The 72089-nt window shown below is 40.7% G+C and overlaps 1 long non-coding RNA gene across 1 annotated transcript; it reads right to left on the minus strand.

Moving 5' to 3' along the window:
- Positions 1–21330: 21330 nt before the first annotated feature.
- LOC134810807 (uncharacterized) lies at positions 21331–40720 on the minus strand. Its single transcript, XR_010159401.1, has 3 exons — positions 40661–40720; positions 22442–22584; positions 21331–21382 (listed from the first exon to the last, which is right to left on the minus strand). It is a non-coding gene; the product is annotated as an uncharacterized LOC134810807 (long non-coding RNA).
- Positions 40721–72089: the final 31369 nt, after the last annotated feature.

Consider the following 72089-nt stretch of genomic DNA (forward strand, 5'->3'; position numbering starts at 1 on the left):
CAGACACCACCCCGGGGACACTGAGCATCCAGGGGATGGGTAACTGCAAACACCACCCCAGGGACACTGAGCATCCAGGGGATGGGCAACTGCAAACACCACCCCAGGGACACTGAGCATCCAGTTGTTGACGATCTGGATGGTAGGTCCAATTTTGCCAGATTTCTAACTTTTCAAGACAAGTTATAATAGCACATTTTCAGGGATATCATCTAACTTTTAAATCTTATCTGTGAACTGATATTGTTTTATAAACATCTGTAAATAAAATGAAATATTCACACAAACCAGATGTGGCCTGAAGGCAGCTAGTTTGAAACTTCTGGAGTAAAATAATATATGAAAAGTATGAAAAACAGGAATCAAATAGCAAGAAAGATGAAGTAGACAGAGAGTTACATCAGACAACAAAAGCAATAATGCAGTGAGGACAATGATGAAAACCATGGAAAATGATGCAAAAACAAGGGAAAGGGTGAAGAAAATGGAAGATGGAGAGAATTTTATAACATTATTTCAAAAGGCCATGTGAATAGTAGAATATAAATTTAAATTGTCTTTTTCATCTTCTAACAAATGCAAAACTATCAGATGTGATGCTGTGTGACCCATAGTAACTGCAAAGTGAGAAGCATTTATGAATAGAAATATACCACATATAACAGGACGCCAGAGCTATTTTTCCCCTTTCCCTCTATTTCTTTACCCTGTAGCTTAGCAGAGTCAGGCTTAACGAAACACCTTCCTCTTCCTTCTCACTTATTTTTCTGGCCCACAGTAAGCACCAAACAGGTTTGTTCAGGGAATGATGTAGCTGTGTCTCCACTGGGATTCTGCTTTCCATTTCAAACAAATCCATCTGCAATCTATAAAATAGCATGATTATCATCGTGTCAGTAGGCTTTGTCTTTTGCATTTTACTTAACATGTGTGCCAGGAGATTTGGTGATGGATGTATTTTCATAAACTTAATATAAACATAATATCTGCAACAGAAATCTCTACTGTGATCTTAATTGATAATGCCAGGAGAGAAAGCACTGATGGATATTCTGTTTACACCCTGTTCCTTAATCACCAAAAAAAATCACTCTGAAAGAGGGGGGCAAGTGAAAACTGGAGACCGTTGCATTTGTTTTTCGGCAAGTTTCAGACAAAACATCAAAAACAGACTTTGCTTACATGTGTCAATGCATGAAGAAGTAGACTGTAAAATGGCCGGCAATGGTCTCCTTCAAGAAATGCAGATGCAAGGATGTAAAATAAAAAGTTGTTCTTGTACTGCCAAGATTTTTTTTAATTGGAATTATTTTTAGTTATTTTTTATATGTGAGGGCATAATAATTTCTTTCTTTCTTATGGTTTGTATTAGTCCATTGTCATGCTGCTAATAAAGACGTACCCAGGACTGGGTAATTTATAAAGGAAAGAAGTTTAACTGACTCACAGTTCCACATGACCGGGGAGGCCTCAGCAAACTTACAATCATGGTGGAAGGGGAAGCAAACATGTTCTTCTTCACATGGCAGCAGGAAGGAGAAGTGCCCAGCTAAAAGGGGGAAAAGCCCCTTATAATGCCATCACATCTTGTGAGAACTCACTCACTATTATGAGAACTGCATGAGGGTAACCGCCCCCATGATTAAATTAATTCCCACCAGGCCCCTCCCATGACACATGGGGATTATGGGAACTCCATTTAAGATGACATTTGGGTGAGAACACAGCCAAACCATATCACAGTTTTCTGGGGTCCCATCCAGGGCCAGGATCTCTGTCCGAGAGAAACACTTTGCATCTCCACGTTTCTGTCTTCATTACTCTCATCAGCACCTACTCAGTCACTAACCCACTGAATGTGACATCCTTTCATTTTTATGTTTGCCTTCATTCTTATCTTTGCTTTTCAAAACGTTTTCCTTTGCTGATGAGCTTTTTAGTACTTTGCCTTGCTTCCTTTGCTTTGCTAACAATAAACTAAAATAAGAGGAGTTTAAGAAAACCTTGGGTATGTGTTAGAAATTTGTAAGCAATAACAGGAACAAAACATGTCATTTATCAATAGCATATGTCAATATCATATGAATTGATATCATATGATATGTCAATATCATATGAATAGCATATATCAATAGCATATGAATTCCTTTCATCTGTTATAAATCACTTTAATTTCAAACATGCAAAATAGGTCCACTGTTCTACCTTATTAGAAGAATTAGGGTCCTGAGGTTCAAAGAGGTTTACTTACTTGTCCAAGGCTGTATGGTTAGTGATGCTTCAAACCAGAACCCAATCCCAAATAACTGAAGCTAAAAATCAGGCATTTTCCACTGTGAGCCTGCATCTCATGTTTAAAGCTGATTCACATATAAGAGGTTGTGTCATTAAGGGCTCATCCATCCACAGATGTGTGCTTTCACTCAATAAACATGGCTTTCCTGCTGGTGAGAGGCCAGGCATCTACTCCAACACATCCCAAGGAGCTTCACTAAGAGTGAGGAGATTCCAGAAACATACACACATGCACACGTGCACTCCCAATGTCATTCCTCATGTTTTGAAACTCATAGAAATGCTCTAAAATCAATTTTTAAAAGCTTGTGAAATTTGCACAGATGTTGGGGCTCAGATCATAAGCATTAAAATGTACATTTATATTTTGGACAGGTAATCATTGAGTGATTTCCTTCAAGAACTTGCCAGGCTAAAAATGATATTAACATTACTATCGCATAATGCCACTTTAAACACATGTGGCAAACACTGATGAAACAAATATTGTATGTTAAAGAGATCGGTAGATAAAATTTTGGCTGAAGACTTGGAGTTTTGAATTCCAGTCAAACATCTGTTCTCCCATCCTCAAAAAGCTGAATCACCTGGGGCCTTGTTTTCTCATATATCAACTTAATGATGACTATAATTCTGCCTAGCTCCACAGCTCTGTTATTCTAAAACGAAAAACAGCAAACACACCATTGTAGGACTACAGAATCTTTATTTATCATTCACTCTTTCAACTACAAATAATAAGAGCCTACATTTGATCAGTTATAGCAATGGGAAAAACACACAAACACCCAAACAGTAATGCTCTGCTCTCCTGAAAGTTCCATTCTCATTAACAGAGATTAGCAATAAGCAAATACATAAATAACTGTATAGCGTGTCAGAAGGCAGTAATTACTATGGAGAAAAAAAAGAAATAGAAGAAAAGGGAAAGGGGATGTCAGGAAGAGCCTGATGGAGTGGGGAGCCAGCCTTGCCATCATGTGAGGACCAAGGTTAGGAGGTAGAGGTAGAGAAAGCTGTGACACCCAGAGGCAGGAGTTCTGTGCATGGACCTGATGGAGGGAGGAGTGGGGTGCTCATAATGGCAAGTGAGTGGTAGTGGGTATAGTCACAGCAGGGGACGCAGAGTGACGGAGCATGCAACCCTTGTAGACAGACCATTCTAGGGTCTTTATTTAGTTGCATGGAAGCCACTGGAAGCTTTGAGCAGAGGGGGCCATGACTTAGTACAGGTCAAAGAGTCACTCTGGCTGCTGCACTGAGGACAGACAGTGGGAGGAGGAGCCCCCGGGGAGCTGCTTGTGGGGAATCGCAGTAAACCAGCAGGAAGTTCACAGTGAAAACGGTATGGGGTGAAGAATGGTCAGATTCTGGATTCACTTTCAAGATGGAGCCAAAGGGACTTGCTGGTTAAATTGAAAGTAGAATGTGAGAGAAAGACAAGCATCAGGAACGTCTTCCATGCTTTTTGCCTGAGCTACACAAAAGGGGTCTGAAGGGCTGTTGTTGTGGGAAGGTTGAGGGCAAAGCTATTGGGAAGAAAACCAGGAGAGGATGAGGCAACAGAAGTCCAATGAAGGTGGGGTTTCAAGGGAGAGTTGTGAACTCTTCCCAGTGCAGCTGATGGGGTAAGTGGCATTAAGAACTGACATTTTTATTTGATATAGCCATGTGGGGGCCATCGTGACATTCCAAAGGGGTGTTTCAGGAAGAAAGACTGATGAGAGATTATTCAACAGCAAAGGGAAAGAGAGAAGTTGGAGCCACAGACATGCCCCCTTTTGAAGAGTTTTTCTTAGGAAGGGATCAGGGAAACTGAACTGTGGCTGAAGTCATGGCATCAAGTTTCTTCATTAAAAAAAAAAATATTGGCAGTGTCTGTCTGTGCACATGGAAATGATGTAGTTATGAAAAGTGATGCAGGAGAAATGTGGAAGAAAGGATGGGGATTTCGGGAGGGCATGAGGGGCGCCTTGCCTTTGCCTGGAAGATGGGCAGGTCTCGTACGGCAATGAGAGAAGCAGAGAACAGGACGGAGTCTCACCAGAGCTGGAAGATGCTGTATTTAAAGTGTATTAAGGACATAAACAGACAGTTCCCAAAAGAAGATTTTGAAGCATCTTTCTGCCACCATGCAGGCACTTACAAAATGGAAAGAGAGATGTATTTTATTAGGCGTTTTATTTATTTGTCCCTACAGGGAAGAACAAACACGTTTTTTCTCCTGAGAGAAGGAATGCCAAAGGTGAATCTGAAAGTTTGACAAGAGAAAATAAGATGATGAATAAAGCTGCTATAAGCATCTATGCACAGCAGGCTTTCGTGTGGACATAAGTTTTCAACTCCTTTGGGCAAATACCAACAGGCATGTTCTGAGGCTTTGGCCATTTTAATAGGTGGGTGAAGGTATCTCGGTTTTTTTTTTGTTGTTTTTTTCTTTTTTGAGATGGAGTCTTGCACTGTCACCCAGGCTGGAGTGCAGTGATGCGATCTCAGCTCACTGCAACCTCCCAGATTCAAACAATTCTCTTGCTTCAGCCTGTCAAGTAGCTAGGATTACAGGTGCGCGCCACTACTCCTGGCTAATTTTTTGTATTTTTAGTAGAGATGGAGTTTCACTATGTTGGCCAGGCTGATCTCAAACTCCTGACCGCATTATCCACCCACCTTGGTCTCCCAAAGTGCTGGGATTACAGGCATGAGTCACTGTGCCTGGCCTCATTTTTGTTTTAATTGTTTGCCATATTTTTACTTCCCTATAGTGTCAGACTACATAGCTTATATGTACTGATGATTTCCAAACATCTTTTTTTTTCTAGTTCACTAATCCTCTCGTTATTAACTCAGATTTAATGTTTATTTATTTAACTTTTATTTTCAGGGGTACATGTGCAGGCTGGTTCTATAGATAAATTGTGCATCATGGGGGTTTGGTGTACAGATTACTTTGTCACTCAGGTAATGAGCATAGTACCTGATCAGTGGTTTTTCCATCCTCCCTTCCTCCCCACATCCTTATGTGGGCTCTAGTGTTTCCTGTTTCCCTCTTTGTGTACTCGTGTACTCAGTGTTTAGTGCCCATTTTCAAGTCAGTGGGACTTAATTAAACTAAAGAGCTTCTGTGCAGCAAAAGAAACTGTCAACAGAGTAAACAGACAACCCACAGTAAAGGAGAAAATCTTGGCAAACTATTCATGTGACAAAGGTCTAATATCCAGAATCTCCAAGGAACTTAAACAAATTAACAAGCAAAAACAAACAACCCTGTTAAAAAGTGGGCAAAGGACATGAACAGACACTTCCCAGAAAAAGGTATTCAAACATCTTTCTGTCACCATGCAGGTCTTTCTAACCACAACTGGCATTTCTGTTCTCTTAAAGATCTGAAGTTTAGGCTGGGCGCGGTGGCTCACGCCTGTAATCCCAGCATTTTGGGATGCTGAGGTGGGCAGATCACCTGAGGTCAGGAGTTTGAGACCAGCCTGGCCAACATGGTGAAACCCCCAGATCTACTAAAAACACAAAAATTAGCCAGGTGTGGTGACAGGCGCCTGTAATCTCAGCTACTCGGGAGGGAGGCTGAGGCAGGAGAATCTCTTGAACCCAGGAGGTGGAGGTTGCAGTGAGCCGAGATTGTGCAACTGTACTCCAGCCTGGGCAACAGAGCAAGACTCCATCTCAAAAAAAAAAAAAAAAAGATCTGAAGTTCAAAATTTCTTCAAATTACTTATTTACCTGCATAACTAATTTCATTTTCATAAGTCTTTGACTTGTTGGAACACAGTTATTTCAAAAGTACTCCTAACACCACACTATCCCTCCCATCACCCCCTCTTCCTGCTGCCAACATTTTTTTGACCACAAGCAAATTGTGCACATGAAAGCAACATAGCACAATGTTGATGAGCAATGGCTTCACAGTCAAACACAGCAGAGTCTCCCGTGGGCGCAGCCATTTTCTACAGCCGTATGGCCTTGGTCAAGACACTTGGGTCCTCAGTTTCCTCAGGTGTGAAATAAGCTCTGTAATTAAAAGTTGCTCAGCAGGAGAAAGTCAGGCAATACATACACAGCAGTAAGCACAAAAATCGTCTCCCACCAAATACTAGCACTCGTTCGTATTGAAAGCATGACCATCTCTTCTAAGCTGAGCTCATCGCAAATTTTCCCTGCCTTTCCTCCCCTCCTTGATTTCTCCAGCTACGGCTGCATCATCTTCCACTGGACTGTCCTTCTGGATGCTTACCTTTTTGAGTCCCTCCAGTTCTCCCTCCTGTTAGCTTAGACCTTTTACAGAAATGTCCTTCCCTAACACAAGGCTAATGGCATCATTTTATGCCTATCTTCCTTAGAAACCAAAATGAAAATCAAGTCCACGCTTCTTTCAGAAACTCTCAGTGATTTTTGTACTTAATTTGGGTCCCACTGACTTTGTGACTTGTCTACGCTTGCAGAGCCAGCAAAGCGTGTTTGTTCAGCAATCCCAGCTCAACATCGGGCAGCCCCTGCTGCGCAGCTCCATCTGCTGGTGACACCTGCACACATCCCTGGAGCACCTGCTCACATCCCAGCTGTTCTCACAGGCCCCAATTCTCCATTTACACCTATGCACCTGCTCCCTTCGGGCGCTTCTGCACACCGCACTGTAGGGAGCATTCACCTGCTTTTCTCCTTTATGCTCCTCAAAACAGGAAGGCTCCAGTAGCCATTAAAGTGGATGGAGCATAGCTAATTTTCCAAATCGTATTGATGATGTCATCCACATTGCAAATAACTATATGGAATGTGAACAACATTAAACACTTCACCTTTCAGTACAGAGTGAATTCTAAGTATGACATAAGGTCATTAGAAGACTGTACATTTGGACGAGATTCAAGTTGCTATGATCATTAAAAGTAAAAGGGACTAGGAAATAACGGTGAACCTAGGAGTGCATTGATAACAATGAAATGCATATCTTTTTTCTATTTAAATCTTAAATCGGCGATTTCAGCATATTCTCTTTAGTAATCTCAGTGGGTTTGTAGTTACTCTGACACATATAATACCTTCACAATGTAGATATTCCACCAGCTTATCTATTTGACTGGATGGTACTGTGTTATCTGAATCTATTTTCCTTCTATTTGCTCAAGTGCAGTAGATGTCACAAGCCATAATTTAAAACTTTGCCATTTGCTAATTCCTCCTTCCATCTGGCTGGATAATCTGAACTTTTCCTTGTGTCTCCTCTATGTGTCTACCGCCCCAGGCCACAGGTTGAGAGTCTGTTTCCCGAAACTTGCCCTTAATGTCTTCCTCCTTTGACACCTGCTCAAAATGCTTCCCCCTTCAGTCACCACTGACCCCAAACCCTGACCATCTAGGATAAAAGTAGTTCTCAATGATATTTTAGTAACTGGCTGATCTAGTTTTGTTACAGGTTGATCAGAATGAATTTGAATTTTTTTTTCTAAAAAGAGTGTTTTATGTTTCTAAACTCGAGTAGAGGACTACGCTGAATGACAATGCGGTTCCTTCCTATTTCTTCTTCTTTTATGTAGTAGAATTTAAGATTTTAAGAAAGCTGCACTGAAATATTCATATAAAAAGAAAATTTCCATATGAAGCAGAAAAATCTAATCCAATCCAAGTCTTTTTTTTAATAATACTGCATTTTTAAAGTCAATATTTGCCAAGAATCCTATTCATTTTTTTTCTGTTTGTTTTATGAAAGCTCATTTATTTCAAGGGCGGATTCTATTTGAATCAGCCATCACTCTTCTTTTACAATAAGTACTGAATTTCATTAGATGTTAGGGCAATGACCCAGTTATGTGCACTTCATTTATTGTCAAGTTTATCTGTGGCTCTGACACAATAAATAACAATAAAATGTTATGAAAAAGGTCTATGATAGAGGCACTACTTGTGGACTATTTAAATCAAAGTACAGTATTACTTTCCTGTTTTTAAATTTTTTTATTTTTATGTATTTATTTTTGAGATGGAGTCTTGCTCTGTCACCCAGGCTGGAGTGCAGTGGCACGATCTTGGCTCACTGCAGCCTCCTTCTCCCGGGTTCAAGTGATTCACTTGCCTCAGCCTGCCGAATAGCTGGGATTACAGGCACCCACCACCATGCCCAGATAATTTTTGTATTTTTACTAGAGACACTGTTTCACCCTGTTGGCCAGGCTGGCCTTGACCTCCTGACCTCAAGTGATCCGCCCAGCTCCACCTCCCAAGTGCTGGGGTTACCAGCGTGAGCCACTGCACCTGGCCAGTATTAATTTCCTATTTGCAGCTGGGTGATCACCCAGTGCATGGTTTCCCAGGTGGAATGGAACTATCAGTGATACTGGCCTGGCAAATCAAGAAAGCCATCACCAATCTCACTTCCTAGGTAAGCAGTGACATTTCTTGCTCTTCTGTGTGATCTTGGAATGTCCAAGATGCTGAGTGCCAATGTCACACAGATGTATGCCAATTCCCACCAATGTCACACAGATGCATGCCAATTCCCACCACTGTCACACAGATGTATGCCAGTTCCCGCCAATGTCACACAGATGTATGCCAATTCCCACCAATGTCACACAGATGCATGCCAATTCCCACCACTGTCACACAGATGTATGCCAGTTCCCACCAATGTCACACAGATGTATGCCAGTTCCCACCAATGTCACACAGATGTATGCCAGTTCCCACCAATGTCACACAGATGTATGCCAGTTCCCACCAAACCAACGAAACAAACAGTTTTGAGGGAAGATGTGACAATCATTCACGGCAACTAACTTAGCGGAAAACACTGAAATGTCATCTTACTGAATGAATTTGATTAAATGTCTCTTTAGGAATCTACCTTCAAAAATGGTTCTAAAAAATTCTTGTGAAAATGAGCTATGAAGTGAGGTCTTTGAAGGGATCTGATTTGGATTGGGGCCTTAAAGAGCACTCAAAATTCCCTATTGGTTCTGAAACACAAGGCTTCACGTCCCTCAGACACGGCTGCTGGGGCTCGTGGTTCTGTCTGCACAGCATTTTGCATTTTGCTAACCCAGATTTGGTTTCATTTTTGTTTAATGGACTTTATGTTCAGCACGTGTGTTAAATAATTGGTTTCTCGAAAGTGAAAAAAAAATGGGTCTCCCTTTGTCCCCTTCAGTCAGTAATTTCTTTTTCTTCCTCCTTTATAATAAGTCCCAGGTTTATTATTAGCTCTTTTGTGACACTCCATGGCTTCTATTCTGCAATAACTCACTTGAGCATGGAGTTGCTGCCAGGCCTCTGGCCACACGGTAATAGCCCATCACTTTTGTTGTCATCTGGTGTTCAATTTTCATGGCAACGGGACACATCCTGCCAAATAAATCAATCCATGCTCTGGTCTCATTTCAAAAGATTTTCAGGTTGGAGCAACAAAAGCTGTACTTTTGGCATAAAACTAGTTTAAACTTAAACCAATTCTTCAATATATTTGTTACCAGTCACCAATGTCAGGAATTTAACCTAAAGTGTGGCCATATTAGGACAAGACCATTAGATTTTCTGAAAAGTAATTCAATTTATCATAGATAATGACAGATATGATTCAAAAATACTTACACTCAATGCCATTTTAAAAAAAAGTAATTTTTCTAAAATTCTGTCATATGGTGAGTGGTTTCATCCAAGCTACAGATATTTAAAAGGCCTTATTTAACATGGAATGATAATGGTTTTCTCACATGACGGAAAATATTTTCATGGCGAGCAACTTTCATCGAGAGATAAACAGAACAAAAATAGATGATACCACCAGAGTTACTGCAGAATTAGTTCAGGCCATCTGGTTTGGGAAAGGCTGTCTACCTGTGATGTAAAGAGCTCAAGCAGTGTGATGCAAATATTGGAAACCCCACAACGTTCCAACGCCGTCCCAGAGTACGCCAGAGGTGCGAAGGCGGGAGGGAAATTCTCTGTATTCACAGGAAGACTTCCAATTGAGATCTAGAATTGTCATACTTTTTTTTCCCATGAACTTCTCTTTTAAGTTCTGTGGTACATGTGCAGGATGTGCAGGTTTGTTATATAAGTAAATGTGTGAATAGTCACACGCACAATGTCACCCTCTGTGCACACCCCATCCCGAGGTACCACACAGAGTCCCCCTCTGTGCACACCCCGTTCCCAGGTCCTACACAGTGTCCCCCCTGTGCATCTCACTCCCAGGTCCCACACAGTGTCCCCCTCTGTGCACCACACTCCCAGGTCACAAACAGTGTCACACTCAGTGCATCTCACTCCCAGGACCCACACAGTGTCCCCCTCTGTGCACCTTACTCCCAGGTCCCACACAGTGTCCCCCTCTGTGCACCTCACTCCCAGGTCCCGCACAGTGTCCCCCTCTGTGCACCTCACTCCCAGGTCACACATAGTGTGCCCGTCTGTGCACACCCCATTCCCGGGTCCCCCACAGAGTCCCCCTCTGTGCACCTCACTCCCAGGTCCTACACAGTGTTCCCCTCAGTGCATCTCACTCCCAGGTCACACACAGTGTCCCCCTCTGTGCATGTCACTCCCAGGTCCTACACACTGTCCCCCTCTGTGCACCTCACTCCCAGGTCCCACACAGTGTCCCCCCCTGTGCACCTCACTCCCAGGTCCCGCACAGTGTCCCCCTCTGTGCACCTCAATCCCAGGTCCCGCACAGTGTCCCCCTCTGTGCACACCCCATTCCCATGTCACACACAGTGTCCCCCTCTGTGCACCTCACTCCCAGGTCCCGCACAGTGTCACCCTCTGTGCACACCCCATTCCCATGTCACACACAGTGTCCCTGTCTGTGCACCTCACTCCCAGGTCACACATAGTGTGCCCGTCTGTGCACACCCCATTCCCGGGTCCCCCACAGAGTCCCCCTCTGTGCACCTCACTCCCAGGTCCTACACAGTGTTCCCCTCAGTGCATCTCACTCCCAGGTCCCGCACAGTGTCCCCCCCTGTGCACCTCACTCCCAGGTCCCGCACAGTGTCCCCCTCTGTGCACACCCCATTCCCATGTCACACACAGTGTCCCCCTCTGTGCACCTTACTCCCAGGTCCCGCACAGTGTCACCCTCTGTGCACACCCCATTCCCGTGTCACACACAGTGTCCCCCTCTGTGCACACCCCATTCCCATGTCACACACAGTGTCCCCCTCTGTGCACCTCACTCCCATGTCACACACAGTGTCCCCCTCTGTGCACCTCACTCCCAGGTCCCGCACAGTGTCACCCTCTGTGCACACCCCATTCCCATGTCACACACAGTGTCCCCCTCTGTGCACCTCACTCCCAGGTCCCGCACAGTGTCCCCCCCTGTGCACCTCACTCCCAGGTCCCGCACAGTGTCCCCCTCTATGCACCTCAATCCCAGGTCCCGCACAGTGTCCCCCTCTGTGCACACCCCATTCCCATGTCACACACAGTGTCCCCCTCTGTGCACCTTACTCCCAGGTCCCACACAGTGTCACCCTCTGTGCACACCCCATTCCCATGTCACACACAGTGTCCCCCTCTGTGCACCTTACTCCCAGGTCCCGCACAGTGTCACCCTCTGTGCACCTCACTCCCAGGTCCTGCACAGTGTCACCCTCTGTGCACACCTCACTCCCATGTCACACACAGTGTCCCCCTCTGTGCACCTCACTCCCAGGTCCCGCACAGTGTCACCCTCTGTGCACACCCCATTCCCATGTCACACACAGTGTCCCCCTCTGTGCACCTTACTCCCAGGTCCCGCACAGTGTCCCCCTCTGTGCACCTCACTCCCAGGTCCCGCACAGTGTCCCCCTCTGTGCACCTCACTCCCAGGTCCCGCACAGTGTCCCCCTCTGTGCACCTCACTCCCAGGTCCCGCACAGTGTCCCCCTCTGTGCACCTCACTCCCAGGTCCCACACAGTGTCCCCCTCTGTGCACCTCACTCCCAAGTCCCACACAGTGTCACCCTCTGCACACCTTGTTGTCAGGTACTGGTCTATCTTCCCTGGCAGCACGTCTTCCACCTCATGGCTGGTAACCCGCACACTGCAGCCATAGCTTCTGGTTCTTGCCCTTGCTGTATTGCTACAGTCCTTCAGTAGAGCACATGTATTTCTAAAATGTAAAATAAGTATTATTTTTGCTGAAGAATATTAACTCATCCCTGAGTTAAAAGTAATTTGGATAGCCCCATCGAATACATTTTCAAGCATTATATTCTCAGCTATGATTTTCCTCAATAGCTTGACTCTCTAAGGATAGCTCTCAATATTCCTTTCCATCATTGAGGTTCCAGTCCAAATTTGTAATTCAGAGGAATGTCTGTGATCGAGAAAGTTAAGAAAGTTATTTCCCAAGCTGATTATGATTTGGAATTTAATATCATGTGGTTTATCCTAGCAGAAGTTATTGTTTCTTTTTGTTGTAGTTAATCATAGAAATAATAACACTATTCATAATCATGTCTCATAATTTCTTTGTACATAACTTTTAAGAGGAGTTTATAGTCTGTTTTCTAAACATACTAATTATTTCTACATGTGTGGTCTTGGGTGTCCTCTGTGGCATTCCGGACTTACTCTCGAGGTGGGAGAACTAGAAAGGGCCATATGAAGACGTATCCTTCATGACAGGTGCTGTCCTGAAGGTCGCTACAGAAGGAGCAGCTCATAGCAAAGGCAGAAATGCCAACCAGGGGGAGCCTGCAGGGCAGGGAGGCCCATGAGGTTGGGAGCTGGCAGCAGAGGCAAGGAAAGAGTGACAGAACTGGCTGCCTGCAAGATTCACAGCAAATGCAGACATGTACCGTGTAAGACACAGAAGCACTGTGCTCAGAAAGCCAAGTCCTAAAGCAAGGCACATATGGGCTGGGTTTTTTAATTTTTAAAATATTTTTTAATTTTAATTTTTATTTATTATTTATTTTGAGATGGAGTCTTGCTCTGTTGCCCAGGCTGGAGTGAAGTGGTGCCATCTTGGCTCACTGCAACCTCCGCCTCCCAGATTCAAGTGATTCTCCTTTCTCAGCCTCCCGATTAGCTCGGATTACAGTGCACCATGCCCAGCTAATTTTTGTATTTTTGGTGGAGATGGGGTTTCTCCACGTTGGCCAGGCTGGCCTCGAACTCCTGACCCCAGGTGATCCTCCCATCTCAGTCTCCCAAACTGCTGGGTTTACAGGAGTGAGCCTCTGCGCCTGGCAGGGGTCTTTCAGATGTAGAGTCCAGAAGCAGGTGTCAAGAAATGGGTAGACAACTGCAAGACACATGTAAACTCGTGCACTTCTACTTCGCAGCAGGAGGAGCCCATCTTGCCTCTCCTGTCCCAGGTGGGCCTTAAGAGGGAATTGGCCGGCAAAGCTGGCAGAGGTTTTTGTTACTTGACGACTCATGGCTCACTGTTCAGAAGCGGGTCCAGAACCTGCCAGGATAACATCTGGAGGCTTTTTCCTGTATCTCCATTTAGAAGAAGTCAAGGCCACGAAGGCCCCCTGAACCTTGGAATACAGCTGACAAGTCACGTGGCCTCCTCGCAGCCCTGTGGTAGATCTTGGCAAGGAAAACCTTGAACCTGGTGGTAGGGGTGTATAGTCCTCTTCTTTAACACTGCAGCCGTGGCTGGCAGCTGCACGAAGGTGCTATACAAAGGCTCCACTGTGGTTTGAGCACTAGAGTAGCAGGTTAAGATGGTTTTTCCAACAGTAATTTTTACATCACAAAATAACTAAATAACTGTCGTCCTTAGTACAAGCTTCCCTGTCAAAGAACGCTTGGCCATTGTGGAGATTATAAATGATAGTGGCCCTTAGAGTGACAAAATGCATATAGTCACAGTTTTATACAAAAATTCTTTTAAGTTCTATACAGAGTACAATACTCGTAATTTTGAATATTATGCAATTTGTGTAATGACATAATAGATCCAGTTAAATATACTGTAGTATGTGATTTAATTAGGGGGTTATGTTCCGCAATTGAATTATTCAAGGATTTTAAGGATTTTACTGTGTAAAATATGTGAGTACATTTATGAGGATTCCAATTTGCTGGACTTTCTCATTGGTGGTGATCATCTTCAACTTCTGCAGATGGTTTTGCATATTTCTCAAATTTTCTGATGCCTTAAGGATGCCTCAGGAGCCCACCTACAAGAATCTGGTCTGCAGCAGAGTATGTTTTCCAGCCCATTGACACATGTCAGTCATAGGTTCAGGATAACTAGACTAACATGAGGCATTACGTGGGAGGATCAAAGGAGGACACCTTGATACAGATATTAATAGAACATCATGAACTTCTCATTGGCAGCAGCAGGAGTGCAAGGTGGACAGCTGATTTGCCCCTGCAGTTGGGCTTTAACAGAGAGAAATATTCGTCCAGTGATTCCAGATGAAGCACCTCATTGGTGAATTGGAAAGAGGGATCCTGGTTACTTCACATATCTGTGTCAGCAAAGCTGTAGGCACCCCCTTCCCTGGGGCAGGTGCACCTCACAGCAGTCCTGTGAGAGGAGACAAAATTTGCCTAGAAAATAAGCAATGCAGTGCCGTGCACTCAAGCATGGAATGGAATTCATTCATGACTGCGGCCTCCTCATGGTTACTCGTTTTTCTGGGTAAGTGTTTTCCTCAATCAAGAACTGCAGAGTAAGAACCATGGTTAGTTACCAATCCGTTTCATTATCGTTTGTGTCTTTATTTCATTTTATTTCAGTTTGCCAATTATGTACTCTTAAATTTTCAAATCTTAAATCTTCTTGAGATGGGAATCCTTTTCTCTGCCTACATGAATCTACAGTGCTCACTGAATGGAGAAACATAAGTTAACACATGAAAGTACGAGTAGACAACTTACTTGGAATTTTGTTGAGAAAGGGGTGGAAATAAGCACGGTGTTCATTCGATGAGTTGAATGAACCAAGCATTGTGCGGGGACTGGAGCTATCTAGAGAAAAGGTCCTCGCTGAGCACTCAGGCTAGCAGGGCTGTAAAACCCAAGGACGTCAGGACACATGGCGTGATGATGAAGTGAAGGAGGCCCAGATGGTGCTTGGAATAGAGGTGCCCGGTGACACAGGCATTCAATAAATATCCAGTGAGGTGATAAGTGAATTGGTACATCTATAAATAAATAAAAAGAGGAGCTCAGAGAAGACTCAATCCGTGCGAATGGGAGGGATGCCTGAAGGCTTCATGAAGAAGGTGTGCTGGGAAAATGCATTCCAGGTCTTTTACAGACATTTTGCAAAAGGATCATCAGCCTAAACTCACCTCTCAGATTTTTCAGTGATTCTGGAACTCCTGAATAAAATGATGTCGCTATTTCAATCCTATTAGTTTTCCTCCTTTTACCATTATTTCAACAGTATTTGACTAAGAATTGTTCAGTACCTTGGAACCTTGTTTGTGGGAATCGATTCAGGCCTCTGAAGAAGCTGAGGGCTCCAGGCATGTTTGCAGGGGTAAGGGTTTGCTTCTCTCAGGTGCCTGGAGCTTGACTGTAAGTTTTCGACTTGAAATCAGGTTGCAAACTGGCTTCGGACTTTCCCATGCTTCATATTCTCCTGACCATGCCCCCTCAACACTGGAGTTGGAGATGCTGCATTTCCTGGTAACGCTGCTACTAACGGCAAATGGATTCATTTCTGATTTACCCTAGACTGGGGGTACAGCTTTTTGAGGCTCAACTTTGCAGTCAGGGAGAAAATCTCCAATTGGATTTCCCTTACTGAGGGTGTTCTGGTTTCAGACCCTGGAGCCTGTGAGAACCAACACTCACATTTTCCCTTGCGGGGAAAGACAACTTCAGTGGTCTACTTGTGGCTTTCTCTTACCCTAAGGGTAAGGATTCCTTACTTAATTGCCAGCTCATGTTTGCGTTTAAGAAATTATTGAATTTTATCTGGATTTGAGGTTGATTCTGTGAGGAGGTATGGCCCAGGGATCCAGCTTGCTGTGGTATCAAAAATGCATGTGATGATCATTTTTAAAGCAAAAGGAGACTTTTTATCCCCAGTTTGTGCATAATATTTTTCTAAACAGTTAGTAATAAAATGCAAAGTCTGATTCTCAAACCAAGAATTTCTTCATAAGCAGAATTTAAACCTGACTTCTACCTTGAATTTACATTTTTGGAATCCTGTAAGACTTAGATATGAATTGAAACACACACACACACACACGGAAGCTTCAATATTCCCCTCCAAGGTCCAGAGTCTCAACCACCCTCCCACACATGTGGACATTAGCATAATGGGCAATGAAATAGAGACAATGAGATATTTTGTGTGAAATTGCCTTCCATTGTAGATTTAATATCAATGCAGATTTCTCTCATTTAATATTTGATTTATAAGTCTGATGATAACACCATGTTTTTCAAATTCTCAATCATAAATCAATCTTCTGTAACATATTTACAATGTCTACAATAATACAGGAGAATGGGTCTTTTTCACCTGTTTTATTATAGATGCATGTGTTGCATGATGTCTCATTAACCCTTCAACTCCACTCATTCTTCCTGAGGGTCATTTCCTACGCAGTTCATAAATGTAGACTTGTAGATGAGTTAAAGTTTATGTGCTTAAGATTTTAAACCATAGTGGTTTCACAAAGAAGGAATAAGTGTGCCTCAAAGAAAATAGATCTTTGTATCTACTTGAAAAGAAATTTGGTCACAGAAGTTTAAAATATTTATGCAATGGTTTTAAGTTTATAACATATACCAAGAGTATCTTATTTGAGAAAAAAATCTTTTGAATACATAAGTTTCATATCTTTTTAAAAACAGACTTTCTTTTCTGAGCAGTTTTAGGTTTACAGAAAAATTAAACAGAAAGTACAGAGTCCTTTGTATCCTCTGACACCACTCCTAAGTCTCCCCTCTGTCAAAATCCTGCACTAGTGAGGTGCATTTGTTACAACTGATGAACTAGCATGATACATTTTAGTAATTAAAGTCCTCAGTTTGCTTTAGCGTTCACTGTTGGTGTTGTAGGCCTCTAGAAGTTTTAACAAATGTATAATGACATGTAACCACCACTATGCTATCATACAGGGTAGTTTCACGGCCCGAAAAATCCTCTGTGCTCTGCCTGTTCATCCCTCTCTTCCCGCAAACTCCAGTAACCCCCAATCTTTTTACTGTCTTCATGGTTTTCCTTTCCAACAAGTGTCGTAGAGTTGGAATCACACAGTATGTAGCCTTTTCAGATGGGCTTCTTTCACTTAGTAGTGTGCATTTGTATTAGTTCATTCTCATGCTGCTAATAAAGACATACATGAGACTGGGTAATTTATAAAGGAAAGCAGTTCAATGGACTCACAGTTCTGTGGGCTGGGGAGGCCTCAGGAAACTTACAATCATGGTGAAAGGGGAAGCAAACAGGTCCTTCTTCACATGGTGACAGAAAGGAGAAGTTCTGAGCAATGGGGAAAAGTCCCTTATAAAACCATCAGATCACGTGAGAACTCACTATCACGAGAACAGCAGCATGGGGGTAACTGCCCCCATGATTCAATTACCTCCCACCGGGCCCCTCGCATAACATATGGGGATTATGAGAACTACAATTCAAGATGAGATTTGGGTGAGGCCACAGGCAAACCATATCAACATTCAAGGTTCCTACGTGCCTTTTTGTGGCCATGATAGCTCATTTGTTTGTCTTTCTTTCTCCTTTTTCCTGTTTTAGAGACAAAGTCTTGCTCTGGCACCCAGGCTGAAACGCAGTGGCATGGTCATAGCTCACTGTAACCTTGAACTCTACTCCAACAATCCTCCTGCCTCAGCCTCCTGAGTAGCTAGTACTACAGGTGTGCATTACCATGCCTGGCTAACTTTTTTGGTTTTGAAACAGGATCTCACTATGTTGCCCAGGCTGGTCTTGAACTCCTGGCTTCAAAGAATCCTCCAGCCTTGGTTTTCTAAAGTGTTAAGATTACAAATGTGAACCACGGCCCCTCGCCTCCCTTCTTTATATCACTGAATAACATTCCATTGCACGAATGTACCACAGCTTGTTTATTCATTCACCTATTAAAGAAATCTTCGTTGCTTCCAACTCTTGCCAATTATGAAGAAAGCTACTATACACATCCATGTGAAGGTTCTTGTGTGGACATAAGTTTTTAGCTTATTTAAGTAGATATCTAGGACTATGATTGCTGGATCATATAATACGTTTAGTTTTATAAGAAATCGTCAAACTGTGTTCCAAAGCCACTGTGCTATTTTGCCTTCCCACCAGCCATGCATGAGAGTTCCTGTTGCTCCACATCCTCACCAGCATTTGGTATTGTCAGTGCTTTGGATTTTAGCCATTCTAGTAGGTGTGTTCAGTATCTCATTATTTTAACTTGAGCTTTTCTAAAGTCTCTTTCATTTACTTAGTTCCTATCGGCATATTTTTTTTTTTTTTGGTGATATGTACAGATTGTTTGTCCATTTTTTAATTGGGTTATTTTCTTATTGCTGAGTTTTAAGGATTCTTTGTATATTTTGGGTATCAGTGTTTTATCAGACACACCTTTTAAAAACACTTGCTGCTAGTCTCTGGCTTGTCTTCTTATTGTATGAACAGTGTCTTTTGCAGAGTAAAGGTCTCTAATTTTAATGAAGTCCATTTTTTTCTTTCTGGTAAATTACACTCCAGGCAAGCTGAGCTCAAATCATTGATCAGAAGCATTTTAAATAGAATTTTCCCCTTTGTATATGAAGTCAATACTAAGGCAGCATGCAGAAAAGTCTCTTCCTGCAGGGACACGTGACGATATTCATGTCTGTGCAAAGGACAGCCTCACTCTCTGATGGTCTGATAGTGTAACTATCCACTATGCCTGGCCCACACAGCAAGCCAGACAGCCTTCGGTACCTCCGTATGCCTGATACAGGCTCTGCATCCCTCCAGCAAGGTGGATGTGTGCTGTTCCAGGCCAAGTCCTACAGACAGGCTGGGGGTGGTAAGTCAGAGCTGGTTGAGTGATTCGGTCGCCTGGGTGAGCAAGCTACGGCAAGATTCATAGCATCCTCCCGTGGGCCCTGAGCCTGGGGCAGGATCTTAGAGCAGTGGTTCTCTGATTCTGGGATTTCAGGGCACGTGAGAATCACCTGCAGGGGTCCTGATAACTCAAATGCAGGACCCCCCCATCCCCCAGTGGCTGATCCTGGAGACCTTGAATAGGGCTCCCTCTGAGTTTCTAAAGAACCATCAACTCTCACCAATGCCGATACCTCTTTCTGGAAACAGCATCAGAGGCATGGCTGGCTTTCTATTTCTTTCTTTCCCGTATGACAGCCTGGCCCACCCAGGCTCTATTCTGGGTATGAATGCACCGTCATAAGATTATCTATCTTTCTTTTTAAAATGAAACCAGTATCTGATGAGTGAGCCAGGCGATGGAATAGTCCAGAAAAATTCAAATATGGCTTAATATGGTGGGACCAACTCTCACTGATTTCACACGATATACACAGAGGTTCATGTGCTTTTAGAAACCCTTTTGGTTTATCATCCTCACACGTCTGTGCACCCTAGGAATTATATATAAGATCTAGGGAAATAAAGGGGAGATTAATGTTATTAACCTAAGCCTGACTTTACCGTAAAGCTTGAATAATGCAATTATGTTAGTGATAAGAAATCTTTCATCAGGATTTCCAATGCCAGAGTCATGCCAGAAGCGCTGAGCTAGTTGTCTGTGCTGGTGTGGTCTGGCTTCTGAAAGGAAAACTAAACTCTACCCCTTAATTTATAGAAACTGGACTGAATTCTAATTTTCTTGCTGAATTATGCAATGTTTCACATTTTATTTTACAGTAGATATTAGAATTGAATTAAATGAAAATGTATCCCTGTTTTTCTAATAAGAGGCTATCACTATAACATGGCTTTTGTGGTCTTGTGTATGTGCACAAGTACACACACAGATAAGCATATGCATAGCTATTTATTCTCTTTTTGATTCCTTTTTTCTCCTCATCTGCATTACCTTTCCCCTTCCATTTTTGCCTTTTTCAAAATCTGCTCCTCTACTCTTGTCTTCGCTTCAGATGAGCATTAATGTCTTTAGTGACTGGGTCTTTGCATCTGAGGCTGGTACACTTGGCTGCATTAAATCAAAGTGCATTCAGATAGGAAGTTTAGAATTACAGAACATTCTGTGTAGCCCAAGACTTTCAAAATCTATTTATGCAAAACCCTAGAGTGATGTTATCACAACTATATTTACTGCTTGTTTCAGGACTTTTGTGCTGAGTTCAATGTGGCACGGGGGAAATTTTAATACCTGCAGGGGTTGAGCTTGTGTTGAGGTGATGTCCCACTAACAAAGGACATTAATTGGTTTATGGAGAAAAAGTAAATGTAAGAAATATAATAAATAGCAAGGATATTATAGGAAAGGACTTTCTACACATTGAGAAGGTCTCCATGCACTTAGGGGTCTGCCAGGGGGACGCAGACTCACCAGCAGCAAAGGGTGTGGACATACAGTGGGAGAACATCGCAGGTGGTATTTAGATTGCTGCACTTATTTGTGTTAATTTCAAAATGCAGGAGTGCTGCAACAGTGGGTTTCCTTTGTTAAGCAAAAGAGGGTGAGTTTTTTGAGCTGTCAAGAGCCTTTTGTCTCAGTAAGTGACAGATGTGACTAATCTTTTCACTCCAATATCCAATTTATTATTTCAGAAAATGCTGTGATAGTTGACCACCTTTAGTGAGTAGCAAGGACTTCATCCTTCAAGAATCAAAGTATGATATCATAATAAACTTTTAATAAAAATGTAATGCATAAATGAAAAAGAAATTATCAATTTCCCATGTTAACTTAGAAAAACAAGAGTACCTTTATATCAGCAGGCATCTAACCACTTATTTTGATTACAGTTAGAAAACGTGATGGAAAGCCTTTATTTTCTTCCGTAAGTATGTGTCTGTACGTGTAAGAAGCCCAGTTGTAAGGAATAAAGACAATTTATGTAACTTCTTAATGAATTCTTATAGACCTTTAATGATGCACATAAATCATCCTGAAGCAGTTGAATCTAATTGCTTCTCGAATCTGTTGCACCGCTGAGCTACATTGTTATGGATCTGAAAAAACAGAAAGGTATCCATGACTTTCATACTTTGTAATCAGTGCTGTTTATTTCCTCTTTTCAAATCTGCTGGCTGTGAAAATGGACAATGCACACATCCCGTGAGATAATATTCAACATAAAGCCAAATCTGAGATGAGCTGCATGTGTGAGGAAAGCACTCAATGATGACAAACAGGAAGCCTCCACCTCCACCTGCCATTACAGGTGACAGCCTGGGGGATGACAGAAGCAGTCAGTCCTTGCCCTCAGAAAGCCAACAATCTACTTAGAAAAAGAAGACATACGTTGATGGCTAAACAGTAGGTGTAAAGTCTAAGTTTCTAGAGAATGCAGAGAAGAAAGAAATGTTTGGATCAGAAGAATCAGGACTGACTTTCTGGAATGCGTGAGAATTGAAAAGCATCACAAGACAGACTGAAGTTTAATAGAATTAAGGAAGGGATGGGCTTTCCACAAGGATTTCCAGGTTGGGCAAAGAACATGAGCAGGAGTAACCTTGGTCCCCTCAACATCAATGAATCTAGTGCAGTGTCTTTCTTACCAATGCAAGCATGCACACTCCCCACATATAAACACACACACACCTCTCACAGACACAGAGACCCTACATATACACACATGTACACACTATATACACACACCCCTCTTGTACACACACACCTCTGCATATACACACATGCACACCCTACACACACACACACACCTCTTACAGACATAGAGACCCTACATATATACACATGCACTCTCTACACACACCCCCCTACATATACACACATGCACACCCTACACACATACACACAACCCTCTCACACACACACTACATATATACACATGCACACACTACACATACAGACACACATAAACATACACAGATGACACACCCAAGCCCCAAGCCTACACACACACACACACATAAACATACACAGATGACACACCCAAGCCCCACGCCTACACACACACACAGCGCACACACACATTCGCACACAGAGACACATAATTCAAAAGAATACATTAATTTTACCTAAATTGGTGGTTTTTAATGATGACTCACCTGCCCTCTAAGTTTGGGAACTTTATGGGCAGTTTTGTTCTTTACAGTGTCAGGAACAGCTATGCTGGGATGCTCCACACTGCTGGATGAGTGGGTTTCCAGTGCAGGACCACATCCCGTGCCTACAACACTTCCAAATCTTTCTGCAGATGAGAAAACCTTCTTGTAACTACCTGAGTCCAGAATATGACTGCACTTCTTTTTCATATGAGATAAATCATTTTTACATGGTTTTTGCACACAAAAATAGGTTGAGAAAACGCTGTGTAATCTTTGATTACGAACTTTAGCACAAGTTCCTTTTCTTGAAAAAAATACCTCCAGTTTCAATGACATGATGGCATTTTATTTGTTATTGAAGCAATTCCCATTTGTGTTTCTCTAGGCAGTGCTCATAACAGTTCCTCACAAAGCTGCAAGCAGCCAACAATTTCACTGTTTTCAGTGTAAAACACAGTGGTCAATTAGAGGGCAATGCATGCCCATTCTGCTGTAAACTGTCCTTTTTTAAAATTTTTTATGCATATTATATTTATAAATGTTATTGATTTTACTCTTTTATGATATGCCTAGGTCAGTATGAATTTCAATAGAGGACAAAGAGAAGGGCTGATTAAACGTTTCATATAAAAAGGATGAATTGGGTAGGATAAATTTGAAAATCACTGATATCAATATTTGTGTATATATTAGAATTCATGTATTCAAAATTAAAATTATATATGTATATATAAAATACAACACAAAAACCCATGTATGTGCATATGGCTTAATGAAGTCATCTCTGTCTCTCATAATGTTTTAAAAACAGAGAAAAACCAAAATCACATCTTATCATAATCCATCCAGGCTGCTAACAGAATACTATAGGCTGGTGGCTCATAAAGAGCTGAGATTTACTCCTTACAGTTCCAGAGGGCGAAGTCTTAGATCAAAGCGTGGCAGACATGGTGTCTGCTGAAGACAGCGTCCTGGTTCATGGCCAGCGCCTTCTGGCTGTGTGGGAAGGGGTGATGGCTCTCTCTGGGGCTTCTTTTAAAAGGGCACAAACCCCGTCCTGAGGGCTCTACGCCCATGACCTGATAACCTCCTTCTTCCCATCTCTCCAGGCACCAGAACACCGGCGACACTCCATCCTTTACTTCTTTCAGGTTTCCAACCTCTATTTAAAATGCTCCTGTAACCCTCATCAGTCTGTATCTACTTACCTTGTTTGGTTTGATTTTGTTTATAATCATGTTTCATCCGACAGTACAGTCTATATTGTGCCCATGTATGGCATATCAGAGACACAAAGTACATTCTTGGTGGATGAAATAAACAGGTAGGAACCCAAACATACACATCTGGGCCAAAAATTGGGTACCAATTGGTTTACGGCCTGAATATTACCAAAATTTTAACATATCTGTATGTCATTAACATTTCAATGCAAAGGCTGAGTAATATGGCATTATTGATATATTCATGGTATTTTGAGCTAAGAGTTCTAAACAAATTTATCTAAAGTAAATTATAAAAATTTGAGCAAAATCTTAGTGAAAATAGTAAGTCATTATACATATATTATTTCAAGAAAGCACAAAATTGAGCCTAATATGAAATAACTCTTTCGTGCTGAAAGTACCTTTCCAAAGCCTGATGTTGCACTTTTCTATTGAGAAATAATTTGGAAACTGTTTACTTCATGTTTTTTTCTGATTTATTGGATTTTGATTAGATATTATTTCTTATCTGTTTTCCTAGCTGCTGTACTTTGTACTATTTCGTTCAGCAATTTCTACTAATACACATTAGCAAATCAACTAACTTATACTCTTCATCTTTTATTAATAAAGGTGATTTGTCTTTGGTTCTTTCATGCTTTTCATATTTTCTTCAAGTTTCTTAATGTAACATTTTTGGTATGCCTGCGAGATAAACTTATTAAATAATATTCTCTTCCACTTCTAATATTCATGTTGATAAGTTCATTATTTCTTTGGTTTCAGAAAAAAATGGCAACAAAATGGATCAGTATATTTTAAAAATAGTCTAACAATTATCATGCCTTTTTGTTTGCTGAGTTATACTTACAGCTTGGAGGACTTAATTTTTTTTATATATCTTTTTATTATACTTCAAGTTCTAGGGTACATGTGCACAACGTGCAGGTTTGTTACATAGGTATACACGTGCCATGGTGGTTTGCTGCACCCTTCAACCAGTCATCTACGTTAGGCATTTCTCCTAATGCTATTCCTCCCCTTGTCCCCCACTACCCGACAGGCCCCCGTGTATGATGTTCCCCCCATCCCCATATGTTATCGTTGTTCAATGTTTACTGACGAGTGAGAACATGCAGTGTTTGGTTTTCTGTTACTGTGTTAGTTTGCTGAGAATGATGGTTTCCAACTTCATCAATGTCCCTGCAAAGGACATGAACTCATTCTTTTTTGTTTTTGTTTTTGCTTTTGTGTTTCTGAGATGGTGCCTCGCTCTGTCACCAGGCTGGTATGCATTGTCACAGTCTCGGCTCACTGCAACCTCCACCTCCCGGATCCAAGCGATTCTGTTCCCTCAGCCTCCAGAGTAGCTAGGACTACAGGAATGCGCCACAACACCCAGCTAAGTTTTGAATTTTTTAGTAGACACGGGGTTTTACCAGGCTGGCCAGATTGGTGTCAATCTCTTGACCTCATGATCTGCCCACCTTGGCATCCCATAGTGCTGGGATTATAGGAGTGAGCCACAGCATCTGGCCGAACTCATTCTTTTTTATGGCTGCATAGTATTCCATGGTGTATATGTGCCACATTTTCTTTATCCAGCCTAACACTGATGGGCATGTGGGTTGGTTCCAAGTCTTTGCTATTGTAAATAGTGCTACAATAAACATATGTGTGAATGTGTTTTTATAGTAGAATGATTTATAATCTTTTGGGTATACGCTCAGTAATGGGATTGCTGGGTTAAATGGTATTCCTAGTTCTCTATCTTTGAGGAATCGCCACACTGTCTTCCGCAATGGTTGAACTAATTTACACTGCCACCAACAGTGTAAAAGCGTTCCTATTTCTCCACATCCTCTCCAGCATCTGTTGTTTCCTGACTTTTTAATGATCGCCATTCTAACTGGCATGAGATGTGGTTTTGATTTGCATTTCTCTAACGACCAGTGATGATGAGCTTTTTTTTCATATGTTATGGCTGTATAAATGTCTTCTTTTGAGAAGTGTCTGTTCATACCCTTTGCCCACTTTTTGATGTTTTTTTTTTATTCCTGTACATTTGTTTAAGTTCCTTGTAGATTCTTGATATTAGCCCTTTGTCAGATGGATAGATTGCAAAAATTTTCTCCAATTCTTTAGGTTGCCTATTCACTCTGATGATAGTTTCTTTGCTGTGCAGAAGCTTTTTAGTTTAATTAGATCCCATTTGTCAATTTTGGCTTTTGTTGCCATTGCTTTTGGAGTTCTAGTCATGAAGTCTTTGCCCATGCCTATGTCCTGAATAGTATTGCCTAGGTTTTCTTCTAGGGATTTTATGGTTTTAGATCCTAAGTTTAAATCTTTAATCCATCTTGAGTTAATTTTTGTATAAGGTGTAAGAAAGGGGTCCAGTTTTGGTTTTCTGCATATGGCCAGCCAGTTTTCCCTACACCATTTGTTAAATAGGGAATCCTTTCCCCATTGCTTGTTTTTCTCAGGTTTGTCAAAGATCAGATGGTTGTAGATTTGTGGTATTGTTTCTGAAGCCTCTGTTCTGTTCCGTTGGTCTATATATCTGTTTCGGTACCAGTACCATGCTGTTTTGGTTACTGTAGCCTTGTAGTACAGTTTGAAGTCAGGTAGCGTGACGCCTCCAGCTTTGTTATTTTTGCTTAGGATTGTCTTGGCTATACAGGCTCTTTTTTGGTTCCATATGAAATTTAAAGTAGTTTTTTCTAATTCTGTGAAGAAAATCCATGGTAGCTTGATGGGAATAGCATTGAGTCTATAAATTACTTTGGGCAGTATGGCCACTTTCATGATATTGATTCTTCCTATCCACGAGCATGGAATGTTTTCCCATTTGTTTGTGTCCTCTCTTATTTCCTTGAGCAGTGGTGTGTAGTTCTCCTTGAAGAGGTCCTTCATATCCCTTGTAAGTTGGATTCCTAGGTATTTTATTCTCTTTGTAGCAATTGTGAATGGGAATTTGCTCATGATTTGGATCTCTGTTTGACTATTATTAGTGTATAGGAATGCTTGTGACTTTTGAACATTGATTTTGTATCCTGAGACTTTGCTGAAGTGGTTTATCAGCTTAAGGAGTTTTTGGGCTCAGATCATGGGGTTTTCTAAATATACAATCATGTCATCTGCAAACAGACATAATTTGACTTCCTCACTTCCTATTCGAATACCCTTTATTTCTTTCTCTTGCCTGACTGCCCTGGCCAGAACTTCCAATACTGTGTTGAATAGGAGTGGTGACAAGGCACATCCTTGTCTTGCGCCGGTTTTCAAAGGGAATGCTTCCAGCTTTTGACCATTCAATATGATATTGGCTGTGGGTTTGTCATAAATAGCTCTTATTATTTTGAGATACGTTCCATCAATACCTAGTTTATTGAGTGTTTTTAGCATGAAGGGGTGTTAAATGTTATCAAAGGCCTTTTCTGCCTCTATTGAGATAATCATGTGGTTTTTGTCGTTGCTTCTGTTTATGTGATGGATTACGTTTATTGATTTGCGTATGTTTAACCAGCCTTGCATCCCGGGAATGAAGCCAGTTTGATTGTGGTGCATAAGCTTTTTGATGTGCTGCTGGATTCGGTTTGCCAGTATCTTATTGAGTATTTTTGCATTGATGTTTATCGGGGATATAGGCCTGAAATTTTCTTTTTTTGTTGTGTCTCTGCCAGGTTTTGGTATCAGGATGATGCTGGCCTCATAAAATGAGTTAGGGAGGAGTCTTTCTTTGTCTATTGTTTGGAATAGTTTCAGAAGGAATGGTACCAGCTCCTTTTTGTACCTCTGGTAAAATTCGGCTGTGAATCCATCTGGTCCAGGGCTTTTTTTGGGTGGTAGACTATTAATTACTGCCTCAATTTCAAAACTTTTTATTGGTCTATTCAGGGATTCGACTTCTTCCTGGTTTAGTCTTGGGAGGGTGTATGTGTCCAGGAATTTATCCATTTCTTCTAGGTTTTCTAGTTTATTTGCATAGAGGTGTTTATAGTATTCTCTGATGGTAGTTTGTATTTCTGTGGGATCGGTGGTGATATTCCCTTTATCATTTTTTATTGTGTCCTTTTGATTCTTTTCTCTTTTCTTCTTTATTAGTCTGGCTAGCCATCTATCTATTTTGTCAGTCTTTTCAAACAACAAGCTGCTGGGTTCACTGATTTTTTTGAAGGGTTTTTTGTGTCTCTACCTCATTCAGTTGTTCTCTGATCTTAGTTATTCCTTGTCTTCTGCTAGCTTTTGAATTTATTTGCTTTTACTTTTCTAGTTCTTTTAATTGTGATGTTAGGGTGTCGATTTTAGATCTTTCCTGCTTTCTCCTGTGCGCGTTTAGTGCCATACATTTCCCACTAAACACTGCTTTAGCTGTGTCCCAGAGATTCTGGTATGTTTTGTCTTTGTTCTCATTGGTTTCAAATAACTTATTCGTTCCTGCCTTAATTTCGTTATCTACCAAGTAGTCATTCAGGAGCAGGTTGTTCACTTTCCATTTACTTGTGCAGTTTTGAGTGAGTATCTTAATCCTGAGTTCTAATTTGATTGCACTGTGGTCTGAAGGCTGTTTGTTATGATTTCTGTTCTTTTGCATTTGCTGAGGAGTGTTTTACTTCCAATTATGTGGTCAATTTTACAATAAGTACTATGTGGTGCTCAGAAGAATATATATTCTTTTCATTTGGGGTTTAGAGTTCTGCACCTGTCTATTAGGTTCACTTGGTCCAGAGCTGAGTTCAAGTCCTGAATATCCTTGTTAATTTTCTGTCTCATTGATCTGTCTAATATTGACAGTGGAGTGTTAAAGTCTCCCACTATTGTCGTGTGAGACTCAAAGTCTCTTCGTAGGTCTCTAAGAATTTGCTTTATGAATCTGGGTACTCCTGTATTGGGTGCATATAAATTTAGGATAGTTAGCTCCTCTTGTTGCATTGATCCCTTTACCATTATATAATGTCCTTCTTTGTCTTTTTTGATCTTTGTTGGTTTAAAGTCTGTTTTATCAGAGACTAAGATGGCAACTTCTGCTTTTTTTTTTTTTTTTTTTGCTTTCCATTTAGTTGATAAATAATCCTTCATCTTTTTATTTTGAGCCTATGTGTGTCTTTGCATGTGAGATGGGTCTCCTGAATACAGCACACCAATGGCTCTTGACTCTTTACCCAATTTGCTATTCTGTGACTTTTAATTGGGGCATTTAGCCCATTTATATTTAAGGTTAATATTGTTATGTGTGAATTTGATCCTGTCATTATGATGCTAGCTGGTTATTTTCCCCATTAGTTGATGCAGTTTCTTCATAGTGTTGACGGTCTTTACATTTTGGTTTGTTTTTGCAGTGGCTGGTACTGGTTTTTCCTTTCCATATTTAGTGCTTCCTTGAGGAGCTCTTGTAAGACAGGCCTGCTGGTGACAAAACCCCTCAGCATTTTCTGGTCTGTAAGAGATTTTATGTCTCCTTCACTTATGAAGTTTAGTTTGGCTGGATATGAAATTCTGGGTTAAAAATTCTTTTATTTAATAATGTTGAATCTTGGCCCCCCCTCTCTTCTGGCTTGTAGGGTTTCTGCAGAGAGATCCACTGTTAATCTGATGGGCTTCCTTTTGTGGGTAACCCAACCTCTTTCTGGCTGCCCTTAACATTTTTTCCTTCATTTCAAACTTGGTGAATCTGATGATTATGTGTCTTGGGGTTGTTCTTCTCCAGGAGTATCTTTGTGGTGTTCTCTGTATTTCCTGAATTTGAACGTTGGCCTATCTTGCTAGATTGGGGAGGTTCTCCTGGATGATATCCTGAAGTGTGTTTTCCAACTTGGCTCCATTCTCCCTGTCACTTTCAGGTACACCAATCAAACGTAGGTTTGGTCTTTTCACGTAGTCCCATAGTTCTTGGAGGCTTTGTTCATTCCATTTCATTCTTTTTTCTCTAATCTTGTCTCCATGCTTTATTTCATTAAGTTGATCTTCAATCTCTGATATGATTTCTCCCACTTGATCAATTCGACTATTGATACTTGTATATGCTTCAAGAAGTTTTTGTGCTGTGTTTTCAGCTCCATCAGTTCATTTATGTTCTTCTCTAAACTGGATATTCTAGTTAGCAATTCCTCTAACCTTTTTTCCAGGTTCATAGCTTCCTTGCATTGGGTTAGAACATGCTCCTTTAGCTCAGAGGAGTTTATTACCCACCTTCTGAAGCCTACTTCTGTCAATTCATCAAACTCATTCTCTGTCCAGTTTTGTTCCCTTGCTGGTGAGGAGTTGTGATCCTTTGGAGGAGAAGCAGTGTTCTAGTGTTTGGAATTTTCAGCCATTCTGTGCTGGGTTTTCCTCATCTTTGTGGATTTATCTACCTTTGGTCTTTGCTGTTGGTGACCTTCGAATCCTTTTTGTTGATGTTATTGCTTTCTGTTTGTTAGTTTTCCTTCTAACAGTCAGGACTCTCCTCTGCAGGTCTGCTGGAGTTTGCTGGGGGTCCACTCCACACCCTGTTTGCCTGGGTATCACAAGGGGAGGCTGCAGAACAGCAAAAATTGCTGCCTGCTCCTTCCTCTGGAAGCTTCATCCCAGAGGGGAACCTGCCAGATGGCAGTTGGAGCTCTCCTGTATGAGGTGTCTGTCAACCACTGCTGGGAGGTGTATCCCAGTCAGGAGGTATGGGGGTAAGGGACCCACTTGAGGAGGCAGTCTGACCCTTAGCAGAGTTTGAGTGCTGTGCTGGGAGAGCTGCTGCTCTCTTCAGAGCCGGGACGCAGGAATGCTTAAGTCTGCTGAAGCTGCACCCACAACTGCCTCTTCCCCCAGGTGCTCTGTCCCAGGGAGGTGGGAGTTTTATCTATAAGCCCCTGACTGGGGCTGCTGCCTTTCTTTCAGAAACTCCCTGCCCAGAGAGGAGGAATCTAGAGAGGCAGTCTGGCTACAGCGACTTTGCAGCTTGGTGGTGTTCTCTGCCCAGTCTGAACTTCCGGTGTCTTCGTTTACACTGCGAGTAGAAAACCACCTACTCAAGCCTCAGTAATGGCAGACACCCCTCCCCCCACCAAGCTCAAGCATCCCAGGTTGACCAGACTGCTGTGCTGGCAGCTAGAATGTCCAGCCAGTGGATCTTAGCTTGCTGGGTTCTGTGGGAGTGGGATCCGCTGGAGCAAGACCACTTGGCTCCCTGGTTTCAGCTCCCTTTCCAGGGGAGTGAACGGTTCTGTCTCGCTGGTGTTCCAGGCGCCATTAGGGTACGAAAAAAGACTCCTGCAGCTAGCTCGGCGTCTGCCCAAACGGCAACCCAGTTTTGTGCCTGAAACTCAGGTCCACTGTGGTGTAGGTACCCGAGGGAATCTCCTGGTGTGTGGGTTGTGAAGACTGTGGGAAAAGCATAGTATCTGGGCCTGATACTATGCCCATCTCTCACAGCATGGTCCCTCACGGCTTCCCTTGGCTAGGGGAGGGAGTTACCCAGCCCCTTTTGCTTCCTGGGTGAGGCAGTGCCCCACCCTGCTTCTGCTCACTCTCCATGGGCTGCACCCACTGTCTAACCAGCCCCAATGAGATGAACCAAGTACCTCAGTTGGAAATGCAGAAATCACCCACCTTCTGTGTTGGTCTCACTGGGAGCTGCAGACTGGAGCTGTCCTATTTGGCCATCTTGCCTGGGAATCCCCAGTTTCCATATTTTTAAATCTAGGCAACATTTTGCTTCACTAGACATGGAAAATACATCTGTGGTATATTAAAGTGATGAATGCACATTGGTGTAGTAACCTCAGCAGGCTTCAGTCATTTTTTTATTAGATATTAATTTCTTGAAGGAAAAGAAAATAGATTGTTTTGGACATATGATGTGTCTTCTAGGAGAAGTACTAATTAATCCAGAAAAACAGATGTACTGTAAAGAAAATCAATAAAAGCTCTCTAAAAACTTACAGACTCAGGGATTAGATTTGTCCAATATTTCTTTGTTACATTGAATAAACTCTCCACTTCATGATTCAAAATCAATAATAAACTGTATTACTTATGTATAAACAAACTCACTGCGAGGGATTTCAGTCTTCATATATGTTTTATAGATGAATTTTAGAAGCAGCCTACTTGTTTGTAGATTATGAAAATATTACTTTAACACACAAATAGGAATACAGAATATTTGAATAACAACAATATTAGAATATAGCTAAATGTGCTACAAAAATACTACTGTTCACTCATTCAGCAAATAGTTATTGAATATTGTCCTGAGCTTTTCCTGCTGCTATAACAAAATTTCTTAGACTGAATAATTTATAAAGTCCTGAAATTGATTTTTCATAGTTCTGGAGGCTGGAAAGCTCAACGTCAAGGTGCTGGTAGATTTAGTGTCTGGCGAGGACTGTCTTCATTCCAGCCAATCAGAAGAGGAAAAGAGCACAGATGATCAAACATGCAATTTTTCATGAGCCAAGTTTGAAAGAGGTATAAATCTTCTATACTCACATCCCATTGGTCAATTCCATCTTAACATATCACCCACTTAAAAGGGGATGAGAAATGTGGCTTCTGGCTGAGTGTTCATTTTCCAGCATTATCTTACATTAGGAAAGTGGAAAAAGGGAATTTTGTGAACAGCAAAATGTGGCTCCTCCAACTTCAACCTTCTTGAGTTTTGTAAGGTTGGTGGACTGGACAGGAATTTTTTTTTAATATTTTTATTCCCTCATAATATTTATTGCCTCATAATATTTATTCCCTATTCTGTCTTGTATGGTTTTGGCATCTGAATTTTCCTAGTGTTACAGAATAAAATTGAGAGTTTGCCCTCTCTTTCTGTACCTTAGAATTATTTATAGAAAGTATATTGCTCTGTTCTCTGACAACTTGGAAGAACAACTCTGTAAAACAATTTCAGCCAATTGTTTACTTAATAAAGAATTTTTAAACTGATTCCAGTGATATTTTGGTTTTCTATTTCTTTTTTATTCAATTTTGGTAAAATATTCTTAGCTATTTGGATATTTTATCTCAATTTTCTAATTTTATGGCAAAATAGCCTTTTATTACCCTGTCAATCTCTGTTGAATAGATGGTATGTCACTTTTTCATTTTTACAATTATTTCTTCTGGAATTTCTCTTCCTTTTTTCTTCTAGATCTATCTCAAGATAGGCCTATCACGATTTTGTTTGTTTCTTTGTTTCAGCTTTTCAGAGGACAAAATTTTCACATTAATATTTTTATTTTTCATATACCTATTTTATTATCTTTATGATCTCCTTTATTAATTTGGATAATTGCATTTTACTTTTTCTAAATTACTCTGTTGAACATTTTAAAATATAGTACCCATGGTATCATTTAGTTTAAAATACCCGATAAATCTATAACATTAGTTATTCTTAAACCATAAATTGTTTAGTGTACATGTAGCTTTAATTTCTAACGTGTTGTTGGTATTTTCCTCTTTGTTGCTAAATATTAATTATTTATTTTATGGTTTGACAACATAGCTAGGATTTTGCTGATTCTATGTATTGTGTAGCAACTAGTCTTATGAACTAATACAACATAGATTTTTATAATAGTTCATTTAACTCTAAAATATGTATATTTCCTAAATTAAGACTACAATTATTAAAAAAACAAAAAATTACAATTATATTTATATGAAATAAGTCAAGTTTGTTAATCATGTTTAAATTTCTATTTTACCATTTTTATGTTCTTGCCTCCCTAATCAATAATGGGGACAGGGAATTCTTCTGTCAGAATACACAAACGCGTGCTCGCGCACAGACACACACACACACACACAGTTTTATTTTGGTCAGGAACCATGAATCACACCTATAATCCCAGCACTGTAGGAGGACTATTTGATCCTAGGAATTTGAGACCAGTCTAGCCAACACAGCAAGATCCCATCTCTACAAAAAATTAAAATTAAATATTAGCCAGCTGTGCTGGCACCTGTAGACCCAGCTAGTTGGGAGGCTGAAGTGGAAAAATTGCTTCGGCCAGGAGAGTCTCTGTTCCAGCGAGCCCTGATCACACCACTGCACTCAGTCTGGGTAACAAAGCAAGACCCTATTCCCCCATAAATATTTTTAAATTTCTAGGTTTTCAATAACCTCACATTATTTTACATGTGGCTACAAATTTGATTAGTATATCCTTCAAGAAAAATGATTACTATGCCATTTTGTAATAGCTCTTTTTTTTTCTTTTTTTGAGATAGAGTCTTGCTCTGTCACCCAGGCTGGCGTGCAGTGGCACAATCTCAGCTCACTGCAAGCTCCGCCTCCCAGGTTCATGCCATTCTCCTGCCTCAGCCTCCCGAGTAGCTGGGACCACAGTCGCCCGCCACCATTTCTGGCTAATTTTGTTTTTTTTTTTTTTTTGTATTTTTAGTAGAGATGGGGTTTCAATGTGTTAGCCAGAATGGTCTCGATCTCCTGACCTCGTGATCTACCTGCTTCGGCCTCCCAAAGTGCTGGGATTACAGGTGTGAGCCACTGCGCCCAGCCTCGTAATAGCATTTTATCCCTCTTAATGATTTTCTCCTAAAGTCAATTTTTCTAATATTACCAAGTTATCCAGTTTATGTTGTTATCATTTGTGTTACATATTTTTAAACCACTTTTCTCTGTTGTTTTGACATGTGTTTTTGTAAACGGCACACACTAGAACTTAGTTCTCAAGTATAATCTGATAATCCTGCCTTTTAACTAATAAATTTTTTCATTTTCATTTATTATAATCAGTAATAACTGATAGAGTGAGACTTGTTTTTACTATAATTTTAAAGTGTAGGTTTTGGACCAGGTGCAGTGGCTCACGCCTGTAATCCCAGTACTTTGGGAGGCCGAGGGACGCAGATCATGAGGTCAGAAGATCGAGACCATCCTGGCTAACATGGTGAAACCCGTCTCTACTAAAAATACAAAACATTAGCCAGGCATGGTGGTGGGTGCCTGTAGTCCCAGCTACTCAGGAGGCTGAGGCAGGAGAAGGGCGTGAACCCAGGAGGCGGAGCTTGCAGTGAGCTGAAATCACGCCACTGCACTCCAGCCTGGGCCACCAAAGGAGACTCTGTCTCAAAAAATTAAAAAAAAAAAAATAAAGGTAGGTTTCTTTCTATTTTCTGTCTTTCCTTTTCTCTTTCTAGTATAATTAGGGTTTTTGTTTGTTGTTACTTTGTTACTTTTTGTTGTTGAAATTCAATAACTTAGATGTTACTATTCTTATTTTGGTTACACTTGATATTTTATATTGCACACTTAAATTAACCAAGTATAAAGTAAAATTATACTCGCTTTCACAAAATATAAAATCTTAGGCATTTTAATTCTTATTTCTTTCTCTTGAGTTACGACTTGTTGGGTTTTTTCTGTCCAATATTTTAATTTCGTGTTTCCAAGAACATAGAATTTTAGACATCATTACTTTTCTTCTCTTCAACGATATTTGTTTTTATTTACAAGCAAGTTTGTAAGTTTGTTTGCTTGCCATTTCCTCCTTCATCTCAGATATTCCTCCTGGGATCATTTTCCTTCTTCTTGAAGTGTGTTCCTTATAACTTTTCACATTAAAATCTGTTGTGGCTATATTACAATGCCTTATTCATCATAATCGCTGAAAAAGTAACTACTTAGAGCTGTTTATCTCCACACTATTCCATTGCCTCTGCCACTTATTGTTCCTCTTGAGAGTCCTCTGTGTGTTAATCTTCAGGCTTTTCTGAGTAACACATAGTTTGTTTTCATTCTCTGCTTGCTTTTAAGAATTTCTGTTTTGATGTCCTGCAGTTAACAACTACTTCCTCCCCTCCCAGGTTTCAGTGGAAACCATTTGAAGGACAGGACTTGACAACAGTCCTGGAGTAACAGGTTTTCCACCCCACCCCCCTGAGACAGAATCAAACAAGAGTGGGGCCTTCACCCTGCCCAGCAATGAAATGGTCAACACTCACAAACACACAGGAAGCCAGTGAAGGCCATGTGAGTAACAACTAATGAGACACTTTCACCTTTCCCAGCAAGAAAGGTAGCAATGGCAACTAGTGAGGAGCCAGAAATTCTACCCTGGCCAGAAGTTACAAGCAGTAACCCTCACTGGGTGTCAATAGAGGAACCTGGACGTCTACCCTCACCTGATGGTAGTGAGTAGCACCTGTCCTTCACATATTAAACAGTGTCAAGAGAAATAGCTAAAATAAGGAAATGAGTAAGACAATGCTATATAACATAACTTCCAAACCATACAAATTTCAATGAAAAAACTCATTCATCATACCAAGAACCAGGGAGTTCTCAATAGAATGTTTAAAAATGAATGGATACCAACACTGAGATGACAGATAATTGGAATTACATTATAAAGATTTTAAATAGCCATTCTAAAAAATGAAAAATTGTGAACACAATTGAAACAAAATAAAGAAGCCTCATCAAATAGAAAGTCTGAGCAAAAAAATTAGAAGATATAAAAAGGAGCCAAATGGAAATTTTAGAACTGAAAAGTATAACCACAATAAAACACACACATGATCATACACACAATAGACGAGCTTAACAGCAAAATGGAGGAGACAGGAAAAAAAGTGGAAAAAATATAGAACAATAGAAATAATATGGTTCTAAATACAGAACAATAGAAATTGCCCATTGTGTAATATTGAGTGTCAACCTGATTGGATTGAAGGATGCAAAGTACTGTTCCTGGGTGTGTCTGTGGGGATGTGTTCAAAGGAGATTAACATTTGAGTCAGTGGAGTGGAAGAGGCAGACCCACCCTCTATCTGGGTGGGCACCATCTAGTCAGCTGGCAGCACAGCTAGAATAAAGCAGACAGAAGTTGGAAGAGCAGACTTGCTGAGTCTTCTGGTCATCATCTTGCTCCTTTGCTGGATGCTTCCTGCCCTTGAACATCAGACTCCAAGTTCTTCAGCTTTTGGTCTTTGGGACCCACACCAGTGATTTGCCAGGGGCTCTTGGGCCTTCGGCCACAGACTGAAGGCTGCACTGTCAGTTCCTCATTTTTTGAGGTTTGGGACTCGGACTGGCTTCCAGGCTCCTCAGCTTGCAGACAGCCTATTGTAGGACTTCACCTTGTGATAGTGTCAGTCAATTCTCCTTAATAAAGTCCCTTTCATATAGACGTCTATCCTATTAGTCCTGTCCCTCTAGAGAACCCTGACTAATATGCCCATTCTATAACACAGAGGGAAAAAGCAGACTGAATATAACCTTAGGAACTAGTAAAAATATAAGAAAAAAATAACATTTACATTATTAGAGGTCCAGAATGAGGAGAAAAAAGTTGGTCTAAAAAAGCACTCAAATAATGATTAAAATTTTTCCCAAATGGCAAGAGACACAAAACTTACAGATTCAAAAAACTGAATGAACCCCAAAGAAATTCACTCATTATAGTCATAGAGTGAAAAATATAAAGAAAGAAAAATACCTGAAAGTGGTGACAGAGTAGTAACACCTTACCTATAGATAAAAAGTAATTCTAATTACAGTGGATTTGTTCCTGGAAATTGTAAAGACCAGAAGGAAGTATTACATTTCTCAAGTGCTAAAAAATGTCAAACCAGAATTCTGTGTCCTGTAATAATATCATTCTGAATTAAAGAAAAAAATCAAAATATTATGAGACAAAAGTATATCAAGAGAATATGTCTCTAGAAGGCCTATTTTAAAGAATAGCTAAAGGAAATCATCTGAAAAGAAACAAAATGACTAAAAAAGGAAACTTAAATCACAGGGAAATAAGAAAAAAGATGGTAATAAAAAATATAGGTAAATATAATACTTTTTTTCTTCTCTTTATAGTTGAAGCAAAAATTATGGCATAGTTTGATGTCATTCCAACCATATATATATGTATATAGTATAGATAAAATACTTAAGAGAATTATATAATAAATGGAGAAAGGTAAAGAAATTTAAATGAGGGTAAGATTCCTATAAATCAGTCAAACTGGTACTATAACAGCAGTACATAATGTTAAGTTGTGTCTGTATAAAGACCTAGAGAAACCACTAAAAACCCTATACAAAGAGATACATTCGAAAACACTACCAATATATCACAATAAAATTTGGGACCAAAATTTAACTCAAAAGAAGACAAGAAAAAAAACAGAGAAACAGGAAATATAGAGACCAAATAGAAAACAAAAATAAAATGGCAAAATTAAGTCCTAGTATAGCAATAATTACACCTAACACAAATGGTCCAAATACATGGATTAAAAGACAGTGTTATAACACATGACCAAACTGTACGCTTCCTACAAGAAACACACTTCAAATATAATAGTTTATGAAGGTTCAAAGTAAAAGAATAGAAAAATGATGTACCATGCAAGCATTAATCAAAGGAAAACAGGAGTGGCTACATTAATCAGACAGGGATACTGAAGACTGACAAAAGGATCAATCCACCAAGAGGACATAGCAATCTTAAATGTGTATGCCCCAAACAACAAAGCTGAAAAATACATTAAGCCAATCCTAATCTAACTGAAAGAAGAAATAGACAAATCCAAATTAAAGTGAGAGTTCAACATCCTTCACTCAATTAATAAACCAACTTAAAAATAGCAGTGATATAGGAGAAATCAACATTATCAACCAACAGGATCTAACCAATATTTGTAGAACACTCCACCCAAAAACAAAAGAATACACATTCTTTTAATGTGTTGAATGGAATATTAACCAAGATAGACCACGTATGAAACAAATTTTAAAAATAGAAATTATACAGAGTGTGTTCTCTACCCAAAAGGAAATCAAACTAGAAATTATAACAGAAAGGTTACAGAGAAGTCTCCACACATTTGAGAACTAAATATGATACATCTAAAACATTCAGAATAAAAATGGAAGGCTCAAATACATTTTTAAAAGACAGAATGAAAATTAAAAAGAAATATATCAAAACGTGTAGGGTAGAGCTAAAGCAGAGCTGACAGGGACATTTAAAGCATGAAATGAATACATTCGAACACAGAAAAAGCCTCAAATCAATAATATCAGCTTCTACCTCAAGAACTTAGGGAAGAAATGAGCAAATAAAGCCAGAACAATTAAAAGGAAGTAAATAACAAAGATAATAACACCCCCATGCCTCAGCCAAAGCTCGACAGGTGCAACTTCATCTAATTCACCTGTATCTTGCCCATCCCAGCTCCACTGAACCCAAATATGTCATGCTTTCATATACCAGTGAGCCCATGAGTGTGCCACTTCCTCAGCTTAGAATGCACACCCACCATTGTCTACCTGGTTAATTATTCATCAACCTACAAGATTTCAGAGCCCTCAGAAGGGTTCTTTATCACAGGCTACAGCACACTGTAGAGTAACTGATTTCTTACCTTTTTCTTCCTCTTTGACTCAAAGCCATCTGAGAACAGATATTGCCATCAAATTTATTAAACAAAAGATAAATATCAAAGCATATAAATACATTAGGGTGTGATAAGTGCTTCTGAGCAAAAGCTTCCAGATGCATTAGATACACTTAATAAATTATTATTGAAATAATTGCATTAAAGATACACTTTGCAGTCATGCAAATTGATACAACGATAATAAGGAGGAGCATCTATGAACACAAAATTATAGTTTCGCCAAAGTTTCTTCATAATCATCAGTGGATTTTTTCATACACAATTACCTTCAACCTTCATTTTCTTGTCAAATTAATGTTTAAATATTTAAATTTGAATTTTAAATTGAAATATAAGCACATTGAATCCTATTAATAATATAATTCCCACAATGAAAATATCACATATCTCCTACATACACACACAGAGCCATAAAACATTTCTAAGGAATGTATGTAAATATCGATGCTATCATTGTGTATATGACCATATGTGCGTATCACAGGCTTACATAGGAAGGCAGAGACCACAGAATATAATGGTGCACAAACTAGTTTTGAGGGCATGAGATCTGGAGTTGAACCCCATTTCTATTACTTACTATTGATAGAACCTTCCTGAGCATGATTTGCCACCTTAAAAACGTGGGCACAGTACTCAATGCCTATCTTATGATATTATGAAAACATTTTAAAGATGACACCCGTGAATTTTTTTACCAATTATTATATTGATGTCACGTGATACTACTGGAACTATATTTATTGGTAAATGAAGCTCCTTTTCAAACTTTATCCAATTTCTCTCTCACTCACACTTATTTCCAACTTGTTTTGTCATATTATGCTGTAAATTAGGTGATTAAATCTTTTTTCACTTTGAAAAATATGGTGAGTCATTTATAGAAACATTTGTAAGACTGATCACTGGGGTAGCTCATAAATGATTTCCAGCTAATACTCCTTTTGTCTGCCCATCATTCATAGACAATTTAAAATATTACTGGCCAATTTAGCATTTATTAAATAACCCAATGCCTCATCATTTACCTTGAGTGAGAGTGGGGTAACCTTTTTTAATAGGAATGTTAGAAATTCCTGGACCCAGGGTTCCTATTTGGCTAGCTCATGTAAAAAGCCTGGAGAAATAGTTGCTTTAAAGCATTATATTATTGTACTGTATTTTGAAAGAGCATTAAGAGGGCATTGCAGATATAGCTAAGAAATGACAAATACAATGGAAAGAATATTTTTGAGAATTTTTAACACCTTAAAATCTTATCTTAGAGAAAGTAGCTAAGAAAATCATCTCTTAAACTTTTGTCATTAATAAAAAGTATTCTTACTTATTTGACCTCAGAACTGCATATTTCAACCAAATGACCGTGTTGGTTAAGGCTGCAGAGCTAAGATGCTCGGAATGTCCCTTATCAATCATCCCCAGAACTGTCAAATAAATTTATACTGTAGAATCACTATCATCAGCTTTGAAATCTGAGAGAAGAACACAGCTTGAGTTTTCAGATTGCAGGTTAAAACTCTGGGAAAAGTCTTTTCATTTATAAGCTAATCTTTGAAATTGAATTCAAGTTAAATTCATATTTGCCGTTGCACATGAGTATACTGAATATTTTAGTTACCTTTCCTGGTCTGCCACCAGCAAGCTAGAGAAGACCTCTGTTTTGCGGGTCGGGATCTGAAAAAAAAAAATATATATATATATGTATATAAAATATAAAAACGTATATATATAAATATTTATTATATAATATATAATACATATATATATTTCCTATTTTGTGGACCCTGCAAATGTCTGAACCCTCTAAGCTCTGAACAATTACTGCTATAAATACTCTTCAGTGAGAAAATATACCTTTTATATAAAATGATACTTTTCTTTATTACACAAAACTTACTCGTCTTTGCAAAACTGTAATCTAAAATAAGCACCAAAAATGGAAAGAAAGCATTCCTCCTGTTTCTGCGCAGTATCTGTGCCTTAGTATACCCTTTATCGTTTCTCTAGAGGAAGACACACAGTGTTGCATTTATCTGCTCTATTTAATTAATATATTGTGAACCAGCAAATACGTTCTTAGTGATGATTTGGGGGAAGTTCTGGGATAGAGAGTTTTTTGACTAAGTTCACATGGAGCTAATGGGTCCTCATTCATGTCGTTATTCTGATTCTATTTATGCTGTCCTTGAATACTATACTAGGATCCTTGGCCTGTGTTTTCCTCCAGAAGAAAGTCAAGGCAGAACAGCCTGTCTTCTGACACCGAATAAATTCTCTGAAGCTTCTGCCTTTCTGACACCAAGGTCCTTATGCCGTAGATGCCCCTTGACTCCCTGTATTCCCATCATTCTGCATTATCTTGAGGTCTTGCTTCATTTCTCTTGTAAGTTTTGCTTCTAACTTTGCAATGTGCATCTTATACTCCCCCTGTCCGCAAACTGCCCAGCCCTCCTTTCCTCATTGCAGCTGATGATGGGACACAGCTGTTCCCACAGAAATGCTCCATCTTCCCATCGCTGACAGACAAGCACAGCATCTTTCTATTCTGGGGTAGGATGAAGCTCCCTTCCTGTCACTAACCATAAATACCCCACCCCACCTCCTCTCCCTGCCCAGTGACTTCTCTTCCTGTTTTCCCTCTCTCCTTCCCTGATCTCTCATCCATTAAACTGTCCCACCTAGCCCACAAACAGCTCACTCTTCCCCAGCTTCAAATAACAGCCCTCACTGATCCCCAAGTGTGTTCAGAGATATTCATCCAATCCTCCTGCTACAAGCTTCATGACTCAGCCTCCCGACACTGTGCCCAGCACAGAAAGCCCAGGTATGGACAGATCCCAGCACGGACAGCCCCCAGCATGGACAGCCGCCAGCATAAACAAACCCCATCATGGACAGACAGTGGCACAGGCAGCCCCCAGCATGGACAGCCCCCAGCAAAAACAGACCCCATCACAGGCAGATCCCAGCATAGGCAGCCCCCAGCATAGACAGCCGCCAGCATAAACAAACCCCATCATGGACAGACAGCGGCATAGGCAGCCCCCAGCATGGACAGACCCTGGACATGGACAGCCCCCACCATGGACAGACTCCATCGTGGACAGCCCCCAGCATAAACAGACCCTATCATGGACAGACCCCAGCATAAACAGACCCTATCATGGACAGCCCCCAGCATAAACAGACCCTATCATGGACAGACCCCAGCATGGACAGACCCTGGACATGGACAGCCCCCAGCATGGAGAGCAAGTCTGAAATCTATAGGGCAGATTGGCAGGCTAGAAATATAGGCAAAAAATTGATCATGCAATCTTTTAGGCAGATTGTGTTCCTTGGGAAACCCCAGTCTTTGGTTTTCAATTAATTGGAGGAAACCTACCCGTGTTACGGGGGACAATCTGCTTTACCCAAATTCTCCTGACTGGAAGCCAAGTCCCTTTCACATGGTAACTTCACAGCACATCCAGACGACTGTGTGACAGGCGCCACCGCCTGGCCAGGCTGATGTAGAATCAGCCATTCCGCTTCTGAAAGGAGCCGCGTCCGCTCCCACAGAAGGTGATTCTTCCTGAGCTCTCCCCTTAGAAGGTGCAGGATTGTATTTGTCACGCCATATGGTCCCTAACCCCAATGAGGTCTCCCGTGTCTTCAAAGTTGGCACTTGTTAAATGAAACATGCTCCAACTCATTTTGAAGCAAGGTAGGGTCCTTATTTAAATTTGATTTATGTCTACATTAGACAGATTTTCAGGGGGACATCACACCGGGAGCATGACTCTGTTTCTGTGTATCTACTAGATGTGTGTCCGCTAGAATAATCATTACAGTATCATTCTTCCAGGAGATATAAGGGAAGGAAAATAAAAGGATAAATCACATGCTTAGATAAAAGAATGGGAGGTGACTTGGTTTTAGGGGAGCATTTTGGACTTTAAATCTCTGCAGACAAGCCAGCTTCCGGCAGAGGTTCTGAAACTCACTTTCTGCATGGTGAAATCACATAATGTACTCATATCTCAGAATCCCCTAGCATAGAAAATAGCTTGCTTTTTTTTCTTGCCAAACTCCCAAGAATACACAGAAAAATCCTCTAACAACTTCAAATCTTCTTGAACAAGATGGAAAGGGATAAACAATGAAACTTTAAGCCCTTTTGGAAATTCAAATCCAAATTGTTGATTGACATCAAACTCAGAGAGAAACAAATTAGGTTCTGACTGTGAAGCGGCTTATTTTATACATTCTCGTCTGGCATAAAGAAATTATACTCTGACCTGGCTTCATATTGCCTATCAGTAAAATACATAAAACAACCTCCACTTAATCATGTTTAGGAAGGAATAGGATTTAGTTCCTTTGAAATTATATATTTGATTTTAAAAGAATTTATGTACCTTCATTTGCACATTTGAATAGATTGCTTTCACAGTTATATTTTTATAGGTTTGTTATCTCGTGGTAAGGAGGGGATTATAGCTGTCTTCCCTAAAAAAAGTATCCATTTTACACTATATGTGAAGGGAATGGGATGGAGTTGATATTTCTAGTTTATGTTATTAAAATAAATCGTTGCTTACCATCTGAGATTTCAATTTCACACTTTCAGTTCATATTTATAATTTAGGAAATCTGTTTGCAGTATAATTCACTGCCCTACAAAGGCATGCCTCTTGCTAATGAACTGGTAACTCCGTCTTCCTCAAAAACATATGTTTAAAAATAAATGTTTAATTTTCAATTTAGAAAATGTGTAAAGACAAAAAAGAAATTTAAAAATCAGCATGAGAGATTTAGTAGTAAATATTTTTGCCTAAAATTTCTCACCAATGGTCTCCTCTGAAAAGATTAATGCCATCTTATTAAAGACATTGAAAATACCTCAAAGATAGGATTACACTTTTTAAATGGCTGTTTAATATTCATCTAATCTCATCGTAAAATTTGGGGGAAGTTCTGGGATAGAGTTTTTTGAGTAAGTTCACATGGAGCTAATGGGTCCTCAATCATGTCATTATTCTGATTCTATGTATGCTGTCCTTCAATACTATACTAGGATACTTGGCCAGTTTAAACTTCATGAACATTTCACATCATTGAACATTTACATATGAAAAACGTGAGTCATTTTGAACATGTGATTTTTTAATACCAAGCATCTTCATGTTTTTCTCGCATGTGAAAGAAGAAAGAATGTTTATTACTATGTGATAGGATCTATTAGTATTTAAAATCAAAGTTCCTTAAGGTTGTAGTGTTAAATATTCCAACAGGGACTGCTTGGTCATTTTGTTAAAATCAGCTGAGAATCCTCCACCACACCAGCGTCAGAGGCTCACAGAGGCTCCGCCCCCTCATGACAGCAGCCTCTCGCCCTGTTCCTCCGGGTTCCAGGGCAAGCGCAGGACCAGGAGAGCCAATCAGATACCTCACCCCATCACGCCCTCCATGGTTTCCACTCACAGTTCGCCGGTTATAACGAGTCACAAGGCCACACCTAAAGTCAAGGAAGTAGGAATGATGATGGTCTATGGAGACAGAGGAGAACTGGGTGTGGTGAATCTCAGTCTCGCCGACCCCAGCCCAACCTCGTAGCATAGCAGAGCACAGCAGCGCAGTGGTGAACAGCACGCACCCTGCAGGCAGATGGTGAGGGTTGGAAGGTGGATGCCTGCAGTTACTTCCCTATAATACCGGGGCAAGTTGTTGACGCGCTCCAGACCTCACAGTCCTTGCCTGTAAAGCTACGTATAGAACAATATCTGTCTCTGGCATTCTGCTAAGAGCTGAGTTAACAGATGTTAAGCACTGAAACAGTGCGTGGGACCCATGAACACTCAGTAATCACTCCCAATACTGTGATGTGAGTCCAGCAAAGACCCAGCTGTGCCCTACCAAGACCATATTTACTTCAAGCACAATAAATAGAAAAGCCCATACCTCGTTTAGAGCTTACTCCATCACTTTATGGTAAAGAGCTCACTCTAAGTTTCATTCTGGGTTCAGCATCAAATATAAGATGTTAAAAGGCAACAGGCACAGTCCTCTTGGGTTCCTCTCCTAAGGAAGAGTTACCCCTAAGGAAAGGTATCCCCCAGGTTCCCAGGTGTCTGCAAGAGGTTGGGACACAGAAGAAGCAGTTTTGCAGAACCAAGTGTATTCTTAGAAGAGAGAAGATTTTGCCCCAAATATTCCAAATTTTTGCACTGAAGAAATTAAGAAGAAAATTAGAAGGTTATGCTACCAAGCAAAAGAGCTCTTTTCTTTTTCTTGAGATTTTATCCATGTTTTAATAAAATAAAGGACAAGCATTTTGCTACCACTCCAAGCAAACACCAAGAAAGAGAAGACCTTCCACACCTCCCCAGTCCCCCACACTCCAACCTCATTCTCTAGGAGCCACCCGAAGAAGATTAGCATCAGCACACGGCACGGTTAGTAAATGTGTGTGCTGTTCAATTATCCACATTTATGGATCAATGCATTCAAATATGACATTTACTTTAATGCACCTCGTTTTTTAAAAACGGTATTGCTATTCTTCCATACTACATATGGCAATTTTTGTCTTTCAAAACTTCTATACTTTGGTGTAGCAGAATACATCTGGAAAAACATAGTAGAAGATTATTTGGATGTAAAAGGATATAACTATAACAATTTTATTACTTTTGTAAAAAAAAGGACTGGATGTCTTTGTGTAAGTATTATGTCATTATTATTTAAGTAATATTATCAAATAAAATATTGCAACAGGAACTGCTTAAAGTCATTTTGTTCAAATCACTTGAGATCCCTCCGCCAAGTAACTTTTATGATCTGCCTTGTCATTTTAATATTTCAAAAATACCTTAATATATAAACATAAACAAAATGTTATTTAAAATAATCGTTTATAGTTTCATAACTGAGCAGTATCACTTTAATATAAAGTGATTTTAATAGAAAGCCTGCCAAAAGAGCTTATTAATATCTATATTTTTCTGAACTAAAGTCTAAATATAATTTTAATAATTTTTATAAGTCTTCTTTAATAAATAGTGATGTCTTCTTTTCTCTGTAGGTGGTCTTCCCATTGCAACTTGCATTTATTTGTTTATTTATTTTATTTATTTATTTTGAGACGGAGTCTCACTCTGTAGCCCAGGCTGGAGTGCAGTGGTGCTACCTCGGCTCACTGCAACCTCCACCTCCCAGGTTCAAGCAATTCTCCCGCCTCAGCCTCCCAAGTAGCTGGGATTACAGACACCTACCACCATGTCCAGCTAATTTTTGTATTTGCAGTAGAGACGGGGTTTCACCATGTTGGCCAGGCTTGTCTCAGGCCCCTGACCTCAGGTGATCCATCCGCCTCAGCCTCCCAAAGTCCTGGGATTACAGGCATGAGCCACCACGCCCGGCCACATAGATGCCTTTTTAAGGCTGAATCCTGTTCTGTTGCACATAGATGCCACAGTATGTGGATCTCTTCATCCATTGATGGACACCTGGGTTGCTTCCACCCTCTGGCTGTTATGAATGGTGTTGCTATGAACGTGGATATAAAGTATCTCTTTAAGACACTGATTAAATTGTTTTACGTACATACTCAGAAGTGAGACTGGCAGGTTATATGATAGTTCCATCTTCAGTTTTTTTGAGGAACCACGAGACTGTTTTCTGCAACCGCTGCCGCATTAACTTGTTTGTGGTAATCACTATACAATCTATATACATATAAAATAATAACAGTGTACACCACGGCTCTCTGGTGGTCACTCACACAGGTGCACAGGGCAGAAAGCCTCCAGCCGCCCAGCTGAGGTTGAACAAGCCTCCACACGGTGAGACGTGTGTCCTTTTCACAGTGGATGTAGTGCCCTGCTTTTGCATGTGTGAGTGTGTATGTTGGTGATTTCACTGTTTAAATGGCCCCCAATCAATACTGAAGCGCTGACGGCTGCTTCTAAGTACATGAAGGCTGTTATGTGCTTTATGGAAAAGACATTTGCTCGAGCAGGCAGGAGTTATAGTGATGATGGCCATGAGTTCAAAGAGAAGGAGTCAACAATAGATATTAAATCAGCTGTCTTTAAACAGAAATACACATTCAACAGCAATTTCCATTTCCTCCTCCAGCCTTTGGAAGCCACCATTCTATTCTCTGCATCCACAAATCTGAGTATTTCAGATATCTCAATTAGGGAAACTCACACAGTATTTTTCTTCTATGACTGGCCGTTTCACTTAGAATCATGTCCTCCAGGTTCTCTTCAAAGTCTCACTTAAGCAAGATGAAAAAGTTCTAGACATCTTCTGCACAATATTTGGCTTTTACTTAATGATACCGTACTGCACACTTAAAAATTTGTTAAAAGGATATATCTTCTGTTATCTGTTCTGACTACAATAAAAATAATAAAATAATAATTATAATAAATAGAGTGCTGGTTGCCAATAAACAGGAAGTAAAACAGAAACACATTAAACAAGCTTGTGTATTGATCAGTGGAAGAAAATGTTGTCATAAAAGCTCAGAGGAATCTAACCTAGTATTTCCCTCAGGAGCAATGGTTTGGTGTTTGCTAATCCACGGTTTGTAGTGAGTCTGTAGAATATATTTCCCACAAATCATGAGAATACACATAAAATTAACTTATAAAAGTCAAAAGCCTTTGTATACCAAACTATACTGAGCCAGAGAACACAAAGGTAGAAAAAAATAGCACAAAGATCAAATACAAAGAAATAAACTGCACCAAAAACACGTAAACCGATAGCAGAAAAACTTACAACAATCCCAAAAAGCACAAGAGTCTTGAAGCCCTGAGCCTGAACCAACCCAAAGCCATCCATGCTGGCACCCTGAGCTCCAACCTCAACCTCCACAAAATAAATGTCTGCTGTTGACAAGTCACCCCGTGTGTAATACTTTGTCAGAGCGGCCTGAACAGACTAAGAAAAGGCTGATGAAGAGAGGACTCTGCACAAAGGCTGAGCTCTGCTCAGTGGATTTGCTTCTCCGAGAAGGATACGTCAGCAATTCTGAACCCGCTTTGTGTCTATGCCAGGAATAGAACAAATAAGTAAATATATTGTGGATAATGAGAGTCCAGTTCTCACTGTCAGAAAAGGAAGTTACAAATAAGGAAGGAGGCTGGCTGGAATGATTCCTCTAGTGTCGGATTAAAATTGGAAGTGTCGGTATTGACTCATTCTCTAATACATGGATATAGATACAGACATAGATACACATAGAAATAAATACGGAAGTGTGTGTATGCGTACAGGTTAATAATATGCATGCATTTATTTCCACAACTGTCCACTGAGCAGCCTAGAAATGATGATACCTCAGTAGCAATGAGCACACCTATGTAAAATTCATGATTTATAAAAGCCATTCTCTAATAAAAGGGATCAGGTCTGCTTGGAGAAGTGGCTGACTCCACGACCTGAGTCTGGAAATAATGTGTGGTGCTGCAAAGTAAGGCTATACCCACCCCCCTGAAAAACGGGGGAAAAAAAGAAAGGCTGGGAGAATGTTAGAAGGAACACTGGAGTCACTCCAAAGCCAGAGGGGCCCCCGGTCACCAAAGCTGGATCAATTGGAAATCAATAATGATAGTATTGCATCATAACCCACAGAATAAGATAAATACCCACAAGTCCATACCTAAATAGTTAATGGAATAAATGTACATAATTGAGTAGAAGGGGTGGCACTTCCTTATAAAACAATGCCAAGTAGCAGGTGTAGAGGAAGGAGGAAAGAATGAACGGACCACAGCCAATCATCACATCAACACAGCAACCAGGGCAAGGCCCGCCATGGGTGCCACTCCCTGCAGCGAAGCTGACTTTATCTCCAGCTGCCTCAACAGAGAATAGAGGAAGTAAGAGAAAGGTGATATTCAAATTAGAAAGTGCTCAGGATGTCCAAGAGTTGATGAAAGACACTGATGTTTGCATGCTTGTTGACTGGCATGTCCAGGCTCCCTGTCTCTCTCTTTCCACTGCCCTGCTCCTATCTCATCCCAAATGAGAGGACTTCTGCAAACCTGAAGTCTTGGACTAAGGCACAGTTGTCCGCAACTGTTGCTCTATATTATTTTTAACCCCACAAGGTTGGCAGTAATATTTCTATGCAGCGTTTACTATACAGATGTGTGTGTACATATAATAAACATTATTCAGATGTGTGTGTCTGTACGGATACACACATCCATATAATAAATGGAATTATTTAACCCCACAAGGTTGGCAGTAATATTTCTATGCAGTGTTTAGTATACCCAAAATGCTCTATTTTTGTTGCCTTTAAAACTTCTTTTGTAGATCCCTTTTTCCATATAAGTACATCATTTAGAAGATTATGTCTTTAAGTGAGCATTTGTGGTCATTCTATTTATCTAAAATGTCTTTATTCTTGAGATGTAGAATTACTTTTTTTTCATTGCCTTGATTGACACTTACATTTCCTCAGCCTTTATTGTTGTGAGGAACTGGGCTGCAGAGCAGGAGGTGAGTGGGGGCATCCTCTGTATTTTCAGCCCCTCCCCATCGCTCACATGACCTCCTGAGCTCCTCCTCCTGTCCGATCAGCGGCAGCCTTAGATTCTCATGGGAGTGCGAACCCTATGGTAAACTGCACATGTGAGGGATCTAGGTTATGTGCTCCTTACAAGGATCTAATGCCTGATGATCTGTCGCTGTCTCCCATCACCCCCAGATGAGACCATCTAGTTGCAGGAAAACAAACTCAGGGCTCCCACTGATTCTATGCAAAATGGTGAGTTATGTAATTATTTTGTTATATATTGCAATGTAATAAGAATAGAAATAATGTGCACAATAAATGTAATGTGCTTGAATCACCCCTAAACCATGCCCCTGCACACCAGGTTCATGGAAAATTGTCTTCCACTAAACCGGTCCCTAGTGCCAAAAAGGTTGGGGACTTCTGGGTTAAAGAAATACAAAAAAATCCAGGACTTGAGAGGATTTCAGGGAAACACTTGAATGCCTGGGAGAGCCCGGTTCCTGTTAAAGAAAGTACGTTAAACTGTTTTGCTGTGCAGAAGCTTTTTAGTTTGATGTAGTTCCACTTGTTTGTTTTCGTTTTTGTTACCTGTGCTTTTGGCGTCTTCTCTAAGAAACCATTGCCAAGACCAATGCCAAGAAGCTTTCCCTTTTCTTCAAGAAGATTTGTGGTCTCAGATCTCATATTTAAGCCTTTATCCATTTCCAGCGGATTTTTGTGTATGATGCAAGATAAGAGTCCAGTTTTTTTCTTCTGCATGTGGACATCCAGTTCCTGTCACATTGTTTGTTGAAGAGACTTTCTTTTCTACACTGTGTGTTCTTGGTGCCCTTGTCAAAGATTAATGGTCAGCATACACCCGAGTTTGTTTCTAGACTCTATTCTATTCCGTTGGTCTGCGCATCTGTTTTTATGCCAGTGCCACCCTGTTTTGAATACTGTAGCTTCATGATATGGTTTGAAATCAGGAAATGTGATGGCTCCAGCTTTATTCTTCTTTCTCAAAATTGCTTTGGCTATATAGGGTCTTCTGTGGTTCCATGCAAATTTTAGAATATTTTTTCTATTTTTGTAAAGAATGGCATTGGAATTTGTGATGGGCGTTTTAATTAACTTGTTTGTGGTAATCACTACACAATGTATATGCATATCAAATCATCACATTGTACACCTTAAAAATATTCAATGTTAATTTGACAATTCAATATTTTGAAATAAAAAAAATTGAACAGGAAGTAGCTTAAAGGAAATTCCAGAGATGCAGATGAGGATACTTTGAGAGTCATGATGATGGTCCACATGGTGGAATGGCAGGACCTAAGCAGATGAGTCAGTGAGTGAGATGGAAGCAAAAGAGGTTGATGGAAGAGCTTATAAAGCTTGCAGGATATGGGAACAACACACACACAAAAAAGTTGCTAGCATTTGCAAATACCCAAGCCTTGTATATTTCTTACCTCGGGCCAGGTGCTGTTCTAAGTGTTTTCATACATTTTCCCATTTAATCCTGCAAATGACCCCTTGAGCAAAAGCCAGCCAGTGACACCTGCATCTCAGACAGCAGGGCTTCGGAGTCCACAGTCTTGAGCTCTGTGGGGTTCTCAGTCCTGTGCCAGGAAAGATTCTAGTGTGGAGGACAGCAATGATTTTAAAACTCCAAAACTTCAGCCCTAAGAGTCTACAGTTTATTAATGGATGCACAGTGGATGATTTCAAACACTGAGAAGACACCAATCGACAGCCCTGGATGTGGAATGGGAGTGCTCTTTTATCCTGGCCTGCAACTGGGGCAGGCTTTCCGTCCAGTGCTAAGAAAACATGTACATAGAATAATTTTGGACAATTACCCTGCTTGGATATTTGATTTCTCTTGGGTATCACAAATAATAACAGTGATAATTTTGCTTAAGGATTTTTCTCATTCAATCTACAGATACAAGCACCAATTTCTAATAAACCTCTCTTACAGAAGACAACTACATGTTACACAAAAATTTGTTCCAGAAAAAGCCAAAACTTTCTTTTTATTAGCACTACAACCACATTGTTGCTGTATTTCTATGTTGTGAGAGCAGGAGAAGATGGGGTTTTGTGTACAGAAATTTGTTCTCCAAATATTCATGTTTAAAATTTGATCCGTATCACTTGTGGCATATCAAGCATGCTTATTTCTAAATTGCCATAATATATCCAATAACGTAGAATATTTCTGGAAAGCACAATTATCATACACATATTGCTAGAAAATGTAGTACCATATTATGCTCTGTTATCATTACAGTGAGATATGGCACTATGAGGAGTTTTTATCAGTGCAAAATTGCATTATGTTCAAATTTATCCATGTGTTAATTTACATTAAACCCCTTCTATTTCTTCAGATGAATGCTAATTCTAGGATTTGCTGGCCTGTATTTTACCTGGAAATTGGTGCAGATAAGAGGCAAAGAAGTAAGAAGGATTGCTGTCTAGGAGCTTTGAAATGAGCCAAAATTAAGTTTCCTTGCAGCTGCTATTCTTTTAAAAAGCCAAGATTTAAGGAGAATAATATAGCAATGTAATTTATTCTAAATAGAAATGAGGAAAACCGTAAGGAACAAAACCCCTGAAAGTTGGACTATTCTTACAAATTATACTAACAATGGGAGTCAACAATCCCATCAGAGTTTGTAGATTTCAGATAATCCCATCAGGCTTGTTTCTTAGTTATCAAGGTGCTTTGAAGTAATTTCCTATTTGAATCCCTCAAAATAATGACTTTGGGGTTTGTTTTCACATCAGCTATGGGTGCTGTTTTGACAAAGCCTTAGCTGAAAACTTGAGGCCATCAGCATCCCTTTCTCCCCTGCAACAATACAGTTCACACAGGCACTCTTTCTTCCCCACCCATCTTGTGCATAACGCCTTGATTTTACTTAGATTTCCCCTGGTGATCTCGTTGTTTATTGGTTGGTTGGTTCGTTGGTTTTGTTGAGTTGGTTTGTTTTGTTCTGTTTTCACAGTCTTATTAAGAAGGAAATTTACATTCCATAGAATTCACCCATGTAAGGTGTACAATTGAATGGTTTCTAGTATATTCACAGAATTATGCATCCATCACCACTACCAGTTATAAAACATTTTCACTACCTGGAAAAGAAACATGGTACTCAGCCATGGCCGCTCAATCTCTGGATCCCCCACTCTAGTCCTAGGAAACCACTAATCTACGTTCTGTCCCTATAGATTTGCTGATACTGGACATTTCATATAAATGGAATCACACAATACAAGGCCTTTTGTCACTGGCTTTTTCACTAACATGATCTTTTCAGGGTTTATCCAACATAGCACAGATAAGTATTTTATTTTCATTGCCAAATCATCTTCCATCCTAAGGTTATACCACATTTCCTTTATCTATCCATTCATTATCTGCTGAGAATTTGGGTTATTTCCACTTTTTGGCTATTATAAATATTGCTGGTTATGAACATGTTTGTACAAGTTTTTGTACGGACCTGTGTTTCCTGTCTCTGGACTACAGACCTAGGAGTGAGTCGTTTCTTTAACCACATGGGGGCTGCAAACACCTGCATACATGGCGGGACTCTGTGTCCCCGGCATCAGTCCTCACTGACTTGACTATTTTAACTTCATGACGGGTCTTGCGACTCTCTCTGCTTTATTCTCCTTATCAATATTATCTTGATTATTTTTAACCTTTTACTCCTCATAAATACTAAAATCTGCGCAACATCTATATGAAAAACACTGCTTGGATTTTGGAATTAAAATTAATCTATAGATTATTGGGGGTACACTTGAAAGCACTTTAATATTGAGTACTACCCCTGGATGTGGAATATCTTAAGGTAATCGTTAATGCTTTTAAATAAATGTTTGGCACATTTGTGTAAAGTTTTGCACATATATCATTAGTTTTATGCTGAGATACTTGATAATATTGTTGCTCATATAATTTTTAAATTATATCTTATGATTGCTGTTTGTTTGCAGAAACACTTGCTAGGCCCTCCAATAAAATGTTACAGGGGTACCATGAAAGGAGACATTCTTGCTTGTCCTCCTTACTTAAATAAATGCATCTATATTTTCTATTCAGACTCTTTTTGTTGTGGGACTTCTGTAGTTATCTCTTATGAGGTTAAGAAAGTCTTCTTGCAGGGAGGAACCAAGATGGCCGAATAGGAAGAGCTCCGGTCTACACCTCCCAGCGTGAGCGACGCAGAGGACAGGGGATTTCTGCATTTCCATCTGAGGTACTGGGTTCATCTCAGTAGGGAGTGCCAGACAGTGGGCGCAGGTCTGTGGGTGCGTGCACCGTGTGCGAGCTGAAGCAGGGCGAGGCATTGCCTCACTCAGGAAGAGCAAGCGCTCAGGGAGTTCCCTTTCCTAGTCAAAGAAAGGGGTGACAGAAGGCACCTGGAAAATCAGGCCACTCCCACCCGAATACTGCGCTTTTCCGATGGGCTTAAAAAACGGCGCACCAGGAGATTATATCCCGCACATGGCTCGGAGGGCCCTACGCCCATGGAGTCTCACTGATTGCTAGCACAGCAGTCTGAGATGAAACTGCAAGGCGGCAGCCAGGCTTGGGGAGGGGCGCCCGCCATTGCCCAGGCTTGCTTAGGTAAACAAAGCAGCCGGGAAGCTCGAACTGGGTGGAGCCCACCACAGCTCAAGGAGGCCTGCCTGCCTCTGTAGGCTCCACCTCTGGGGGCAGGGCACAGACAAACAAAAAGACAGCAGTAACTTCTGCAGACTTAAATGTCCCTGTCTGACAGCTTTGAAGAGAGCAGTGGTTCTCCCAGTATGCAGCTGGAGATCTGAGAAGGGGCAGACTGCCTCCTCAAGTGGGTACCTGACCCCTGACCCCTGAGCAGCCAAACTGGGAGGCACCCCCCAACAGGGGCACACTGACACCTCACACGGCAGGGTACTCCAACAGACCTGCAGCTGAGGGTCCTGTCTGTTAGAAGGAAAACTAACAAACAGAAGGGACATCCACACCAAAAACCCATCTGTACATCACCATCATCAAAGATCAAAAGTAGATAAAACCACGAAGATGGGGAAAAAACAGAGCAGAAAAACTGGAAACTCCAAAAAGCAAAGTTCCTCTCCTCCTCCAAAGGAATGCAGTTCCTCACCAGCAAGGGAACAAAGTTGGACAGAGAATGACTTTGACGAGATGAGAGAAGAAGGATTCAGATGATCAAATTACTCCGAGCTACGGGAGGAAATTCAAACCAAAGGCAAAGAAGTTGAAAACTATGAAAAAAGTTTAGAAGAATGTATAACTAGAATAATCAATACAGAGAACTGCTTAAAGGAGCTGATGGAGCTGAAAACCAAGGCTCGAGAACTACGTGAAGAATGCAGAAGCCTCAGGAGCCGATGCGATCAACTGGAAGAAAGTGTATCAGCGATGGAAGATGAAGTGAATGGAATGAAGCGAGAAGGGAAGTTTAGAGAAAAAAGAATAAAAAGAAACGAGCAAGGCCTCCAAGAAATATGGGACTATGTGAAAAGACCAAATCTACGTCTGATTGGTGTACCTGAAAGTGATGGGGAGAATGGGACCAAGTTGGAAAACACTCTGCAGGATATTATCCAGGAGAACTTCCCCAATCTAGCAAGGCAGGCCAACATTCACATTCAAGAAATACACAGAACGCCACAAAGCTACTCCTCGAGAAGAGCAACTCCAAGACACATAATTGTCAGATTCACCAAAGTTGAAATGAAGGAAAAAATGTTAAGGGCAGCCAGAGAGAAAGGTCGGGTTACCCACAAAGGGAAGCCCATCAGACTAACAGCGGATCTCTCGGCAGAAACCCTACAAGCCAGAAGAGAGTGGGGGCCAATATTCAACATTCTTAAAGAAAAGAATTTTCAACCCAGAATTACATATCCAGCCAAACTAAGCTTTATAAGTGAAGGAGAAATAAAATACTTTACAGACAAGCAAATGCTGAGAGATTTTGTCACCACCAGGCCTGCCCTAAAAGAGCTCCTCAAGGAAGCGCTAAACATGGAAAGGAACAACCGGTACCAGCTGCTGCAATATCATGCCAAAATGGAAAGACCATAGAGACTAGGAAGAAACTGCATCAACTAACGAGCAAAATAACCAGCTAACATCATCATGACAGGATCAAATTCACACATAACAATATTAACTTTAAATGTAAATGGACTAAAAACTCCAATTAAAAGACACAGACTGGCAAACTGGATAAAGAGTCAAGACCCAGCAGTGTGCTGTATTCAGGAAACCAATCTCACATGCACAGACACACATAGGCTCAAAATAAAAGGATGGAGGAAGATCTACCAAGCAAATGGAAAACAAAAAAAGGCAGGGGTTGCAATCCTAGTCTCTGATAAAACAGACTTTAAACCAACAAAGATCAAAAGAGACAAAGAAGGCCATTATATAATGGTAAAGGAATCAATTCAACAAGAAGAGCTAACTATCCTAAATATATATATGCACCCAATACGGGAGCACCAAGATTCATAAAGCAAGTCCTGAGTGACCTACAAAGAGACTTAGACTCCCACACATTAATTATGGGAGACTTTAACACCCCACTGTCAACATTAGACAGATCAACGAGACAGAAAGTCAACAAGGATATCCAGCAATTGAACTCAGCTCTGCACCAAGCAGACCTAATAGACATCTACAGAACTCTCCCCCCCAAATCAACAGAATATACATTTTTTTCAGCACCACACCACACCTATTCCAAAATTGACCACATACTTGGAAGTAAAGCTCTCCTCAGCAAACGTAAAAGAACAGGAATTATAACAATCTCTCAGACCACAGTGCAATCAAACTAGAACTCAGGATTAAAAATCTCACTCAAAACTGCTCAACTACATGGAAACTGAACAACCTGCTCCTGAATGACTACTGGGTACATAACAAAATGAAGGCAGAAATAAAGATGTTCTTTGAAACCAACGAGAACAAAGACACAACATACCAGAATCTCTGGGATGCATTCAAAGCAGTGTGTAGAGGGAAATTTATAGCACTAAATGCCCACAAGAGAAAGCAGGAAAGATCCAAAATTGACACCCTAACATCACAATTAAAAGAACTAGAAAAGCAAGAGCAAACACATTCAAAAGCTAGCAGAAGGCAAGAAACAACTAAAATCAGAGCAGAACTGAAGGAAATACAGACACAAAAAACCTTTCAAAAAATTAATGAATCCAGGAGCTAGTTTTTTGAAAGGATCAACAAAATTGATAGACCACTAGCAAGAATAATAAAGAAAAAAAGAGAGAAGAATCAAACACATGCAATAAAAAATGATAAAGGGGATACACCACCGATCCCACAGAAATACAAACTACCATCAGAGAATACTACAAACACCTCTACGCAAATAAACTAGAAAATCTAGAAGAAATGGATACATTCCTCGACACATACACCCTCCCAAGACTAAACCAGGAAGACGTTGAATCTCTGAATAGATCAATAACAGGAGCTGAAATTGTGGCAATAATCAATAGCTTACCAACCAAAAAGAGTCCAGGACCGGATGGATTCACAGCCAAATTCTATCAGAGGTACAAGGAGGAACTGGTACCATTCCTTCTGAAACTATTCCATTCAATAGAAAAAGAGGGAATCCTCCCTAACTCATTTTATGAGGCCAGCATCATCCTGATACCAAAGCCGGGCAGAGACACAACGAAAAAAGAGAATTTTAGACCAATATCCTTCATGAACATTGATGCAAAAATCCTCAATAAAATACTGGCACACTGAATCCAGCAGCACATCAAAAAGCTTATCCACCATGATCAAGTGGGCTTCATCCCTGGGATGCAAGGCTGGTTCAATATACGCAAATCAATAAATGTAATCCAGCATATAAACAGAACCAAAGACAAAAACCACATGATTATCTCAATAGATGCAGAAAAGGCCTTTGACAAAATTCAACAACGCTTCATTCTAAAAACTCTCAATAATTTAGGTATTGATGGGACATATCTCAAAATAATAAGAGCTATCTATGACAAACCCACAGCCAATATCAAACTGAATGGGCAAAAACTGGAAGCATTCCCTTTGAAAACTGGCACAAGACAGGGATGCCCTCTCTCACCACTCCTATTCAACATAGTGTTGGAAGTTCTGGCCAGGGAACTTAGGCAGGAGAAGGAAATAAAGGGTATTCAATTAGGAAAAGAGGAAGTCAAATTGTCCCTGTTTGCAGAGGACATGATTGTATATCTAGAAAACCCCATTGTCTCAGCCCAAAATCTCCTTAAGCTGATAAGCAACTTCAGCAAAGTCTCAGGATACTAAATCAATGTACAAAAATCACAAGCATTCTTATACACCAACAACAGACAAACAGAGAGCCAAATCATGAGTGAACTCCCATTCACAATTGCTTCAAAGAGAATAAAATACCTAGGAATCCAACTTACAAGGGATGTGAAGGACCTCTTCAAGGAGAACTACAAAGCACTGCTCAAGGAAATAAAAGAGGATACAAACAAATGGAAGAACACTCCATGCTCATGGGTAGGAAGAATCAATATCATGAAAATGGCCATACTGCCCAAGGTAATTTACAGATTCAATGCCATCCCCATCAAGTTACCAATGACTTTCTTCACAGAATTGGAAAAAACTACTTTAAAGTTCATATGGAACCAAAAAAGAGCCCGCATCGCCAAGTCAGTCCTAAGCCAAAAGAACAAAGCTGGAGGCATCACACTACCTGACTTCAAACTATACTACAAGGCTACAGTAACCAAAATAACATGGTACTGGTACCAAAACAGAGATATAGATCAATGGAACAGAACAGAGCCCTCAGAAATAATGCCACATATCTACAACTATCTGATCTTTGACAAACCTGAGAAAAACAAGCAATGGGGAAAGGATTCCCTATTTAATAAATGGTGCTGGGAAAACTGGCTAGCCATATGTAGAAAGCTGAAACTGGATCCCTTCCTTACACCTTATACAAAAATCAATTCAAGATAGATTAAAGACTAAACGTTAGACCTAAAACCATAAAAACCCTAGAAGAAAACCTAGGCATTAACATTCAGGACATAGGCATGGGCAAGGACTTCATGTCTACAACACAAAAAGCAATGGCAACAAAAGACAAACTTGACAAATGGGATCTAATTAAACTACAGAGCTTCTGCACAGCAAAAGAAACTACCATCAGAGTGAACAGGCAACCTACAAAATGGGAGAAAATTTTTGCAATCTACTCATCTGACAAAGGGCTAATATCCAGAATCTACAATGAACTCAAACAAATTTACAAGAAAAAAACAACCCCATCAAAAAGTGGGCGAACGACATGAACAGACACTTTTCAAAAGAAGACATTTATGCAGCCAAAAATCACATGAAAAAATGCTCACCATCACTGGCCATCAGGGAAATGCAAATCAAAACCACAATGAGATACCATCTCACACCAGTTAGAATGGCAATCATTAAAAAGTCAGGAAACAACAGGTGATGGAGAGGATGTGGAGAAATAGGAACACTTTTACACTCTTGGTGGGAATGTAAACTAGTTCAACCATTGTGGAAGTCAGTGTGGCGATTCCTCAGGGATCTAGAACTAGAAATACCATTTGACCCAGCCATCCCATTACTGGGTATATACCCAAAGGACTATAAATCATGCTGCTATAAAGATACATGCACACATATGTTTATTGCGGCATTATTCACAACAGCAAAGACTTGGAACCAAGCCAAATATTCAACAATGATAGACTGGATTAAGAAAATGTGGCACATATACACCATGGAATAGTATGCAGCCATAAAAAATGATGAGTTCATGTCCTTTGTAGGGACATGGATGAAATTGGAAATCATCATACTCAGTAAACTATCGCAAGAACAAAAAACCAAACACTGCATATTCTCACTCATAGGTGGGAATTGAACAATGAGAACGCATGGACACAGGAAGGGGAATATCACACTTTGGGGTCTGTGGTGGGGTGGGGGGAGGGGGGAAGGATAGCACTGGGAGATATACCTAATGCTAGATGACGAGTTAGTGGGTGCAGCGCACCAGCATGGCACATGTATACATATGTAACTAACCTGCACATTGTGCACATGTACCCTAAAACTTAAAAGTATAATAATAATAAATTTTTAAAAAGTCTTGTACTAAGAGCTCTCTTTTATTAATTATATTAATAAGTGAAATTATAGAATTATATATAATTAATAAGTGAAAGCTGCCGAATCAATTGAGATAATCAAATTTTCTCTTTAATCTGTTATTGAGCTGAATAACTTTTAAACGTCTTCTACTACTCCTCCATCTTTGCATTAGAGAACCAAACCGACTTGGAAAATGCATATCTGTAAAATGATATTGATTTCCCTTTGCTAACACTATGCTTTTGGTTTTGGAATTGCACATATCATTGAGATTGTCCTGCCATTTTCTTTTCTACTACTGTCCTGTGGCTTTGGCATCGAGATTGCACTGCTCATTAAATTAGGTGAATAAAATGCCCCCTCCTTCTCTTCTGTTTTGTTTTTCCACTTGTGTAAAATTGGAACTGTGATATCCTTTGGCTGTGTTCCCACCCAAATCTCACCTTGAATTGTAATCCCCATAAACACCACACGTCATAGGAGGACCTGGTGGGAGGTAATTGAATCCTGGGGGCCGTTTCCCCCATGCTGTTCTCGTGATAGTGAGTGAGTTCTCAAGAGATCTGATGGTTTTATAAGCATCTGGCATTTCCCCTGCTGGCACTCCTTCTCTCTCCTGCCACCCTGTGAAGATGTGCCTTTCACCATGATTGTAAGTTTCCTGAGGCTTCCTCAGGCAGGTGGAACTGTGAGTCAGTTAAACCTCCTTTCTTTGTGAATTACCCAGTTTTGGGTATTTCTTTATAGCAATGTGAGAACAGACTCATACAAACTGTCCTTAGAATCTTGGTAGAAGTCATCCATGTAATTATCTGAGTGCTAGCACTCACCTGTAAACTTATCTGGGGCTGGAAAATCCCTGTGGCAATCTTTTAAACTACTAACTCAATTTCCTTGATAAAATTATTCAGACCTCTACATTCTTAATTCACTTTTGGCAAAATATACTATTTAATAATTTTTCTACTTTTATAAGACTTGCATTTTATCGGAGATTTATAGAGTATTCCATTTTATCTTGGATTACTAAAAACTAACAAAATTTTTCATATTTTCTAATTTTGATACCTCATACAATTGCGATTATGCCAACATGTTATTCTCTAATATCATCAATTTTCCTTTCTCTTTCTCATCTCGATCAAACTTGCCAAAATCATGCTCCTTTCGTCGGTCGTTTTAAAAACATCTGGCTCTGTTAAGGCTTTGCTTTATCTCTGCTATTGATGAAGCTTCAAGGCCTTTGTCATTACTGTTGCCTTCTTCCAACATTTATGAGGTTGGGTCTTGCTCTTCTTCTTACATCTGAAGGTGTGCACTTCACTCATTAACTTTCAACTTTTTTCTGTTCTCATATTTGTTTCTAATGCGTAAAATTCTCATATAAGCCCTGCTCTATTGGGCCTCTGAGTTTTGATGTGTTATTTACTTCTATTCCCTTCTGGTGGCATCAGAGGGCACAGTGAACACGACCCACCCTCTTGACGTGAACATGTGATGTCCTACTGATCACACCCCTGAGTCCCCACTGCGCTTTTTACTTAACTTTTGTGTGGATCGCATAGGTTGTATCATGACCATTGGTCTATGTGTCTCATAACTAGCGCGTGAATTTCTTGAAAACAGATTGTGTTTCTCCTATATTTGTATTCAGAGGTCCTAGGCCAGCATTGTGCTGGCTCAAAACAGGCACTTAGGAAATGTTCCTGGAATATACATTTGCAATGTAAAATGGGTAAGACAAAGTGTGCATTGATGCAGGAGAAATAAGATCTGTTTGGTTACGAAGGCACAGAAATGTATATAAACCACTTCAAAATGTGTATTCATTAACTATATTTAACTTGAAAACATGCACTCACTAAAGCATCCACCAGGATGAATGGAAATTATACCAGCCTTTAAATTCAGCCGTCAACCTGGTCCTTCTCACAGCAAAGTCAAAGGTCAGCATATAATGGTTGTGCATTATAATATTCTCAAGAGCAGTCCTCTCACAGGGATGCTCTTTGAATTAGCTAATTGATGACTGCCAAGGGCTTTGGCGAGGCAAGGCTCTGCATAACTGATAATTACTATTATTATCATAGGGACTAAGATGTTCTGCATTGCTCTGTGAACAAAGGGCCAAGAAATGAATTTGCTATAAGATATAATGTAGCTAACAAAAAAGAAGTGTGAAAAGATAGAACATACGATGTCTCAAGTAGCTGAGATTTGTTTAGGAAGTTGTTTCTGCTTTGTGTTCCTGATAAGGACATCAAAACAGGCAAAATAATGGACTTTTTAGATACCCATAAAAGCATCCCAAAAGATTGCTCATTTCCTTTGTGTTAAAAATATGTGACTTTGCACGCAGAGAACAGTTCTCAAGATTGCCAGACACTGAGCACAAGTCGTCAGAAGCTTAGACAATAAAGGGACATCTGAAAGACACCTGAGACAAGACAGAGAAAAATATCCTGCTTTAAAGGTGTCATACCCAACGTGTGTATTTTCCTGCACCAGTTTTTTTAAAAAATGGCAAACAGATTATTTCCTTAAATAAATTTGGGACATTCTGACCAGGCACGGTGGCTCATACCTGTAATCTCAGCACTCTGGCAGTCTGAGGCAGGCAGATCGAAGCCAGGAGATCAAGACCAGCTTAGGTAACAAGACAAAATCCCATCTCTACAAAAAATACAAAAAATTAGCCGGGTGTGGTGGCACACACCTGTAGTCCCAGCTACTCAGGAGACTGAGGCAAAAGGGTCACTTGAGCCCAGGAGGTTGAGGCTGCAGTGAGCCATGATGGTGCCACTGCCCTCCAGCCTGGGTGACAGAGCGAGACCATGTGTCAAAAAATAAAAGGAAAATAGTATATTTGGGGAATTCTTTCTGTCCTCCTGGCAGACAGTGTTGGTTGGTTTGATTTGGTTTTATTTTTTCCCTGGGTCATCGGATCATGAGAACATACACGAGTCTTCAGCCTCAATGGGTGGCTTCATCCTGCCCACTGGAGAGGTCAGTTTCTCAGCGCAGCTCATTCCAGCTCACAGGCCTCACCGTCAGGCCTGCCACGATCGCAACAACCTGTCTGGAAGACGAGTTGATGAGCTACTGGCCGGGTTTCCAGTGATACCAAGTTGAGCCCTTTTGTCTGACACCTCTGTCTGAAGCAGGGAGAGAGTAGGAGGACGGAGACCAAAATGGGGAATCCAAGGATGGCACAATTTAAAACAAACACTGTGAGGCTACCACGCCCCGCCGTGCTGGGTTATGGATCAGAGGGTCTGAGAACTGCAGCTGGGATGGTGAGATTATTTTCCACGTGAGCTCACGTGGAAGGAACTGAGCACTGTTCCTGGGGTTCCAGTGCCCTGTGCTGTGATGACTCAGGGGAGCTCTCCCTCCTGCTCCAAGCTCCTGAGCTGCCCCCACTGAGGACCACTTTACCAGTGTTCTCCTGCAGTGTTTTCCTGGATCCTTTCGGCTTTTCCGGGCACTGACAGGGATAGGAATGGGAGAGAGAAGAGAGAAGAAACAAAATCCACAACAGAGCCTTCGTCAAATTCCATAATTACAGAGGCTTTGGGGATTTCCAAAAGATTATTGTTGGGGGAGTAACAGCTGATTCCGAGAGCAGAAGCTGAAGCTAATTCTACAGAGGTGTTCACAGCAATGTCGTTGGTCTGATTGGTTCGAGAAAAGGCAAATAAAAAAGGCAACAGTTAATGATCTCGGCTACTAACAACATGGTAGCGTCGCTTTCCCACACCCTGAAGCTGAGGGACATTTTCCTCTTGGGGTAGCCAATTAGTAGCATTAATGGGACAGGACTCAGATGAATCGTGGCACGAGCCACCCGCTAATGCATTCCACCCATTATTCTCAGCATTCACTCATCAAGCAGTCTCTAAGAGCCTCCAAGGAAATAATAAAACGGGTCGATCTGAATGCCTCTCATCTCCCTTCTTCATCTCATCCACCTCTGACCGGGTAGTTAAGGAGCCACAAAATGGACAAAGGCCAGGGGCTATAGAGGAATCTGAGGAGAAGGATCAGGATAATGGGCAAACTGCAGATGCGATTAATTACAGAATGCACTTATTTCCCTGGGTGAATTAGCTATAAACCATAAGCCTTCTCCCTGCTGCCATGGCCTTCCCCTATTTTATCCTCAAAAAGAGATAAGCAGAGAAAATTGCAGTTTTCCAAGTGACATTTGCCCCTTCTTTGTCTAAGGATTGGCAGGTTGCAATAACACACTCCAGACAGGGCTCCTCAGGCTGTACCGTGCATGTGAGCGGCCAGGAGAACCGACAGAAATGCAGGTTCCGAGGCAGTGAGTTGGGGACGGGGCCAGGTGCCACATGTCTGTGGTCTTTTAGCTGCAGGACAAACCAGACCGAAAGTTCTGCAGCTTCCAGTCCATCCGTACACACACCATGTCTGGAAAATATGTATGGAACGGAGAAATGGGAAGTCACTGGAAAGAGAGCCACTGGCGACTGGACTTCTCTGTGAGGAATCCTGTAGCCCAGCCCAAGACAATGAAGAGGTTCCTGATGAGAACGTGTGGCTCTATCTGCCTGGTCACTGCCGAGCTGACAATGAGGATACCCATCCAGCACCCAGGGTGTGATGACACCACGCTCGCGAAACACCCCAGAACTCCTTCTACATCCGTGGCAAAGGGCAGGGCTCACGTTCCAAAATGACTCTGGATCCAAGGGGGCTTCTGGTTCACCCCAATGCTGACTTGTTCCCTGGGTTCTCACAGCCTGAGTTACGTTCCAGAAGAGCTGGGTGCCCTAACTCACACACATGGGGGCTGCCGGGGGGCTTTCCAGCCCTTTCATTCTTGTGGTTTCATGACCGAAAGACATCGGGGGTTCCCAATGCTCACTCAGATGAAATACCTACCATTCTTGGGTTTTGTTTTTTGGGGGTTTTTTTTTGTTAGTTTTTTGTTTTTTGTTTTGAGACAGAGTCTGGCACTGTCGCCCGGGCTGGAGTGTAATGGCGCGATCTCGGCTCACTGCAACCTCAGCCTCCTGGCTTCAAGCGATTCTCCTGCCCCAGCCTCCCAAGTAGCTGGTACTACAGATGCCCACCACCACGCCCAGCTAATTTTTGTAATTTTAGTAGAGACGGGGTTTCACCACATTGCTCAAGCTGCCCTCGAACTCCTGACCTCAGGTGATCCGCCCACCTCGGCCTCCCAAAGTGCTGGGATTACAGGCATGAGCCACTGAGCCTGGTCTATAGTTGGATTTTAGATGGATTATTTTGTAGGAGAAAGGTGAAATTATTCTTAGTATTTTATCTACTATAGACAAACTATTGTTTTTATGTCTTTTGCAGACCTAATGACTACAGTAAACTCTTTTAATAAGCTTCCTATTATGGAACATATATGTAACCAACAAGTAGCTTATTTAAATAAGTGCCAAATAGATATCTAAGCAAGATCATTCCATATGCAATAAATAAATACATAAATGAGACCCAGTATTAAAAATACGTTTAGCCATTTAAAGCTTTTAACTAGTATTTAAAATGACCCAGAATTCAAGTCCCTGTCTCTGATTTGGCTATTTTTATATATTTACATCTTTAGGCAAAATAACATTTTCTCCTGAATCGAAAATCACATGTAATGGACGATATTAATCAGGTTAATCCCACAGCACCACAGGCCGAAGCGGAAACTCTATCACGCCTTTGAGACAGGCGCTCAACGCAGTCGATTATCATGTGTGTCTGTACGGTGTGTCCCCAATGACAGCACCATCCCTTCGGCCTGAGGTTCTGTGACTCTCAGCCACACTTGACACCTTTGAGGGAAGTGGGCTTCAGCCCTGAGGGGTGGTGTTCAAGACCCCACGCTCCAGGGGCCCCATCCAGGCTGGCTGTGGCTGTGGGCGCCTTTCCTGGGGCGCCACGGTCCGTGTTTCCCTGAGCCGTCCGGGGTGACCGGTGACAGCCACTGCTCGGGAGTCCTGCCGTGGACTCACTGCCCGTGGTCCCAACCAGCAGACCAGGGTGGAATGAGATGACGGGGATCTCAGCCAAGGACTGTGTTAGAGACCACAGAACCCTTCATTCTCCCTCAGGACCTTCCTGAAGCCCTGCTGCCTCTCTGACAAGACAGCGAATCGTCCTTCTTGGCTCACTCCCTCGGAGAATTCCTCTTTCAAGCCGAACCCGACTGTCTCCACCTGTGGAGGGGACACGGACCGCACCCCCTGTCTCAGGTGTCCAGGGCTGCTGATTCCGGATCCTAAGACTAACGGCGAAAACAGCATCTGCTTCTCTGGCACCCCGAGCCATAAAACAACCCAAATATCTTAAGTAACAGCATTTTAGAAACTAATGAAATAAAGTGAGAATTGAAAAAAAAAAAAAAAAAAGCTTATATTAGCTCTGAGAGAACTTGCTCTATCACTATTAGCACAGTCCCACCTAATGGAAACGTGAAATAAATGCACAGTCTTGAAAATTTAGAAGATTACAAAACACCCTATCAAGTTATACAGAAGGCACTTTTCCTCCATATGTGTACCCTTTTTCAAGAAAATAATGATCTGTATGTTTTAAATGATTATAATTTTAGTTGGACAAAAATATACACAGGCCAGACATTCACAGAATTCTTCTAAGTCACCATGAAAAGACACTCAGAATTTTTATTTTTGTTTTGCTCTTTTGTAAAACACAGAATGATACAACTTGACATTTTTCTTCATATTTTAAAAATACTGGGCTGGAAGCAGTGGCTCACACCTATAATCCCAGCACTTTGAGAGGCCAGGGTGGGTAGATCACCTGAGGTCAGGAGTTCGAGACCAGCCTGGCCAACATGGTGAAACCCTGTCTCTACTAAAAATACAAAAATTATCCCGGCATGGTGATGGGTACCTGCAATCTCAACTACTCAGGAGGCTGATGCCAGAGAATCGCTTGAACCCAGGAGGCAGGGGTTGCAGTGAACCGAGATCATGTCACTGCACTCCAGCCTGGGCGACAGACCAAAACTCTTTCCCAAAAAAAAATAAAAATAAAAATAAAAATAAATACTATCAATGGGGCACTCTAGTATCTTAAAAACTTTAAGAAATATCAAAATTAGGCTGGGCACGGTGGCTCAGGCCTGTAATCCCAGCACTATGGGAGGCCAAGGAGGGCGGATCACGAGGTCAGGAGATCGAGACCATCCTGGCTAACACAGTGAAACCCCGTCTCTACTAAAAATACAAAAAATTCACCAGGTGTGGTGGCAGGCACCTGTAGTCCCAGCTACTCTGGAGGCTGAGGCAGGAGAATGGCGTGAACCCAGGGGGCACAGCTTGCAGTGAACCGAGATCGCGCCGCTGCACTCCAGCCTGGGTGACAAAGCAAGACACTGTCTCAAAAAAAAAAAAAAAAAAAAAAAATCACAATTAATTTAGCATAAAATGGCATAGTTTTAAACTGAGTTGTTATTAGAAGTAGATTTTCAAAGATGTTGCAAAAGATTTAGAATGAATTTAAGGAGATCTGTCTTTGCCCACGTTATATAAATGATGATTCTAGGTGAATGTTTTAAAGCTCAAGGTCATCTGTCACCAAATCTTTACCAGCTTTGACACAATGTCTGTCTTTAATCCATTTTAAATCTTCACATGGTCTAGGTGACTCAGAATAAAATATATAACATTTTATTACATATTGTGTTATTTGCAATTTTATGCCATTTCCTTTACATTTCACCAGATATTTCCTGATTGCTTTTGATGTTTAAGTACCTGTGTGAACATAATTAAGTGTTAAAATATCTCTGTACGATATGATCACTCTTTAAGGACAAGAACTCCTTTAATACACCTCAGGTTTTCCCAGGTATGAAAGATTCTATTAATCACTGGAAGAAGAGTCTCTGGCCAAGTGCACAGCCCCTCTCAGCTCAGCTTCATAAACAAGGCACATTCATGACAAACGTTCTACCTAAAGTGTCTCTATGTAGCCTTTCATGACAAATGTTCCATTCAAAGAATATTTTTCTACTTAAATATTAAATATGTAAATTAGAATATTAAATATTCTACTTAAAGAAATGTTCTATTTAAATGCTCTATTTAAATAGCACATTCATGGCAAATGTTCTATTTAAAGTGTCTTTCTATTTAGCCTTTCTATTACTATAGTTAAAGAAAAAATATAAAAACATGAAATTCTACTTTGGTATCTAAACCTCTTTATCAGCTTACTCAACACACATCCACATAGCATCACCATGGGCCACCCTGTGCAGATGGGATGAACCCCATAAAAAATTGAACAGTAGAAACACTGAAATTGCAACAGAAAAAAGGAATGATTACTTCAATTGTATCGTTATGAAAAAAACTTCTGTAACAGCAGACGTAAAAGTTTCCTAGGCCAAGATAATCTGCCGGAAACTAAGCAGATGGTACCGAGCTGAATTACCTTGTAGTTACTTCTTCTGAGGCAGGTTGGAGCTCGTCACAGTTAACTTAAAGCTCCCCACATAATGTCAAAACATAAAAATGAGATGCACATTGTCGGTCGCTTGTAGCGGCCTTGCAGCCTCTGCCAACCTTTGATTAAGATGCTTTGAGGTTAAGAACTTCCTATTTCATGAACAGTGGCATCCCGTGGCTGTTACATGATGCAGACAAAATGTGCAGAAAGATCATGAGGACAATATACACCATTAATTTGCGTGATGAGAGCAAGAGTAAGAAGTTCCTATCATACTAGAATGTTTCCGTAAAACACACGGTTTATGTTCTGAAGATTCTGCCTTTAATCTCAGTTTAGTATGGTCTTCTAGGAAATAGGGATCCTCGTAAGAATTTTGAAGAATCCCATGAATTTGAAAAATTAAATAAAAAATACACATTAATCATAGGAAAAGTTTCACATGTAGGAAAAATGTAAAAGGTAGTACCAAGATGTTTTTTATTAATATAGCAAAAATTTAAAATATGCTGTAAGCTCAAGATCTAAATGCAGGAGGAGCACTATATTGAATAAACTGATAAGAAAGAGATTCTAATGTTCATTCCATTTGTTTATTTATTTATTTGTTTGTTTGTTTATTTTTGAGATGGAGTCTCCCTCTGTCACCCAGGCTGGAGTGTAGTGGTGCAATCTCGGCTCACTGCAACCTTTGCATCCTAGGCTCAAGCAATTCTCCTGCCTCAGCCTCCCAAGTAGCTGGGATTATAGGCATGCGCCACCACACCCAGCTAATTTTTGTATTTTTTGTAGATACAGGGTTTTGCCACGTTGGCCAGTCTGGTCTCAAACTCCTGGCCTCAAGCCATCTGCTCACCTTGGCCTCTCAAAGTGCTGGGATTACAGGTGTGAGCCACTGTGCCTAGCCTCTAATGTTCATTTTAGAGAAATAAAATGTAACATCACAAAATTCAAAATCAAGTCTCAAGAGAGATGTTAAACTTTGGGGGATGGCAAGAGAAGGACATTTCCCGTTGACTCCTTTAGACCCTGGGCTGCAGACCTTGCCAAGAACAATCGGTCAGTTTCAACCTTGCTAGGCTGGTGCAATTGTTTTTAAAGAGTTACAGAGGCCATATCTCAACTCATGTTCAGCTGAAACATCTACCATAGACAAAGCTGTTCAAGGAGCCACTTGACCTTTTTCACAAAACAGGTCTGATTTTCCAAGTGAGACCTCGGAGGAGAAGGTGGTAACTGGCAGCCATGGGGTCCCACAGGAAGTACCTATAGAAGGGAGGCTGTCAACCGTGAAGACTGGCCATCCATCGAGGGGCCCGGTGTCACTAAATATTACGGTAACACAGATAACAGCCTTGTGGAAAATCTCCAGAAACAAACGTTTTGGTTTCTCAGAAATAGTTTTAATAAAAATGCCCCAATTCTATAATTTAGCATGTCATTCATTGCTTTAAACAACAGACAGTTCAATTCTGTGTTTCCTCTAAAATAAAACACATGGAAACGCATGGGGTGAAATTTGTGCTGTACTTGCGGGCACAGCAGGCCGACCTCTCCATGTGTTCAACAGCACAGGGAATGTCTTCCTTTCCACTTTTATCTTTCTTGTCAGCACTAATTTATCTCTGCTGCCAGATTTCTCCCAAAATATGACTCGATTCCACTTCTAATCTCCCAAACCCCAACGTTTAATCCCATTACTCTTTGAGTAAAATGTATTCTTTTCAACTGAATACTCAGTTACATTTTCATGAGATATTTTCTTGTGTTTTTAACAAGTGTTGCTAACAATTGTGTTGAAAAAAAATCAGTGCCATATATACTTCAAAGTCAATTCTAGTGGTTGCTTAGTTTTATGTGTTCAAATATTTAGATTCCCCAGAATTAGTGTTTGGTTTTAAAACAGAGTCCAGTGATAGGTCAGAAAAGAGAGACTTTCATGCAAAAATACAACAGACTTAGGAAATCTAACAATATATCTAAATTCTGACTCAATTCAGGCAATGCAGTTACATCAAATGGTGACATAATCAGAGCTAGAGACGCAATCAGGAGTTCAGAGAAATGCCGAGCTCTCCGATCTGCTATCACGAGTAATCACTGAGAAAACAGAATGCTAGATTGAAAGATGCTGCGGCTCTGTGACCCTTTCAAAATTATCCAAAGACAGTAAATTAAAGAAGAAATTGCCTCCAGAATGATGGTAGCTCTCATACAAAGAGTCAGGTGTGTTGGCAAAAGCCTGTGGAAACCAGGGATTCCACACTTTTCTTAGCAAACTCGTGGTTATCACCACCCCCTTGGCATCAGCCTCAGGACTTGGCTACAAGGAATGTCCAGGCAGACCTGGAAGAGTCCAAACCAGGGTTTATTTGTTTATTGTGACAAAATACACTAACACAGAATATACCGTTTTAATCACTGTAAGTGCACAATTCAGTGGCACTAAAGACATTGCTGTGCAACCATCACCAACATCCATCTACAGAACCTTTTCATTTTGCAAAACCAAACTCTTACCATTAAACAGTAACTCCCCATTCTCCCCACCTCCTGCCGCATGTCACTCCCATTCTGCTTCCTGTCTCTATAAATCTGATGACTTTAGGGACCTAATATAAGTGGGATCATACAGTAGTTGTCCATTTGTGACTGGCTTATTTGACTTAACACAATGTCTTCAAGGTTCTGCCATGTTGTAACATGGGTCAGAATTTCCTTTTCTTTTTTTTATGAAGCTGAATAACATTCCCTTATGGGGAATGGGGTGGTGACTCATGCCTGTAATTCCACTACTTTGGGAAACTGAAGTGGGAGAATCCCTTGAACTCAGGAGTTTAAGACCATCCTGGGCAACATAGTAAGATGCCAGCTCTACAAAGAGCAAAAAAAATTAGCTGGGCATGGTGGTACACACCTCATGTCCCAGATATTCAGGTTGAGCTGGGAGGGTTGGTTGAGCCCAGGAAATCAAGGCTTCAGTGAGCCATGATGACACCCCTTCACTCCAGCAACTGGGCAACAGGGTGAGACCCTGTGTTTAAAAAAAATTCATTGTATGTGTAGACTGTATTTCACTCATGCATTTACCCATCAGTGGACACTGGATTGCTTCCATGTTTTAGTTATTGTGAATAATGTTACTATGAACAAGCCTAGGTTTTTAAGATATTTGATACTTGGTCTGCATCTGTATACCACGTGATTATTGTAAGACTCTGGAAGCATGAAATCACGTACAAACACATTTATACCAGAAATACTTCCAATCAAACCCTTGAATCCTTGGCATTCTGAGAGGGAACAGGTAAAAGAAGAAAATATCTAATGTACATTGAAAGCTGGGTGTGATTGTCCGACAGGTTCTTCCTGCCCACCACACAGACAAATTCACTGAGACCCTGGTATTACAGTCAAGAAAGAGTAATTAATGCTAGGCGAACCGCTCAAGGGATGGGATTTATTACTCAGATCAGCCTCCTTGAGCGCTCAGAGGCTAGGGTGTTTATGGATAATTTGGTGGCAAGGGGCTAGGAACTGGGTGCTGCTGACTGTTTAGGGATGCAGTCGTGAGGGGGTGGAGAGAGGGTCTCGTGGGCTGAGTCGGCCTCTGGGTGGGGGCCACAGGACTGGTTGAGTGGTGAGTCATGGATGTGGATGGGGTCAATTGGTTGCCAGAATGAAAAAGTCTGAAAAACATCTCCAAAGACAAATCTTAGGTCCTGCAATAGTGATGTTACCTATAGGAGCAATTGGAGAAGTCTCAAATCTTGTGACCTCTGGCCACGACTCCTGAGCAGTAAGGGATTATAGAAACTATGCCTACATTTAGCAGAGCCCAGGCCCCTCCCA

Source organism: Pan troglodytes, chromosome 7 (genome assembly GCF_028858775.2).
Source record: "Pan troglodytes isolate AG18354 chromosome 7, NHGRI_mPanTro3-v2.0_pri, whole genome shotgun sequence".
Taxonomy (NCBI): domain Eukaryota; kingdom Metazoa; phylum Chordata; class Mammalia; order Primates; family Hominidae; genus Pan; species Pan troglodytes.